Source organism: Medicago sativa, chromosome 5, assembly GCF_051527215.1.
Source record: "Medicago sativa cultivar Bolivia chromosome 5, Bolivia_mono, whole genome shotgun sequence".
Taxonomy (NCBI): domain Eukaryota; kingdom Viridiplantae; phylum Streptophyta; class Magnoliopsida; order Fabales; family Fabaceae; genus Medicago; species Medicago sativa.
In genome coordinates this window covers 32,930,393-33,002,481 of record NC_140753.1, presented here as the reverse complement: position 1 = coordinate 33,002,481, position 72,089 = coordinate 32,930,393, and the positions used below count along the sequence as shown (strand labels likewise).

General features: G+C 31.6%; 6 protein-coding genes, 1 long non-coding RNA gene and 2 pseudogenes across 8 annotated transcripts; 4 read left to right on the top strand and 5 right to left on the bottom strand.

The window, feature by feature from the left end:
- The first annotated feature begins 15,683 nt into the window (after positions 1 to 15,683).
- Positions 15,684 to 19,068, top strand: LOC146921889 (homeobox-leucine zipper protein HDG12-like). Its single transcript, XM_085715132.1, has 5 exons — positions 15,684 to 15,914; positions 16,009 to 16,126; positions 17,195 to 17,383; positions 17,942 to 18,564; positions 18,679 to 19,068. Exons 1-5 carry the CDS (start codon positions 15,763 to 15,765, stop codon positions 18,743 to 18,745), a joined length of 1,149 nt encoding a protein of 382 aa, XP_085571258.1. The 5' UTR covers positions 15,684 to 15,762; the 3' UTR covers positions 18,746 to 19,068.
- A 1,694-nt stretch (positions 19,069 to 20,762) lies between these two features.
- Positions 20,763 to 23,564, bottom strand: LOC146921888 (putative UDP-arabinopyranose mutase 1). The gene is made up of 4 exons (XM_085715131.1): positions 23,184 to 23,564; positions 22,034 to 22,284; positions 21,775 to 21,943; positions 20,763 to 21,293 (listed from the first exon to the last, which is right to left on the bottom strand). The coding sequence occupies exons 1-4, from the start codon at positions 23,502 to 23,504 to the stop codon at positions 20,946 to 20,948; spliced, it is 1,089 nt and encodes a 362-aa protein (XP_085571257.1). The 5' UTR covers positions 23,505 to 23,564; the 3' UTR covers positions 20,763 to 20,945.
- A 13,531-nt stretch (positions 23,565 to 37,095) lies between these two features.
- Positions 37,096 to 38,901, top strand: LOC146921887 (UDP-glycosyltransferase 73C4 pseudogene; annotated as a pseudogene). Its single transcript, XR_015012264.1, has one exon. The product of XR_015012264.1 is annotated as a UDP-glycosyltransferase 73C4 pseudogene (transcript).
- Positions 38,684 to 40,856, bottom strand: LOC146921886 (UDP-glycosyltransferase 73D1-like). Its single transcript, XM_085715124.1, has one exon. It carries the CDS (start codon positions 40,854 to 40,856, stop codon positions 39,375 to 39,377), a length of 1,482 nt encoding a protein of 493 aa, XP_085571250.1. The 3' UTR covers positions 38,684 to 39,374.
- A 1,576-nt stretch (positions 40,857 to 42,432) lies between these two features.
- LOC146921885 (uncharacterized) lies at positions 42,433 to 44,951 on the bottom strand. The gene is made up of 3 exons (XR_015012263.1): positions 44,832 to 44,951; positions 43,999 to 44,293; positions 42,433 to 42,951 (listed from the first exon to the last, which is right to left on the bottom strand). It is a non-coding gene; the product is annotated as an uncharacterized LOC146921885 (long non-coding RNA).
- A 6,629-nt stretch (positions 44,952 to 51,580) lies between these two features.
- On the top strand, positions 51,581 to 52,939 carry LOC146921884 (uncharacterized; annotated as a pseudogene).
- Positions 52,940 to 54,244: 1,305 nt separating this feature from the next.
- LOC146921883 (uncharacterized) lies at positions 54,245 to 58,875 on the bottom strand. The gene is made up of 4 exons (XM_085715123.1): positions 58,750 to 58,875; positions 57,011 to 57,161; positions 55,444 to 55,508; positions 54,245 to 54,459 (listed from the first exon to the last, which is right to left on the bottom strand). Exons 2-4 carry the CDS (start codon positions 57,153 to 57,155, stop codon positions 54,391 to 54,393), a joined length of 279 nt encoding a protein of 92 aa, XP_085571249.1. The 5' UTR covers positions 57,156 to 57,161; positions 58,750 to 58,875; the 3' UTR covers positions 54,245 to 54,390.
- Positions 58,876 to 60,152: 1,277 nt separating this feature from the next.
- LOC146921882 (Leucine-rich repeat receptor-like protein kinase family protein) lies at positions 60,153 to 64,085 on the bottom strand. Its single transcript, XM_085715122.1, has 2 exons — positions 61,105 to 64,085; positions 60,153 to 60,875 (listed from the first exon to the last, which is right to left on the bottom strand). The coding sequence occupies exons 1-2, from the start codon at positions 63,998 to 64,000 to the stop codon at positions 60,388 to 60,390; spliced, it is 3,384 nt and encodes a 1,127-aa protein (XP_085571248.1). The 5' UTR covers positions 64,001 to 64,085; the 3' UTR covers positions 60,153 to 60,387.
- A 5,733-nt stretch (positions 64,086 to 69,818) lies between these two features.
- LOC146921881 (uncharacterized) lies at positions 69,819 to 70,541 on the top strand. The gene has a single exon (XM_085711400.1). It carries the CDS (start codon positions 69,819 to 69,821, stop codon positions 70,539 to 70,541), a length of 723 nt encoding a protein of 240 aa, XP_085567526.1.
- Positions 70,542 to 72,089: the final 1,548 nt, after the last annotated feature.

The following is a 72,089-nucleotide window of genomic DNA, read 5'->3' as shown; positions in this document are numbered from 1 at the left end:
ATAAATCTTTTCACATTATCTACAGCAAAGGCTAGGGATGTCAATGGATACCCATGGGTACGGATAATATGATACCCGTCCCCGCCCCGTTGGATAAGTATGATACCCGTGCCCGCCCCGTATCCTCGTGGGTACTCACTATACCGGTACCCGTGGGTATTGAGGTATCCATGGGTACCCATGGAGTTTTGAATTTATTTATTTTTTGGTACAAATAATAACTTTTTTTAATTACCAAAAAACTTCAACTTTTAAACATCCATACATAATCCACTCAAATTTCATTAATCATACATAATTCATAGAAAATTCATGATTCTTATATAATCTATATGTTTTATGATGTGAATGAAGTAGAAATGGTGAACTTAATAAGATGAATTAAAAAAATTTAAAATAAAAATAGGTTATTATTGAGGATTTTTAGGTGGGGGGTAAAATTTTCTTCAATAAGGTACCAACTTTAAGTAATAAGATATGATATATAAAGATATATTAGTAATTTACTTAATTTATTATCGGGTATGGGTACCCATAGGTATGGATACAATCCAATCCGTGTCTATGTCCATATAATAATGGGTAGTCAAATACCCGTTTATTATACCCGTGGATACCAGTTTAGCTACCCGCCCCATACCCGTGACGGATTTTACCCACGGGTACCCATGGGCATGGGTATTTTTGCCACCCCTAGCAAAGGCAGATATTAACTGCAATTTAGTACCACGTATATAAATCCTTTCACATGATCTACAACAAAGGTAGATAGTAACTGCAATTTAGTATCCATTCCTTTCAGGTGAACAAACTTCTGAATCAGACAGATAGTTGAATGTCTATCTACTTGATTTATATCATTTTGCCTTTCAGTTTCAACGTATATAAATCATTTCACATGATCTACAACAAAGGCAGATATTAACTGCAATTTAGTATCGAGTCCTTTCATATGAATTATACGCACTTTTAAAAACTTGTTTTAAAGGAGAGATGTTCAAATTACGGAATATTACCATTCTTAGTAAATTTGAGAATGAAGTTCGCATAATCCAAATATTTGTGATGCATGGTGTAAGGCATGGGGTTCAGTAACGTATTTTATAAAAAAATTGTTCCGAAGGAAAAATGAACAAATTAATGAATATTGCACAAAAATTAAAAAACTTTATCAAAATATTTATGAAAGCTTTATCAAGAGCAGGAAAACAACATAAATTACATAATAGTTAAAATTATAAAAGTGAGCGCTACTGTCATAGAGTTACCAAAAAGGGATTAACACCAATATTTACATGACACAAAATGAACGAAAGAAACACATTAAACTCTTTAGCGTCTTGTGTAGGAACTTGGTTATTAATATTTTGACCGTTAAAAAATAAAAAATCTCTTTGACATCAAAAAAGTAATATCAACTGAGCAATATTCAGTCTCTTTACATATGCTTAGTAATATTCAGTCTGAAAGATTACATTGAAAGGATAGATGGTAAAATGACGGATAATTGTGAATCATTATAATATGTCAAAATATAAACCTTAAAAACCATGAACCATCAACTTAGTTTTAAATAGTTAAAAATAAAAAATTGTAAAATAGTTAAAAGTTTTTAAAAATATAAAAATTGGAATATAGTTAAAAAAATTGGTGAGGTAGCACTCAACCAAGCAACACTAAAAAAATTACATGCATTAGCGTAACAAAAAAATAGACAGACGGACATAAAATATTACTCTAAACGTTAATGTATGTATATATTCGCGAGGTTGAAGAAAGGAGATAAAAATATTTGGGATCATTAAATGACACCGTGAATAAAAATATTTGTGAGATTGTGATGATTAAACGATATTGAAATTAAATATATAAGTGATAAAAAGATAATAAAATTCCTTTGAAAAAAAGGTAATAAAATTAAATGGAATCTCCTTAAAAAATTAATGGAACGGTTAAAAAAAAGTTAAATGGAAGAAAAAAACATAATGAAATATAATATTAAAAAATAAAGAAAAAGTTCCCGGCGTGAGTTGAAAAGAGGTGCTTGTGAAATAAATTGTCGATAAGTAGTTTTTTAAAGTAACATTCAACAGCTTCTGGTCAAAGCTCATTCCATTCAATTTTATGCGTTCAAAAAAAGTACTTTTTTTAGTAAGTAATTGATTGATATTGTATTCGGCCTAACTTCTCCTTAAAAATGTAGAGAAGTTTGAAAAAAGTCGGGTCAAACGATACCTTAATCTCCCACAAAGGCAATGTAGAAGCAATTGAATTTGGGAGAAAAAATTGAAAAATAGTTAAAAATATAAAAATTGGAAAATAATTAAATGTTATTAAAAATATAAAAATAAGAAAATAATTAAAAAAATTGGTTAGGGGCAAAAATGGAAATTCATAGGCCAAACCTTAAAAAAAAAAAAAAACTTGTCGAGAAGTAGTTTTTTAAAGTAACATTCAACAGCTTCTGGTCAAAGCTCATTCCATTCAATTTTATGCGTTCAAAAAAAGTACTTTTTTTAGTAAGTACTTAATTGATATTGTATTCGGCCTAACTTCTCCTTAAAAATGTAGAGAAGTTTGAAAAAAGTCGGGTCAAACGATACCTTAATCTCCCACAACGGCAATGTAGAAGCAATTGAATTTGGGAGGAAAAATTGAAAAATAGTTAAAAATATAAAAATTGGAAAATAATTAAATGTTATTAAAAATATAAAAATAAGAAAATAATTAAAAAAATTGGTTAGGGGCAAAAATGGAAATTCATAGGCCAAACCTTAAAAAAAAAAAAAAACCACTTCCAATAATTGAATTACCAAAATGCCCCTCATAGGGGCAAATTGGTAATTTCAAGGGGCATTTCCTTTCTTATATATACTAGAGTACCAGAAGCTAAAATAACAATTGTGTAAAAACCTTACCATGAGCTAAAATTCAATCATCATGACCTCTACTATACTCCACATAACAAAGGAAGATTTTTCTACAGCTATGCAACATAACAATTTCTGGTACATAATCCACTAACAATTGAAAAATGAAACAAAAAATAAAACCCTTAAAATGCATAATCATAAAAAAAAAAAAAAGGAAGAAAACCACCTATGATGAAGCAAAAACTAAAATAGTGTCGAAAAATGAACCCCTCAAGCCATAAAAATCAGTCAACTCAAGTCATGCATGGTCTCAAAACCATGAAAAAAGGAAGTAAATGATCTCTTATGAAGAAGAAAGTGAAACAGTGTCCCCACTGAACTTAGATACCGTTTGGCCTAAGTTTTTAACGGTCTAAAAGTTACTTCAAAATAAAGTTAAAATAAAGGCCTTTAAGAAAGAAGTTAAAGTTGTTTGGTTTCTTTGTTTTTTTAGTTTTAAAGCTATTTTTAAGTTAAATGTTGTCTGACAAAATATTATACAAACTTTGATTTTTTTTTTTATGGTGTCTGATGTTCGAGCCCCGGACTTGGCATATATTTATGCATTGTTCCTATCAACTGAGCTAAGCTCACGATGACAAAACTTTGAATTTGTTATGAATTAACATAATAAATAAAAAAATGTTTATAATATTTTCTGAAGGGTAAAAATGTTAAAAAATAAAAGATATTTACTCAATAACGTTTATTTTGTGTAACATGAATACAAATTTGCATCATCATATAGATGACTTGTTAAATATTTGAATAGGAGAAACAATTTAAGGAGCCTGAAATAATAACATAAATAATATCAAAATAGTTGGTTTTTTCTATTTCAATTATGCTCTATAACAAATTTCGTTATAAGAATACCATATTTTTGATGTCTTTCAAAAAGATAAGAATTTATATTATATGATATTATATTTGTTACATTGTTGGTGTCATAGAAATAGATATGTTTAGTTTTTTTGAATAAGAAAAAGATATGCATAGTTTGTTACAATATAAAGGTGCAATATATATATATATATATATATATATATATATATATATATATATATATATAGTATAATTTCTTTACGCATCTATACATTTTTTGAAGAAAAGACATCTACAATTTTACTTTTAATTAAAATAAAAATTTTATAAAAATAATCAAACGCTAACGTGTGTGTGTATATATTTGTGAGGTTGAAGAAAGAAAATAAAAATATTTGGTATCATTAAATGACAGCGTGGATAAAAATATTTTTGAGGTTGTGATGATTAAACGATATTGAAATTAAATATATAAGCGATTAAAAAATAATAAAATTCCTTTGAAAAAAAGGCAGTAATAATAAATGGAACCTCCTTAAAAAAAATTAAATGGAACGGTTTAAAAAAAATTAAATGGAAGAAAAAAACTTACTGAAATATAATATTAAAAAATAAAATAAAAGGTTCCCAACGTGAATTGAAGAGAGATGCTTGTGAAATAAATTGTCAAACGATACATTAATTTCCCACAACGGCAATAATTTGAGAGAAAAAATTGAAAAATAGTTAAAAATATAAAAATTGAAAAATAGTTAAAAGTTATTAAAAAAATAAAAATTAAAAAATAATTTAAAAAAAATTGGTGAGGGGCAAAAATGGAAATTCATAAGGCATTGGTGAGGTGGCACTCAACCAAATCCATGAATTATGAAATTACCAAATTGCCCCTCCTAGGGGCAAAAATGAAAAATCATGTGGCATCAATTTTAATAAATAGTATATAGATAAGTAGATTTAAATTAATATAAGAACCAACCCTGCTAAAATATGAATGACATCTTCTTCTATTTTGTACAATTCAATAGAAAATGAACACCGTAAAAAAAGCTTATTTTAATCTTATTTATATCTATATAGTTAAGCGCGATAGAAAAAGGGATAGACGAATACACGGGTGTCTATCTTTGGATAGTATATATAAAAATAATATATATTCAATAAATAATTGTCTATTTGTCTCATTAAACCAATTGTTAAGCTCTTAAAGCTACATATCTACAACAATATAAAATAATTCAATGTTGTAATGATTTCCTACTGTGTACATTCAACATTACCTGGATGATACCCCTCATATTACCTCCATATTTTGAGAGGATGATACCCCTAATAGAATCTTTTGTCCACTATAATTGATAAATACCATACTAAATATCCTAAAACAATTTAGGGTAATTCATGTAAAAGTAAGTTGAACTATAAATTTGTGTGTGAAAATCAATTATAGAATCAAAAGTTGCAATTCCTAGTTTCAAGTAAAATTAATTATGAAGACAAAATAAATTCTACTCAACAACACCTGAACATCTCATAATCAATTATACACCTTTAGAGGAATCAATTTTGGTCCTATAGAACTGGAACCAAACAAAAACTATATAGTTCTACAATTTATATATTAATTTGCATGACTTTGGCTCAGTGGCCAAGTTTGTGATTTAATGCCTCGACCCAATTGGGTTCCATTTCTTATAAAGTCATTTTATGTAAATCTTTTTACTTTTTTAGTATTGCATGTTGGAATATTTTATTATTTAATAATATTCCAATAATATTATGTGGGCAAATATCGTAACAATAATTATATTAGCTATTTATCATTTGTGGGCCTTAGTTGATTAGTGATCAAATTAAGTAATAAGGCTATTAGATTTCTAATTGGATAATTAAATAAATATTTAATTAGTTGATATGGACTCAATGAGTGGATGTCTGGATGGCTCATTAACGGAATAATGGGAAACCCTAATGACCATCCAATATAAAAGAGGCTATGGTCCCCAATATACCGTACACGGCAAACTCTCTCTTCTCCCCATCTGAAGAGAACTAGAGGCATAAAGGTACCGGTTGAGGAAGAACCAAATCAGCCGCCGCTAACCCTTGCTGTGTGTTTCAGATTATCACCTCCTCTCTCGGTTTACGGTTGATGTTGAAAGAGGGTTGCTATGAAAGCTTTATCCAGGTATTCCTAATACCCTAATTCTTAATATCTTGATAAATCAAACATGTTGTCGATCCGATCATATTCATGTTCAATGATTAATTTGCTTCCGCTATACTTTTACTTTGTATTGAACATGTTTTATGAATTAAGACCTAAATTTCCAACAAGTGGTATCAGAGCGGTCTTCGTGTTTGATTTATTGCGATTATGTTCTAAGTTCAAATTTTGTTGGTTGTGGCTGATATATATTTTCGATGGTTGTTGTTTTGATTATTTATTCATCGATTGACTTATATATATCTGCGATGCCTTTTATCCAACAATATGCCTCTATTTTGTCTAATTGAAATTGCACACTGTTTTGTAAAACGATGCCTTCATGTGAAATTGCTTTCACTGTTTAATTATGAGTGGCCACATATGAATTAAAATCATGTAATTTTATTGGATCCAGTACTTTGGTTCTTTTCAACTTGGTATAATCCTCAAAACCTAATTTGGACTGGATGTTTCGGTTGCTTTGTAAATTTTTCTTGAACCAAATTTTTTTTTAAATTAAAATTGGTTTATTTTTTTGAGAGCAATTAAAATTGGTTTATGATCGACCGAATTTTAAAATTCATCATGAATTTACTTTTGGCTGTATGACACAATCGTGATATTTGGCACATCGTTTTTGCATCACTTATTGTATCCATATGTATCAGTGAGGGTTCTTTCTAAATCACTGGAGTTGTTGACCCTTTTGTACTATTTCAAAATTAATTATTTAAAGAATAGAATACTAGTATGATGATGTGTGAGACACTAGTTTTAGACATTTGCAGTCAAAGTTTTTTTTTTTTCTTTGGCTTTCGGGATCATAAGGTGTCGATCTTTTAAGTCTTGTGAAACAATTTTTTTTTTATTTGGATTTGGGAAGAAATATTCTTTCAGCATGAATATTTCAATTCAAATGCATGTAATTTTGTGAGCTATATTTTTTTTTTGGATGTGAATTTGGTTTGCTGCAGCTTTCGAAAGCAGGATACATTGATGAAATTGAATTCACATACTTGAAGTTTTAGAAGTAAGCATTTTGCATATTTCGAATTTGTGAAATAAATTGTGCTGCGATATACATATTGTCAGTAAATGTCAAATACAAAATTCAGTTTTGGTTGTTTTCTCAATTTTCATGGATCGCGGTGTATTTTGACCTTCACGTTCATTGATCCCATGTAAAAGATTTGTGCTATCTTGTACAGATTTGTGATATTATGACCTTTTAGCCATATTGTATATACGGTTTGTTGCTTCCAAATATTTGGTAAATGATTAATTAAGGATTTTGATATGAATCTAATTTGGTTGAAAATAATTATTTTTTTAATCTTTTTCAAATCAAATATTTAGTTTTGACTTATTTATAGTTTTATTTTTGTATTGTTATATCTCTTCGGTAGCGGGTATAACAAATATAAACGTGTTGTTAACAAATAAGTATTTGGATTTGATTTGACATGATTTTAAAATATAATTATCATATTTTGGAGTTTAATTTCTATGTGAAATTTGTTTTGATTCACAAAGATTTTGTACATAGAGTTCATTTTGAGAAGTAGGCAAATAGAGTTAAAATATATTTGTGATATATTTGTTGCCTTTTAATAATGAATCTCAAAATATTATGAACATTTTTTTTTTTTTTGTACATAAGGTAAGAATTTGGTTCTTTAAAGTTTGAGAAATAATAATTCTAGTTTTGTTTGTTTATTTATAAACATAAAGTATATTTCCTTATTTAGGAAATAACTGAGTCTAGAGTTATTCATTATTTTATTTAAAGAATCATTTGGTATATGTGAATCAATTGTGGCATGAATATTTATGTATATATAAGATTCATTTTTCTTTTGATTTGAAATTGAATATTTTGTTTATAACATGATTATGATGTTATAGTTTATTGTTATTGAGTTTCTACAATAATATATTTGTTAATCATGCAATTTGAATAATTTTCATGCTATGTTTGTTGTCGCTTTTATGTGATAATTGTAAATGCATTGTCATACACACGTTGGTGTTGTGATTTGTGGCTTGCATCTTCTTTCAAATTCTTGTAAATTTTTCTTCACACTTAAGGGTTGTTGAGTGGCCTTGTGGTTACTTAGCAACATGATGGACTAATTCAGCCTACATTATGTCAGTAGTGCTTTGTAAATTTAAGACCATTCCCATTTAATTTACTATGAAATGTCTAGTAATTGCGGTTGTTTTGGTTGAAACAACATGTTGCCAAAGTAACCTCTGTTGTGTAGATTTGATTCAACTGAACTTACAAAAGACGTAGTATGGAATTATTCATGCGAGTTGTCGTCGGCCCTAAGGAAGGCACAACTTGGCCGGATAGTTCCGTGCATATGATAATAAATGTGTGGTGATTATAAAGTAATTTTCCATGTGAATAATAGGATACCCTAAGGTGACTATTATTTGACAGGACTTATCACCTCATTTAATATATATTATCTAGTAATTGCGGTTGAGACGGTTGAAACAATAATGTTGCCCAAGTAACCTCTGTTGCGTAGATTCGACTCAACTGAAGTTACAAAAGATGTAGTGTGTAATTATTTATGTGAGTTGTCGTCGGCCCCAAGGAAGACACAACTTGGCCGAATACTTACATACCTGTGATGGTAAATATGTGGTGATTATAACGTAATTATCCATGTGGATAATAGGATGCCCAAAGGTGACTATTATTTGACAGGACTTATCACCAATGTTTGATCATTACATTGAGAGTACCGCTTGCAGTTAATTCTTAGCAATCCAAAGATTGTGTTTTAATGGTGCGCTTGGTATCTTGTTAAGGTCTTTTATTTACAAATAAAGAAGCACAATTCTATAATATTTTACTGACATGTGTGATAATGTTGTTTGAGTGTAAACTTATTTATATATTTAAGAATTTACATTCACACAAATATAATGGTAAACATATGACAATTATAAGAATTTATTCTTTGTCAAAGTAAATTGTCATTGTTTGATCATTGTTGTAAAATACCGCTAGCAATTGATATTATTGTTTAAAGACTTGATATTGATGGTGCACTAGGTATTTTGGTGAGTGTTTTACTACTCTTGTCCTCTTTAAACTAATATAGTTTATGTATCTGTTAATTTGAGTTAAATTTTAACTCTTAAAAGTTCTTTTAGGAATTAAAGAATAATATTAATATTGTTCTTGGATCTAGACCTTAGATAAGGATGGTGAAACTCAAATTCTCTCACAAATTCAGCACCTAATGTGAGAATCAAGTTTGACAAGTGAGTATACACCAAATCTCATAGGTCATATGTGATCATAAAGCTAAAATATCATATGTATTTGAGGTGTTATTTAAGAAGACATATTTTTGTCATATTTTCTTTGCTTAAACTAAAGTGCTTTCAAAGCAATATAGAGAAAGACAAATTCTCATTGGAGAGTGAGTATTTAATTAAGATTATTAGGCAAAGAAAATATTAGGAGCACATTATGTAAATATTTAATCTTGCTGAGACACTATAATTTCGACTATCACATGACTTGTTCGAAAATTCAGTAATTTCGACTATCATATGACTTGTTCGAGAATTCAGTATATAGCATTCTCTTTGCACAATTAAGTTTATAATTGTTACAGTTAGAAATGATCAATTCATAAAGTGTGCAAATAAGGAAAAGGTTGAAGCAAGAGAAAATAAAATGGTGCTCATTCAGAAAAATACCTCAAAAGATAAGGGCAAATAAAGAAAGGTAGTCTTGACTGATTTATGTCCAATGATGTTGAAAGATATATCAATTTAGAATGGACATAGTCGATAAAGATTATTTTATTCATCTTTGAACTATTTTTAGATTGTCGTTACTAGCTTATTTTTGTATTTAAAAGACAATTTGGTGAATCATTATTTGAATTAAATTTTGTTTTAATTTCTCTTTGAATAAATCAAGATATTTTGAGTTTTATTTTCAAATGATGATTCGATGTGTCTTTTAAGTTCAATTATTAGAGTCGATTCAGTTATGATTGTGACATTCTATATTGTTTAAGGTTTTGAATACTATAAATTTTTCGTCCCACAAATTAAGGAAATTTTGAGACATAAATTGTTAAGTTTTCTTGAGGATATTGAGTTTGGGGGAGAGATATGGTAATAGAACAAAATTAAACGAGGAAGAATTAGTTCTAAACTAATTCATATAGTTACTATTATTATAGTATATTTGGATCCTCATGAAGACATTATTGTGCTTCCTCTCAATCAAGTTAAGAAATTATTTCATATAGATCAAACTCAACACCCTCAAGAACTAGGGATTCTAGTGTTATTAAGAATTGACTGAAAAGAGAAATTCAATTTAGTTTAATTGAATGACTCTATTAGGACAGTCATGATACTAGTTTGCTTACTATAATTTTGGAGCTGCACAAGATGGATTTCAATATAGTGTTTCTTAATGGTGACATTAATGATACAATATGGTGCAACTGAATCAAACTTTTGTGTCAATTGATACAAAATAGATGGTTTGCAAAGTCATGAAATCCACTTATAAGTTAAGAAATTTGTCTCTTTAGTGTTACCACAAATTATCATAAAGTAATTGTCTCATTTGGTTTTGAGATAACATTATGGAGAATTGTGGTTTTATTAAGCTCAGTGGGAGTAAATTTATAGTTCAAGTTTAATGTGTCAATTATATTTTGTTTAGTCAACATTGATATATTAGTTATGTGAAACTAAGAATATCCCTAATGAAAGCTTAGCGATGAAAGATCTTGGGGACACTTCTTTTGTATTATGTTTTAGATACTTATAGATTATTCTCAAAGTATCCTTCAGATGTCACAAAAGGTTTATATCAATAAAGTTGAAAATAAATTGACATAATAAATTATAGGTGACAATCACTGAGAGAGACTTTCAGTCTCAAATATTGCCCATTAGAAAATTTATAAATTCTGAAAATTAAGTATTTTCCTACGCTTTGTCTATAAGATTTTTATGTATGATCTTATTTATATGCATTTGGAAATAGCATATATAATCAAATTGTTTGGCAGATACTTGAGCAATTCAAAGTTTGAATTGTTGAAAAGCAACCTTAAGGATTATTAAAGAGAACAAGAGAGCTTATGCTCACATCAGAGATCTGACAATTTAGAGATCATTTTTGTGTCAGACTCTGACTTTTGGATGTCAGTATATGACATACATCCTAACTCAGGAAATGACTGTAAGTATTTATGTCACTTGGTTGCATATCGTTAAAGGCATTGAAAGACCACTCAAGTTATATAGTGACATAATTCAGTCGTATAGTTATTTGATAACAAAGTTTATAAGGTTCATTACCTTATAGATTATTGTTGTTGAATGATAGAACAAGTAGAGACAAACTTTATGCTAGCTGATCCGCTATTCAAAGACATGACACACAAGGTCTTTCATATGGTTGTTGTTATTAAGGATGTCTTGGATTAGTGGGAGTCTCTTTTACTTTATGTTCTATACTTTTGTTTTGGTATTGATACAGACTTTATGTTATGATTTTCTGCAGATATAAAGTTCATGAGGTTATATTTATTATAACCATTTCTGTATCATTTTGTGCAAATATTGAATTTGCAAACTTCAGTTTTGATCTCACTAAAGTTTTCAGTTGGATCAGTTGGAAATAGACATGATTTAGAGATCACATTACATGAAATTTCCATGCCACTCATCCATATCGATCTATGTCATCAAGTGCATTGGTATGGTGGTCGTTGGGGTTCCGTCACGTTATACGTCAGTGACGACAGCCGCGGTGGTCCCATTATTAATGTATGAGGTGGACCAGATTGTAAGGTTGAAATCTAAAGATAAATAGCATTCAGTTGCGCGCTTAAAGAATTCTGATATAATTATTAAGATATGTAGCCCAAGTGGGAGATTGTTGGAATATTTTATTATTTAATAATATTCCAATAATATTATGTGGGCAAATATCGTAACAATAATTATATTAGCTATTTATCATTTGTGGGCCTTAGTTGATTAGTGATCAAATTAAGTAATAAGGCTATTAGATTTCTAATTGGATAATTAAATAAATATTTAATTAGTTGATATGGACTCAATGAGTGGATGTCTGGATGGCTCATTAACGGAATAATGGGAAACCCTAATGACCATCCAATATAAAAGAGGCTATGGTCCCCAATATACCGTACACGGCAAACTCTCTCTTCTCCCCATCTGAAGAGAACCAGAGGCATAAAGGTACCGGTTGAGGAAGAACCAAATCAGCCGCCGCTAACCCTTGCTGTGTGTTTCAGATTATCACCTCCTCTCTCGGTTTACGGTTGATGTTGAAAGAGGGTTGCTATGAAAGCTTTATCCAGGTATTCCTAATACCCTAATTCTTAATATCTTGATAAATCAAACATGTTGTCGATCCGATCATATTCATGTTCAATGATTAATTTGCTTCCGCTATACTTTTACTTTGTATTGAACATGTTTTATGAATTAAGACCTAAATTTCCAACATTGCATCCTTGAAATATGCTACAATAATATAAAATCTATGTTGAGTCAGACTTTACAGTTTTTATGCAGCTTTAATTTGAGAGAAGAAACAGAGTTGGTGCAATAGTTAATAATAAGGTGCTTAATTTTGAGGAGGTTCAAAATAACAAAATATAAAAAAATTGGTATAGATTTTAAGAGGTGAGGGATGCAGTTGCTTCCCCTAGATACAATGTGGCTCCGCCACACTGGTTGTGAGTCTGTTCGTAAATTTATCCTTTTTATTTTTAAGACATTGTTAATTTGTAGTATATCGATGTACTTTATCAATTTAAATAAATAAATATCGTTTATTTTTATCAAGAAAACACCTTGGTTGATACCATGGTTTTGGATGTGGTGATGAGTAGCATTACTTTTTTAGTTTTTGGAACATCGACCTTCTATTTTTTCAATAAAAAATGAAAAAATAATTATTATTCTACCTATGTTGTTTTCAAATTAGAATGTTCATTTATTGCAATTATATGACAAATGAATGCAAACCTAAATACTCCACGTATATTTCTTCATGACTCATGCATGACTCTTTCTCTCTCTTTCTCTTTGTGATATTAGTTGTACTAATTTATTTTGAAGAAATAGTTTGGTTTTCCCTATGTGTTAATAAATGTCAAATTATTTTTAAATTTTTTATCAGATTAATTCAATTGACACGTGTACTATAAATAATACTGAATAAACATTGGAGACACACATGTGTAATGAGATTCTTTCAAGGAAATTCGTCGTTATAATATACATATATATATATATATATATATATATATATATATATATATATATATATATATATAATATTATTTTTAGAGATAAAAACGATGTCAATTTTTTGTTTCACACTAAATCTTATCCATTTATTTTTATCGAGCCAATGAAATCGTTTAATTACTTCACAATCTTTGCTTACCCTCGTACTGGCATCACCCATTTCAAGTGTTAGTATTTTCTTATTCTAGAGGACAATTAACAAGAGTTTAATGGTAGTGGGTCGACGGTTCAATACAATTTTACACATGCAACCAATTAAAATATTTAAAATTGTTACATCAATTAATATTATTAATTTATGTAGCAATTCGGAATTGAGATCTATTCAAACCCACTTTCTTTTTATTCAAAGTGTCAAAAACAAACCCACCATGTATACGATAATTAATCTGAAATAGAATTTAGTGAAATAAATGAGCGTGTTGGGTGTGACATGTATTGTAAGAGAGTTGCTCTCTCAAAACCCTTAGCATTTTAATTTCGAAATCTGAAGTAGTAATTTTGAAATGGAGATCCCTTGAAAAACAAACATTGCTGTTAAAAAAAGCGTCATGTTAATCGATGCCCGGACACTGTTTAAAGATAACAAAAAAAAATGATGTTATTATTATAAAAAGAACTTTTTATGACTTTTTATTGTTTAATTACAAAATTTTCGATACAATAATTACTATATAATTTTGTTAGTATCCTTAACCAATGCTTCGGGCACCGGTTAAGTTAATATTTCCCTTAAAAAAATGAAAAACAAACATTAAAATGTTAATTAATATTTGGATTGATAATTTAATATGACAATTAGAATTGTTAATTGAGATTAATGGTGGTGGATTGACAGTCTAAATTAATGTTTTTTTGCAAAATTATTTTGGACCGTTAACCCACGCACTTTTAAACTCTTTTAATATTTACAAGGGATAGGAGAGTAATCAAAGTGAGACAAAATTGCAAAGAAGAACTCCCACAACAAACAAAAAATTGCAAAGAAGAACTAAAGCACATCTCGCCGGTTAAAAAAAAGAGCAATGCTATATCTCTAGAAAAATAACATCAAGAATTCTTCAAGAATAAAGAGCAGTCAATCACAATGCACTATTTGTCACCATTCAAGGAGGTGTGGCTGAAAAATAGGAAGTAAACAAATAAATCATCACTACTAAGAAAAGCAAAATTAGGGAGGGAAATTAGGGACGGAAAAAATAAAATTCCTCACAAATTCTTTGGTCGCAAAATTTTGTGATGGAATTAGAGAGGATTTCATGTTTTCCCTCACTAAATTTCCCTCAATAATTTTTGTTTTTTTAGTAGTGGATCATGCAATGAACACTTGCCAACTGTGTCTTGAAAAATTCTTGATGCTATTTTTCTAGAGAAATATCATTTTCCAAAAATAAAAGAATTAATGCTCGAGGAATAATAGAGAAGAGAGCCAATAAAAATGCATGAGATTTTAACTAAATTATGAGCCATTGAATCAATAAAAATATGACAAATTTGATTATATGATCATTTTTTTAAGTAATTAAAAGAAATGCTTATATATATATATATATATATATATATATATATATATATATATATATGATTATATGATCATATTTTTTCACCACCAAAAAAACTATTTTTATCACCACCAAAAAAAAATATGATCATATTTTTTATATCATTTGACACATCCTTTCTTAACAGCAAGTTTCATCCACTAATTTAAAATAATCACTCAAATAATTAAAATGATAAAATATTTCTTTATTTCATGGCAACTCCCCATAATCTAGTATATCTTTACTTTCTTTTTTTATTCAATACTCATTGATGCAGATTTATTGTTTTTCTGTTTGCCATGCCTGATTTACGGTTCTTGAAAGAATTGCAAGGAAAGTAATGATCACATGAGATTTTAAGTAATTAAATATGAATCAATGGTTCGGTAAAAATGAATAGACAATCCTAAAAAGAAACCCTCTCTATAGCATTAGCCACAATGAAGGTTGAAAAATAGCATGACAATCTTGAATAATCGTAAAACCTTAACCCATACATCCAATTTAGCTAACTAATCTGCACTAAAAATTGTCATCATGCAAGGTATAAGAAAAAGACAACTTCCCAAAAAAAAGGTTTGAACTCCACAATATACTTATATTTATTCTTTCAAAAATGAGTATATTATATATTATACTCCCTCTCCCTCCTACACAAAAATGTAAGCAAAAATTTGGTTAACAAAATTAATGTATTTGGTTCAAAATTTGTACAAAATACATTAACTTATATTAACTCATTTTTGTTTACATTTTGGGAGTATATATTTATTTTTATTGATCTAATGACTCATTTAATTAATTACTTCACATGATCGTTAGTTTCCTGAATCGAAAGAGACCCTTATTGTTACATAGCAATATAGCTATATATAGTAACCCTTAGAGAACTTGTTGAAGGTGAAAAACTTTTGATCAAAAGAGACTAATGGAGTATCAGAGTGGAGGAAGTGGTTCTTTTGATTCTCAAAGTACGAAAAAACGTTATCGTCGTCCTCGCACTCCTAACGAGATTCAGAGAAGTAAGAAGAAACGGTATCGCCGTCCTCACACTCCAAATCAGCTTGAAAAGCTTGAAGAGTAAGAATTATAATTTTCTTGTTGATTGTTTCTCTATATATATTTCAAATCTTTTTTTTTTTTTAATGGCCTTTTATTTTATTTTATTTTTTAGGGTGTTTAAGGAGTGTCCAAAACCTGATGAAAAACAAAAGTTGCAATTAAGCAAAGAATTAGCTTTGAGTTATGGTCAGATCAGATTTTGGTTTCAGAACAAAAGGGTTCAGACCAAGGTATTGTTAATTTTTCTCTTTGTTTTTGTTTATGTTTAATAAGTGTAGTGTGTAACTGTGTATTTTTATTTTATGTTGTTCTTGTGTTTTATTGGAATTATAAAGTTTAACTGTCGGATCTCAGAAGCTCACTCATCCTTTATGTGTGTATGTTTTTGCCTAATTGTGTTTTTAATTTTTATTTTTTTTTATATACATGATATTGTTATTAGGGTTACGATAAATGCCTTAATGATATTTATTAAGGAAATCAAAAGTAATAGGATTGCATTGGATTCAACAATGTTTTACTCCCTCCGTTTCATAATACTTGTCGTTTTTGAGGAAATTACACATATCAAGAAATCAAATAAATTTTGTTATTTTTGATGAAATTCTTTTTTTTTTTTTTCTATAATACCCTTACCCATTTATTATTTCAAGAAATCAAATAAATTTTGTTATTTTTGATGAAATTCTTTGTGTGTTTTTTCTATAATACCCTTACCCATTTATTATTTCAAGAAATCAAATAAATTTTGTTATTTTTGATGAAATTCTTTGTGTTTTTTTTCTATAATACCCTTACCCATTTATTATTTCAAGAAATCAAATAAATTTTGTTATTTTTGATGAAATTCTTTGTGTTTTTTCTATAATACACTCATTTATTATTTCATTATATTATTTCTCTCTCTCTACAATAAATAGGTAAGTTTATCCTTTAAAAAAAATAGGTAAGTTTATTATTGATAAACCAATAATTAATGTTGCATTGAAACTGACAAGTAAAATGAAACAAAATTATTCTCCAAAAGGGACATGTATTGTGAAACGGAGGAAGTAACTTTAAAAAAAATGAAATTCATCATTTTTCACCATTTTTCAATACAATATTTCTATTTCTATCCTTTTAATCAATGTCATAAAGACACTCTTTAACATTTCTCCTATTATTATTATTATTATTATTATTATTATTATTATTATTATTATTATTATCATCATCATCATCATCATCATCATTATCATATTTGTGCATGTGTTATTTTTAAATGATTCTTTATGGTTTTGATTTGAACAAAACAGGCAAAACTTGAAAGAAATGATAACCGTTCACTAAGGGCCGAGAATGATAAGATAAGATGTGAGAACATATCTATGAAGGAAGCCCTAGAAAATTCAATCTGCCCCTCTGGTGGTTGTCCTCCAATCAATGGTGATTGTTATTTTGATAGAAAAAGGTTGAGACTTGAAAATGCTCTGCTCAAAGAAGAGGTATGTAAATCATTATCTAAATATCCGCTAATGCAAAATTTTTGTGTTTATTCATTCTAATTTATATGCAAAATTTAAAAGGTTAAATATGCTTTCAACATGCGTATTCATTCACATTTACACGCACAATTTCAAGGGTTAAAAATGTTTGTAAATCTTGTAGTATTACCAATTTTTAAGTATATTAAAAAATTTGTTCACTTTAGTCCCTCTTTAGTCTCTGTAAAAGAAAAATAAGGACCAAAATTCATCAAAATATTTGTAAGGGCTAAACTTAAAAATCGTGAATTTTACAAGACTATAATCATATTTATTCATAATTTAAAATTGTGGCTGCATGGGGGTGTGAACATTTATATTGTGGTAAAACGTAGAAAAAGCACTCGAAATTGATGTTGAGTGTCGTTGCGAAAACCTCGGGTCAAAATCTTTATATTGCGACCACAACTGCAATGGGCGACCGCAATTTAAAAACATATTTACTTGTTTTATATTTTTTATTTGGATTTATGAGAATTTTTTTATTCAATTGAAATTGTGATTTTTGAACTTTTGTAGCTTTATAAAGAATCTAGCATTATATCTGAATACACTGGAAGATCAGTTTTAGGGTTTCCACCAGTTCCACCAATTCAAATATCATCTTTGGATTCAACAATGGGGAGTATTGGACAAGGATTGGTTGGAAACTCATTTGATATTGGTGAAATTCATAACAACCATTCATCGTTGCATTGCCCTACAGGAAAAGGAAAACTCTTCAATCTATCAAGTTTACCAAGTAGTGGTCTGTTGTTGATGAATGAACAATTACCTCAACAATCATGGACTCCGAGGTATCAAAGTATGCAGGTCGATACCTTTGGCAACGCAATGTCGCATGCGCAATATTCTGGACAAGATTCGGCAATTGTGCCCCCACATTTTGATTTAGATGTCCAAAATCATATTTTCTCAGGCGTCAATATCGATTCATCTGATCTTCTACCCCCCACCATCGATTCATCTGATCTTCGACTCCCCATCATCGATTCATCTGATCTTCTACTCCCCACCATCGATTCATCTGATCTTCTACTCCCCACCACTATCCCGGGTTACACCACTTCATTAGGTGAGACCGGTGCTTCGACAATGCAATTAGGGGAATTTGGGTTCGAGGGTTTTGATGATCCGTGGGAGTAAGTACCAGTTTCAATTACATCATCAAGATTTTTGCTGAATTTGCAATTAAGAATTGTTTATCCTTTTATTTTTAAATTATATGACATGCTATCGTTTTTCATTCTTTGTAGATCATTCTTGAATAGCATTTGGCATAATGAAATACTTTCACCTGAAGATATTCAAAAGATGGGATAACAAGCGGGAGAAATACATTAAGGGCATTGGTCAATCTTACCACATTGTTTCTGGACAACCAAAATGTAATACTCCTTCCAATCCTATTTATGAGAGAAAGTTGGGTCAACAAAAGTTGATGTATCTGGACTGAATTTTTAACCAGATTCATCAACTTTCGTTAACTCCAATTTTTGTCATCTTTATTATTTATGTCAGGATTTGAGAAGAAAATCTGTACATTTATAATAAGAGACAAGCTTTTGTGTCAATCTAAACTTAAGCTCTTTATGTTCTTTTGAAATCACTAATATACATACCATTCATAGATATCTCGTAAACAATGACATCTCCATCCCCAAATATTTACTCTATATGAGATAACTCTTTCCTAATTATTAGATTTTATTATTATTTTTAATAAAAAAATGTCTAATTTACTGCTTTTCATGTTATTGTTTCAACTAAAACATTAATTGAAAGATAATTTTGAAACATACATGCATAAAATTGCCAAATTTAATATACATTTCTTAATTGTGTCAAATTATCAAATGATACTTGTAATAAAGAATGGAATTCTTTACAAATCCAATTCAAAAGAAAAAGTAGTACTCGTTTGTTTGTAAAATGTGCATGCATGTTTGAGTATTATTATGCTTGCAGTTAGTGTTGTGAATTCGAACAAATAATCACACCAATAAAACTATGATGTGTGGAGCAAAGGAAATTAGTAACTAATATCAAAGTAACCTCAAGTCACAACAACAATAGCATACCTAGATCTAATCTAGGAATCAAGTGAAAAACACAAAACCACAAATAAAAGATAAAGAGAGAAGAGAAACAAACACACCAAAAAATGTTTACCCAGTTCGGTCCAAATTGACCTACTCTGGAGGAGAGATTGATCTCTCTAGTCCACTATCAATGAGTTCTTTACAAAAAGATATAAAATGGTTTCAAAAAATTAGCGCAACAAACTGACAAAGAACAAACCCTTATTTCTACCATTTTCCCAATCTCTCTGATTAACAAACCACTCAATGATTTTCACTTACCCAAGGTGTTTTACAAATGTTTCCCAACCCAAGAGAACCTCTCAAGAGAACCCTTTCCAAAAGAGAAATGATATTTGTACAACCATTTTTTGACAACTTTTAGACAACTTTCTCTCTCATACTCACATTATATTCATAATCTCTCTCTTCCTTTTTCTCTCTCCATTGTTTTTAACCAATAAAAGGAGAGGAAAAAGGGGTTGTCATGAAAGTTGTTAGCAAATGGTTGTTCAAATATCATTGCTCTTCCAAAAAGGTTATGTATTTATCTATTTTCTAGTATCGGTAAAATTTAAAGAGCATACGTATTTTTTTGTGTTAATCCTGCAGATCTCAGGGAAAGAGATTTTGATAATTTAAAATTCCGTCGTAAGTATGTTTAAAAGATACATGAGAACGGAGGAGCAACAAACGTAATATACTAGTTTTAATTAAAAAGACTACATACCAATGAACAACAACGTGCAAAATGGAAGAAATATTTAAAAAGACTACATACCAATGAACAACAACGTGCAAAATGAAAGAAAGGGTGAGCACGAAAGTTATAAGGATATCTTGTACTGCTAGCCAAGTACCGAACAAATTAGAGGTAAATAGATTTTAGAAATTTGTAAGGAATGAAACTTTTGTGACGAGTGAGTACAAAAGTTAGAAGGAAATTTCAAAATTTATTATGAAGTATGTTGTAATGCAATTGCTAGCTAATTGACTTACTGGTGTTACTGTCGTAGGACAATTGCTCGTTAGACACCTCAAAATTGCTCATGTTGCTAAAATTAGTCGGTCAGGATTTACAATCCGATCAGATTTTACATACAACAATAGTTGATCGGAAGTTACCCAATTGAGAGCGAATTTGATGTGCCTAAAGAGCAATTGTCCTGTCGTAGAAGCTACTTTTCAGTTTGGCCGGCTTGACTAGTCTGCCCAGACCGGACAAGCCCGCAATACAATAAGGATCATATTTATAATAAGAGTAATAAGAATAAGAATAATATATAAATATTAATGACGACATCAATATCAATAATTGTTCTGGAATCTAGCAAAATCAACAAGAATCATAATATAATAATAATGCTAACAAATATGATGACAATGATAAATTAAAACTGATAGAAAACTACTCTCCTTCTCATCAACTATAACAAGTTGTTTCACTTGGGACCAGCCTCAGAAGCTTTGTCTGAAGTTTTCACTTCAGCTGAGTTGTTAATCTCATCCCAAGCTTCAATCCATGTGACCATGGCATCAGCTAATTTGACGAAATAGGGATCAATAGTTCCAAGTTTCTCCTTGACTTGCTTGGAGAGTTCAATGTAGCATTTCTGAACAGAGGTGCAATCTTTTGAAAGGGTTGCAGCTTGGAAAAATGGAATGATCTCTTCTTGCCAGAAGATACCTTTGTACTCCTTTTTCAGATTCACAAATGGGTTACTTGCTTTGCTGTGCCAAATGTATGGAAGTCCAGTCTTCACTCCAAGTCCCAAATGGTCACAGATAACCTGTCAATTCATTAATGAGTTGTGGATCGTGTTAGGTTCGGGGAAGTAGCGATTAAAAAATGCAACTAGATACTAGTTAGGTGGATAATGCATTAATCTATTGAATTTTATAATCATTCAATAACAGAAAAAAAATGCATTATTCTAGGTGGAAGATGTTTGGAAGCAGTAAAGAAGGGTCATTTTTTATTTCACAGAAAAATAATCCCAAGGAATTTGAAATTAAAGAATGAAGAATAATGCATAAGAGTAAAGTAAAAAACCCAATGCGGTAAAACACGTTATTTTTTTGAATAAACAAAACAGATAAACAAAAAGACAGTAGTATAATCATTAGTTAAGAATATAAAACTAAAACTGAATACAAAAGATAACGCAAAAGCCAACTAAGTAATCACGTGAGTAATTGTAATAGAAACAGCAATTTGGTAGACTATATATTTAAGGGTTGTTAACAGGAAAAGAGACATGATTTATATACCTTTATGCACCAGCCAGCCCACATATCATCGTAACGTCCAATAGGCTGACCATCACCCATGAGTCCGAAGTACATTGCAGGTCCGATCAGCTCACGGTCAAAGGCCAGATTCATACCGCACATAGGGAACAGTGTTCCCTTAGGAATGGTCATAACAGCATCAACAAACCTGAAAAATACACTCAATGACTAAGCAAATGTCCGTAAACAAAAGCATATGTATATCGAATTAACCACAATGATGAAGCTAATTACACACCTAGTGTTCCTCTCATGGGGCTTGACAAGCTGTGTTGGAGCATCATAATCAGGTATGTTGAGCCAAAGACCGTGAGAAACAGCAGTGGGGACACCTTCACGAAGACTGAAAGGGTATCCACGGACGAAATCGGCACCGTCTCTATATGGATCGTAAAGGGTGTTGAAGAAAAATGGAGTGGATGGACTGAGGAGATTCTTAATGTGCTGCTCAAGTGCATTGATCTCATGGCCAGTTGGGTCTTTAGCAACCTGCACATTGAAATATAAAACATTGAGAAAATCATAGATATATATATATATACCTTTTCATATGAAACACAGTACATTCCATGAAATTAAGAATAAACATGCTGTTATTACCGTCACAGATATATCGAAGAACCAACTTACACAAATAACAAATCAGATTCAACAATTCAATGTTAGTTGAAAATGGGAAATTCAAACAATAAGACAAGAAATTTCACTTTCGATTTGATTCGAAATCATTCTGTCCGCAAAAAGCCTCCAAAAGCAAAAGGTATAGTTTTAAATGAAATCATTCTGTCTACAATATATGTTCACATTATTTGCCTCAATCATTCCAGAAAGATAATGAAAAACAAGATCCATATAAATGTTAACAATTTGAACAGATCCAGCTAAGTTTGAAATCATTAGAATGTATCAAATCTGAATCAATTCTCATGTTTGAAAACTAGGTGTAAAATCCTATTCTCCATCTTGAACTGGAATCAAGGCATTTGATTCGAACAATCAAAACTAAAATCGAATCAAATCCAACAAAACTATAATGTATTTCAAAATGCTCAACAATTTCCAAAGTCAAAACTCATTCTCCAATTTTAAAAAAATTCAAGCAAAAAATAAAACCTAGCCATGAAGTTCCAAACAAACTAACTAAATTCAAAAACCAAATCAAGCTATTAAAACTAGCTCAAATTCAACGATCTTCTTAACAAAAACCCAGATCTAGCTCAAATTCAAAAAAAACCCTAAAACCCTTCAAAAAAAGCAAATCACTCAAATCAAGTCAATTCAATTTCAAATCACAACAACCCACAAAACAAATCAATGAAATGAAAGTCAAAGCTAAAAACTTTCCGATCCAAAAACAAAAATGAACAAAAGGGTATTCAAAAACTTACAAAGCAATCATCATCAATGGTATAAATATACTTCTTCTTAGAAACCATATAACCAAAGCAACGACAAGCAGAATCTTTAAAGGAGATACAAGAAGCTTTAGGACCCAAGATCCTATTGATATCATTACGATTGTAAAGCTCGTAATCGAAGCCTTCAGGAACTTTGATGACTTTTGAAGGGTCACCATCTTGAACAATGATGAGATGATATTGTTCGAAAAAGGGTCTCCACATCTCGAGGAAATCGAGGTTGCGGATGGTTGGGATCACGATGTCGAGTTCATCTTTGAGAAGTGGAGTTGGTTTGGATGAAGAAGCCATTGTTGAATGGTGAGAGGAAGGAAAAAAGTGTGAGTGTTTTGATTTTGTGTTTGGGTTTGTGAAGGTTTAACGTTTGTTGGTATATATATGGAAAGATTAGGGTACTTGTGATTTGAGAATGAGAAAAGAAACAAAAGGAAAGTAACAAATGAGTGTTGGACTTTGCGTGCTTTCCCGTTTCAAATGGGTTGAGTTGAGTAAACACGCATATCAAATAGGTCGGTCGATTTATTTAGATTTTTATTTACTCAATTAATTCCCATTGTGTTGCTGATGGTGTGCATAATGTGGGACACAACTAAGAATGTCCTCGTGAGCTTAGCTCAGTTGGTAGGGACAATACATAAAATATGCAAGGTTCGGGGTTCGAATTCCGACCACCACAAAAAAAAACACAACTACGAATCCTTTCAATTTAAGGTTTGTATCGAGTTAGTCTTTTTAATGTGTTGAGGGTAGAGAAGTAAGCAAATTTGATTAAGAATTGTTTCTGTCAGTTTTAGGTAGTGTTTGTCATTTTATTTATGTATCATAGGGTCTTTTAGATTTAACGTTTGTCCTGGATTAGTCATTTTAATTTTTTAGTTTTAAATTGGTTTTTAATTTATTTTTAAAGAAGTTAAATTAACTCACTCAAATATGAGGAGAATCGAACCTGTAACATTGAGGAGAAACACATTTCAATATCCCAAGTCCAACACCAACAAAAATGGTAAAAATTTATATATTAAAAGTACTTAATATTTTAATGATTATTTTTTAATGTATATAGTATAGAATATTTAACTATAGAAAATATTCATTCACATGCACTAAAAAGAAGAAGAAAATATTCATTCGTTTTTTCCATATAACAAGTGAGTTTAGTGAGCTAAGTTCACAAGGATTTATTGTTATGTTTTGTAACTTTAGCTTACATACATACATATATATATATATATATATATATATATATATATATATATATATATATATATATATATCAAATGAGTTAGCTCATAAGAACCGGTTGCCTTTTTTTTTAAGTAAAATTCGAAAGTGAAAATTTGTTTTTTAACCGGAAAGGAAAGCCATATCGTTGTCAAAGGCAATTTTTGACTGGGATGTGGTTGTCAAAGATAGAAATTTTATTTGAAAATCATTTTGCTATCCGTCAAATAAAGAAAATATTTATTCTATGACCACTTTCTACGAAAAGGGAAAATATTATTGTCTCGTACGATTCTCCAATTAATTACCCACATATATTATGTTTTTATTTTGTTCAAGAAATGATAACGTCAATTCAAAAAAAGATATCAACACACTATATTAAATGCTTTTTTAAAGAAACTAGTAACGTTTTAGTCTTTTTTTTTTAGAATAAATCAAATTTAGTCCTTATACAACATATGTTAGATGAATTTGACTTTTCATATATTTTGGTGGTTGATTATAGTAGTAGAAGAAAAATAATAAAATAAATTTGGAAAGCACAATATCTACGTAAAATTGAAATTAATTAAGGGGAAATAGTCACTTTAGTCCCTGAATAGGAAAGAAGTGGTCAATTTAATCCTTGAATGCAGAGAAATTGCAAAATAGTCCCTGAATGTAGACTTTTTTAGTCAATTTCAGGGACTAAAGTGACTAACAGAGTCTACATTCAGTGACTAAATTGACTAACAGAGTCTTCATTCAGGGACCATTTTACAGTTTATCTCCATTCAGAGACTAAAGTGACGACTCCTTTCCTATTTAAGGACTAAATGACTAATCTCCCATTAATTAATAAACTCAATGAAGGAGAACACATGAAGAAAGTGACTGATATTAAGTATAAGTAACGTGAAGAGAATATAAGATATTAATTGGTATTCATGATTGAATTGGGAAATGGCCCACATGAGTAACGACCGTCTACTCACGATTAATTGATAGCGGAAAAGCAGGCAAAGTTAAAATATTGCAATGCATGTGTTTGTTCATGTTTGTGAGTGGTGGTGAAATGCTGTATATCCTGTAAAGTCTTGCCAGGTAATGCCAGGGTAGATTACGGAATAAACAAACAAAGTTTTTTCAAATTTTTCCGTTTTTGTGTTTTGGATCATAGAATAATAACCATCATCACTCAAGAATATGCTTTTAAAGTAGTGTTGATGTGTGAATATCTTACATTGGCATGACATATGGTTTTTGTGTTCACAAGCACATCCCTTGTGATATGTGTAAATGCTTGAGGTGTGTAACATACTCATTTAAATGATAAGTTTGCCTTATTTTTCAAATTTAAAGTTATAGTTTTACTTAAAAAAGTTTTTTTTTTAAGATAAAATTAAAAGTGTTGTTTGATCGTTACGCTTCAACGACATTTCAACTATGTTGACACCCTATTGAACCATGAATCTTTTTTCCTAAGGAAAGAAACATATAGCATTTCATTACTTAAAATGTGTTCAATACGATCGGATATTTCTATCAAAATCTAGAAACTAGCTGAGAATTTAGCCGCCTTAGCTAATATATGGGCTGCTCATTTGTCCGTCTTCTCACAAACTCAACATTAGAGTTGACATAATATTATTCAAAGATAGTTTTGCAATTATGAAAAATCATCCCAAACTCTATACCATCCTGATGTGTAGATAAAAAAACTATCCACTATTTTGGCATCAAGCTAAAAATTGATAAGTCCAAAGTGTAATTAATGAACTCATTTTAAAGCTGATAACAATCCAAGAGCTTCGCCAACATGTATCTCGCAGACTGGAGTAGATCATTTAGTTATTGCCAAAACAAAAGTGTATGTATCATCCCTTATACAAACTCGTATTCCCGCTTTATTAGAAATCTACTGGGAGAAAGAAACATTAATATTGCACTTAAATCTTCCTTCAGTTGATTTGAACCACGAATCTTTTGATACACTTCTAACAACAACAATAATAATGATGATGATAATTAGCTTGATCAAAAAATAAGAAGAAGTGGAGGGGGACATAAACCGAACCCACAAAACAAAGTTAACAAAAAACAATAATTAGTCAAAGCAAATATATCCCTAAAAAGGGTTTCTCTAAAACGGTTTGACAAATGATCCCACTAGACTAACTCATTAACAAAGAAACTTGAATTAGCTAATCTATTTGCATAACATCATTTTCTCTATAAATATGAGAAATCTTAATTCAAAAATATCTAATAAGAGCTAAATAATTATTCCGTTTAATATGCTCCCTCCATAGGACCAAGTTGATTTTGGTAAAAGCTTGAATAGTTGAAAGTGAGTCACATTTAAACCACAAATTTGTCTAACCTCTGGCTTGAGAAAATTCAACAACAAAAATTACAATATATAAATATTGAGGAAAATGTCAATTCTATTAACCAATTGAGCGAGACATTGAAGGTTAGAGAATATGTTGGTCCAGAGGAAAATTACAACTCTTCCATACCACGGTTCTAAGAATTTGAGAGAGAAAGAGTGGTCGAGAGGGAGAGATTTAAAGGTAGAGACGACGGAGGCATCAATTTCAATGTCAACTCTCTTTTCTTCTTATGATGTATTGTAATGTTATGTACAACTAATTATGTCTATTGTTGGGATTAGGTGTAGTTTCTTTGATTATAATGTAGTTACTTGGCCTAACTGATTATATATAAATCTTATTTCATTATATCAATGTTTTTGTTTCTACTTCTTTTTTTCTTCCACAAAAACGATATCTAGCAAAGTGCTAGATAACCAAAATATATTAATAAAAAGATGAGATAAGAGCTACAAGAAATGAGGGGGACTTGAGAGCCAAAACCTCCCTAAAAGTAAAGAAAACGAAATTCAGGCATCCCTAACTTGTTTCTAGCTAGAGAAGTCCTAATACAATATGAAATTGATCTTTTGATTTAGAGAATGCTAGACATAGACTTTCTTTGTAAGAGATATGAATAGAGACATTTGTAAATGCTAGTTGCGAGACATCATATTAAGTTTACAATCACACACACACGGTCGAAACGTAATATCATTCTATTATCCAACTAAACGAGACATCAGAGGTTAGAGAGTATAATGGACCTTCCACTATCTACGAGACATCGAGATATCCGGAGTGCAATAGGTGAAGGTATAAATGATTGGTTAGCGAAACTCTATCCAAACAATATTGTCTCTATGTTCTTTGCTTTCCTTTTTAAGGGTTAAATATGTCTTTGGTCCCTATAAATATACAAACTTTTCGTTTTAGTCCCTCTAAAATTTTCCTTCAACTTTTAGTCCCTATAAAATTTTCAATCACTACTTTTGGTCCCCATTTTTAAGTTAATTTTAGTATTTTTTAAATAAAGTTTTGCAGAAATGTGTAGAATATTGTAAAAATATTTGCCAAAAAAAATTAGAATTTTTTAACATAACATAAATTTAATATGAATTTTTAACCATAAAAAATATAAAAATTCATATTAAATTCATGTTTTGTTAAAAAATTCTAAATTTTTTTGGGAGAGATTCTTATAATATTATGAATTTTTCTGCAAAATTTTATTAAAAAATATGAATTCTACATATGAGTTTACTTTAAAATAGGGACCAAAAGTGAAGATGGAAAATTTTTGAGGGACTAAAAGTTGAAGGAAAATTTTAGAGGGACTAAAATGAAAATTTGGTATATTTATAGGGACCAAAAACATATTTAACCCCCTTTTTTTAAATACATACATCATTTCATAAACATACAACCATTTAGCTATACACTTAAAACTATAGTAGTAATTATTTAAAGGCAGTAGTATTGCACAAGTCCTTGTACATGACAAAACCTGAATACTTAACTTTGATGTTAAAGCACCTATCGGATGGCATCGTTACGAGGGACTTAGATATTGAAGCATTTCATTAATTTTTATTGTTTAAATTATTTGTTCATTTATGTTTATAATTGTTAAAATTAAATATATTTTTTTGACAAGTGTTAAAATTAAATATTAAAATGCACAATATATAAACATGAATAATTGATAATAAATAAAATGTCCTCGTGAGCTTAGCTTAGTTGGTAGGAATGATGCATTATATATGCAAGGTTCAAGGTTTAAATCCCGACCACCACAAAAAAAAATTGATAATAAAGAAAATAACAATTAATCAATTACTTATATCCAAAAGGAGAACATAATTACTTAGTCAAATATATACTCCCTCCGAATGAAATATAAGCAAAAAAAGACAGATGAAAATTTGATGTACATGGACTAATTTTTTAACGACATATAATGACTTTTCAACTACCACTTTTGCTTATATTTCATTTCGAGAGGAATATATCACAAAAAGATAACATCATTTTTGTTAAACTATATCCCAAAAAGAACATCATTACATGATATATTGTAATGTTTTTTTTTTCATTTTTCTTATTTTTTAAAGAAAAAAGAAAGAAATTAGAAAAATCATGTTTCCTCTTTTATCTAAAGAAAAAAAATTAAAAAAGAAAAAGAAAAATCATGTATCATGCATGTATTGGTTTCCATCTTTGTATCCCTCACATATCGAGGAAGTATTTGAAATGTATCGGTCAATTGTTTTTGAAAAGGATACTCTCCCAATACCCATCTGAGCATATCAGACATGTATTGATCGGTGCATGATATGTATTGAATACCGATACTTCATGAATTTTAATGTATCGAGGCTTCATAGGGTCCAAGTTGAAAATTTTACCGATTAAAGGACAATTTCGATAGATGAAAAGCAAGGTTGTTAAGGGATGACTGGTTTATATTTTAGATTTTAATGGCTATTTTCTAGTGTTTGAGAGATTTTGGGTTTAAACACAATTTTCGGTAAGAGTTCAAATGAATGAATACTCAGACGAGGATCCTTTATATATCTGCTTCTATTTCTCATAACAAGGATTTTCTAATTTGAATTAAGATTGAGATTGCACAAAAAGTGGAACTATTTTGAAACTAACTACACAAAAATAAATATCTCGTACATTCTGATAAAAATCAATTTTTACTAACAGAAAAAAAAATATTAGAGTAAACTAATTTTTTTTACCTCAAAAATCGATGTGTTTGTAAAAATATAATCTTACCCATTCTAACTATCATATATTGATGTCTAAACATTCAAACATCAATCAATTAGTATATCTCACTTGGGGTTTTAAAAATTGAAAATACTAAAAACTTGGGGTTTTACACTCTACCCCTTAAATAAATTTCATCCTAATAATTTCACTAACATGAAGTAAACAAAAAAGGGTTTTGTTAATCAGGGTCCTAAGGACATTGGTTAATAAACTCATTAATAAAAACTTTGTCTTGAAAATACAAGTTTTTACTTTTGTTTTAGTAATAATTACACCATTTTGTTATGCAAACTTACTTAATTTAATACTTTAATCAATACTTCAAAGACACTCATTAACTCCTATGAACAAATAAAGATATGAAATATTTACCTTTCTCATCGACCAAAAATACTTGATTGGGCACAACCCCAAATCAAAAGTATTTGAGCATAGTCATAAATGATAAAATTTAAAAGAGAAATAATTAAGTCATATCACTTAACATCATTTCACTTTTACATTTTATCATCTATGTATGTGACCAAATAACTTTTAGAGTTAATTAAGTTTTTAGTCCCTATAAATATTCAGAATTTTGTTTTTAGTCCCTACAAAATAAAATCACATTTTTTAATCCCTATAAAATATTTCATCATCATTTTTAGTCCCTATAAAATTTTTCCATCAGCATTTTAGTCCCTGTAAATAATTTCCATCAACATTTTTGGTCCCTAAAATGCTTAAGGAAAATGTCACAGGGACTAAAAAGTGTGATTTTATTTTGTAGGGACTAAAAACAAAACTGTGAATATTTATAGGGACTAAAAACTTAATTAACCCTAACTTTTATTTAAAATTGTGTCTATAAAAGAGTTGATCATCATTGGCAGTGGCATCCCCAAATCACTTTTCCAAAAGGTTTCACTTTCCTCTTTTACTCATTATTCTTTTGATTGGCCATCCTCTTAGAAAAAACTTCAAAAGTCAAGTTGTCATTCAATTATAGGCTCAATCTAGTATCGGTGATAGGTAATAAATCTACGATGATAATTTTGAACCTATAAGTCAAGCGAGTCTGAATATTTTTTTCAACCGTTGGATGCTGAAGTTTTATAGTTATTATCATACGCCAACAACACCGAATACTTTTTATTTATTTGTCATCTTCTCTCTCCTCTCATTCACATTTGCAGCAATGTTGAATTTTTTTGGAAAATAAATCAACGATGATAATTTTGAACCTATCCTTTTCTTTGTCCTTTCCCAAGATCAAAATTAATATGTGACCTCTCCTTCTAAGAGCTACCACCTTGCACCCAAACACCATATTCCCTCTCTATCTCACTAATTACGGTTCTCATTCATTTCTACTCCAAACACAACAACAACAACATAGCGCCATCTCACCCTCTCTTTTTAATTGTAAATTCTAATCATAAACATTGTGAATTAATAAGATTACAATTGTCCATAAATATTGTAAAACTGATTCTTTTCACCCCCCAACATTTCATTAATCAAAACGTAAAACTTAGAAGTAAAACATAAATCGCAGAAGCAACACGTAAAACACAAACTATATACTCCTTCTTAGAGACCAAATTTGTTTTTTATTTTGAGGATGTTTTTTGGTGTTTCAGATTGAAGTTAACCTGGATTTGTATTTAGATTTCATAATATATATGACTTTCATCAAGAAAGTTTCATGTTTGAGACGTCAAATTTGGTCTTGTTGTGATTTATGATAAGTAACATATCATATTCTATTGACAAATGATAAAAGGTTTTAATGTTCTAGGTATGAGGGAAGTGTATTTTATACTATTATGGATTTATGGTGAGGAATGATAATGAAGCTCTTTGAGATATTTTAGAGGTAGTAAATCAATTGAATTATCAAATCAGATAATAAAACTTTTATAAAGTTTGGTATGTCTACTATCGTATTGTTCAGCTTTGTTCGGTTTCGTTCGGTCCGCCTAATTATTATTTTTAGTTTTGTTATTCTTTTTTATTAATAATATATAAGACGAGTTGCATTTGACACACGATGTTTTGGAGTATCAGCATAGTTCGTACTATGGTGACTACTATGAGTATGATTAATGCATATCTCATCCATCATTTATAAAATAAAATTAAGATCTTTTATATAAGCGGGTTCTTTTCTCAACCGAAAATTTCTCTTGTCGCTTTGGGTTTCGCTCATTCCCACATCAAAATTCCTAAAATAACCCCAGCATGAGTTAACTTACGCTCGGTACCCAGCGTGAGTTAACTCCTTTACAGTTTGCTAGTTTTGTTGTGTGGTTCATCTGCTTGGAGCCCTATATGTAGCGTGAGTTAACTCTCGTTCAGGTGCCAGCGTGAGTTTACTCACGTTGAGGGTCGAGGATGACTTAACTTGCGTGGAGCTTCATGTTTGAATTTTGCTGCCCTTCTTTTTTTTTTCTTTCCCCTTAGACGCCCTCTTATAGTATTTTTCTTTGTCATTTTTTATCTGTTCTTCATAGTGATGGTTGAAAATCCGGTGGATGATGATGTTGAGGAAAAATCATCCATCATTGAAGCATCTGTTGATGTCAAACCTTCCATTGAAGCTTCTTTTGAAGCAAAACCTACCGGTGTTTCCAATCTTTGTGATAATGAAGTAAACACCGCATCATTTTTTTCACTAAGGATAGATGGCGAGTGCGAGATGATTTGCTTGATTGGGTTCGTTGACAAGCGGTAAAGGCAAAATTTATTATATCTATAGATAAATCCAATATAAAAAATCCAATGTTGACGCTGCGATGTGAAATGAGTGGTGTATACAAACCACCAACGACGGAGAAGAAATTGAAGCTTGAAGGCACGGGCTCAAGGAAATTTGATTGTCCATTTAGGATGTGTGGTTATTTTGAGAAGAAGACAAATTAATGGTGGTTGCCCATTCTTAATGGAGTTCCCAACCATGAGTTAGAGTTAAAGTCAGGCGGTCCTTGTGTGTAGACTAAGAGAGGAAGAGAAGAAAAATTTGTTGACATGACAAAGAGGTTGATGTTTCCTAGGAATATTCTCATGGATTTGAAGGAAAAAATCAAGAAAGTTTGACGAATATGAACAATTGTACTATGCACGTGCTAGATTGTGAAAGTCTATAAGATGTGACAAGATGGAGATGCAATACTTGGTTGCGGAGTTAAAGAATCATAAATATGTCTATTTCACAAGAACAAAATGTGAGGAAAACCACTCTTGAAGACATATTTTTTGCTCATCTGGAGTCTATTAATTTTCTTAACATTTCTTCGACCGTTTTGGTCATGGACTCCACTTATAAAACCAATATGTAGAGAATGCCATTATTTGAGATAGTTGGTGTTACCTCTACCAACATGGCATATTCTGTTGATTTTGCTTTTCTTTCCTTTTAAAAAAGAGTGTAACTTTACTTGAGTTCTAGAGATGTTGGTTGGTCTTTTGTCCACAAAACTCAATATGTCTAAGGTGATTATCACTGACAGGGACATTGCTATGATGTATGTTGTTGCCAAAGTTCCCTTTGAAACTGTCGTTTTACCTTGTCATTTTCATATTGGGAAGAATGTAAGAGGTAAACGCATTACGAACTGCAAAGTCAAACCGAACTCAAATGATGTAAAAGTTAATAGGAAAGAAGTGAAGGAAGAAAAGGATGTGAGGCAAGTGACATAGTTAACAACATCATGAGAGTTTGGGATGATGTGGTTGAATCTCCTACAAAGGATTCACATGCAAGTGCGGTAATTCGATTTCGAGATGTATGAAAAAAATTCCCAAAGTTCCTTGACTATGTTGAAACTACAATATTGAACACCGTTTAGGAAAAATTTATGAAGGCATGGACAAACGGTGTCATGTATCTAAGTTGCAGAACCACCAACAGGGTTGACTTGGCTCATAGACAATTGAAAAGCTATTTGAGTAATATTGTGGGAGATTTGGCAACATGTTGGGGTGTAGTAGACAAGATGTTGACTATCCAGCTGTCTGAGATACAAGCATGTTTTAGGGAGGAGCCGTACCGTCTTGGAACACAGATACAAAGGCAAATTTTTGCACTCTGAGTTGGAGTATTGTGTTTCTAGAGCTACATTGAGTTTTATCTTGATGAATAAAAATGCTCCAAGACAACCGAAATTGTTAAGAAAAATTACAGTTGTATGATTAAGACATCGTATGGGTTGCCTTGTTCAAGTATTCTTGCAATGAAGATAAAAAAATTGCCTATTTGATTGGATGACATAGATCTGCATTGCTAAAGGTTATGTGTATGTGAAGAAGAAGTTGAAGGTGATTTTTCTGTGATGGAGGAGATAGTGGGTATTCAGGAACGTCTAAAATAAGTCCCTTACAAAATGAAACCTTATATCAAAGAGTTGATGTGTCAACTAGCATTTACAGAAGACACAATGTTGTCTGCACCTCCAAGAAAGGTGGTAGCCAAGGGAACAAAGAAAATAATAAGGTATACACCAAAAGAGTCATCTACGGGCAAATCCTGAGTGTGTTGATTATAAATTTTCCGATAACCAATCGTCACAAACTAAGTCATCATTTTTCAAATAGGAAAAGTGCATGTATTGACAATTCATTGCGCCATCCGGTTTCAACGCCTACTATACATCCGGATTTACCATACATTACACATATGTCAAAGATCACGAGATCTTACATTGAAAATATTGTGATTGTTAAAGAGGATTGTAATTTTGTATATCATGTTATAGCTAGACACATGGGTATGGATGAGGAAAATCACGTATTGGTTCGTAGTGCACTTATTCATGAGTTGAAGACTAATATGTGTAACTATTTTCCGATATTTGGTTTGGAGGAGTGTTTTGAATATATCATGAATGATTTACACGCTCAAACAATTAGTGGTGTAATTCCATACATAGATAAGTGGATGACATTAGCGGACATGGGTCGCATTATTGCAACTTGTTTTAATAGAGTTGGTGTTCAATTCATATGTCCCGAAAGAGGTATATGTGAGACTTTTTTCCCGATCTGAGGTGCTCCACCACTTAACCTACATGCCCATGTAATGTGGCTTGGCTTAATTTCAAACCACTTTATTCATGTTTAGATGAAAGAAGGTTCTCCAATACCACCATCTTGTACAGAGTGGAAGAATCAGAAGATTGGTGAGGATGAGAAATGGGAATTCTCATTTATGGTTAGACAAGCTTTGTTCGAAGACGTCATGTTTAAAATTGAGAAATCGCTGAAAAAATCAACAAATCATCTCAATCCAATTTATTGTGACACTCACACTCCTGAAAAATAAAAAGGAGATTTTGAAGTAATTGAAGAAGATGAAGATGATTCTCTATCACTAACTAGTTAGATAAGCTATGATATTTTTTGTTGGTGTTCATTTTTTTTTTGTCGATATTACATAACATATTTTTTTGTGGTGGATTATGTAACGCCAATTTTGGTGGCCAATATGTAACTAACATTATATAAATTATATAAATATGTGACTTTTTTGTGATGGACAAAGCATTGACAATTTTGTTCCTTATTATTATTGCTCGCATTTTATAAAAACATATGTTTCCAATTATTCAACTATTTATTTTATCTTTCATTTGGTTTTATTATTATACTTGTTATTCCTTAAACTTTTGTGTAGCTAAACATGTCTGAAGATGCACAAGTTGAAGTTGAAGCTCATGTCCAATACTTTGCCTTCATGAAGACGAATAAGGTTTTTTTAACCCCCACTAACAAGTTGGATGAGTTGAAGACACAACTTGACAGATACTTTGTCCATCTTGGTTAAAATCAAAGAACATCTCATGTGTTTGTACAGGTGTCATACGTAAGTCTGGGGCGGATAAAGATGAAGACAGTTGGAAGACCATTTATTTTCCAAAAGTTATTCATGATGATTTAATATAGACTACATGTTTAGGTTGATGGTTGAAAATAGTATGTTACATCTTTGTGTGCGCTCCATTGAAGTGTAATATGTATTGACATGTAATATTGTAATATGTTCGAACAAATCCGTAATGGTGCACTTTTAATTGAATTCAATCTTTTGTGGATTGTGTATGTAATGAAGAATTGGTGTAATTTGGATCAATTATGAGTGATTATGTTATGATGAGTATTATGAGTGAGTTATGTTGTTGAATTGGTGTAATTTGGATCAAGAGTAGTGCTAGCAACACTATCTTTTCAACACTCTCTCAAATACTCACTTTTTTATTTTTATTTGGCTTGGTTTGTGGCATTTAATGTTGTTCTGTTAGCATACCAGAACTCAACGTGAGTTAACTCACGTTGGGGGTTAATTCTAAAAATCTGGGGCGGGAATGAGCAATTTTATAAGGGAGAAAAGCAGTCTTCTTCACAAACTTTGCTTTAAGGAATTGTTTTGAAGTTTTGAAGTTTTTAAAAGAGGGATGAATTTAATTATGAATTGTTTAAGCAATTAATAATTATATGGAATAAAAATTTATAACTAATTCTTCCCAAATCCGTAAAATCTTTTTTTTTTTTTTGTGTACAACCATATTTTAACATCCTAAATACGCTTGGAAAAATCATGAAAAATTTAACCTCTAGGTCACTTTTTTAGACTACGCATATATTACAGTGACAAAAATAAAAAGAATCTCAAATTTTAGGATTAAAATATGTTTTTCCTATTTTACATGATCATTTTTCAAACATCACTTATATTATTACATAGTCAATTTGAACAATTATCCGGAAAAAAAAATGTTCGAGGTCATAATAATAATGATAACATTGCTCGGAAGAAATGCTAAGATTTGATGAGGGTCAAAGATCCTATGGCAAGTCAAAAAGAAAATAATAATTAAATTTTGGTCATAGTCATAAATGCATAATTAAGGAATAAAATGAAAAATAAATTTATTTTATTTAAAAAAAAATGTCAATTAATTTAATATTTTTCTAAAATGTCATTATCTATGATAGAGAGAATATTCATAAAACAATCGATTGAGATCAAGTAGTTAAAGAGTTCTACCTATGTGGAACAATACTTGGCCATACTTTATAACTTATCTCCCGACCAAACTTCTGATTATCATGTCTCTTTTCCTGTGAACCAGATTGCTAACACACACAAAAAAAAAAAAAAGAGGATATTTATTTTAGTATATAAAAAGATAATGTTGTAACAAATACTTTTATTAAAAATATAATTATTTTTATATACTTAATAGTTAAGACTTGAGTCAAGAAATTCAAATTTATTATTTTGTAGAAAATATAGAAGATACCAAATACCACCATAAATATAGATTGACTGAACAATCATAAAAAACAAATTATTGACCAAAAAAACAACTATAACATTCTAGCATTTTGTACAAGCTCGTACCTCATCAATTTGAGAGTTGTTCAAAGCCAGGAATTTGATGGTACGTATTCTAGTTTTAAAGTTCATGTATGATATCAATTTTTTATATTGAGTCAATGTATATGATATCATGTTAGTAACAAAATATTTCATTCTCTAATATTTGAACTTTGAATATATACAAAAAACAAAGTACTAACGATTCAAATCACAAATTGAAATTTGCAGCCTAAAATAACACAAGAACTAGCAATGGATTCAACATCACTAAGCAACCTCCACATTCTATGCATTCCTTTCATGGCACCAGGTCACATTCTTCCTATGGTTGACATGGCAAAGTTATTGGCTAGACATAATGTGAAGGTGACCATAATCACTACACCTCTTAATGCAATCCAATTCAAAACAAGCATCAATAAAGAGATTGAATCAGGTTCACCAATCCAACTTGTAGAAGTAAATTTTCCGAATGCCGAGGCAGGAATTCCAAAGGGATGTGAAAGCCTAGAAACACTTCCTTCAATGGATCTCAAAGGAAATTTCTTAATAGCTGTTAACCTTTTGCAGAAGCCAATAGAAGAGCTTATTCAAAAGCTAGAACCATTTCCAAGTTGCATTATATCTGATAAGCACATTCCATCTCTAGCTGATACAGCTATCAAGTTCAAAATCCCAAGAATAATATTTGATGGTACTAATTGCTTAAACCTCTTATGCAACCATAATATTCATGCTTCTAAGGTTTATGAAACTCTATATGATTCAGATCAATTTGTTATCCCTGGATTGCCACATAGAATTGCCATGAAAAAATCTCAGCTTCCTGTGATATTCAAGCCTGGTCCGAATCAACTGTTGAATCTTTTACGTCAACGAATAAGGGATTCGGAAGTTGAAGCGTATGGGATAGTGGTGAATAGTTTTGAAGAGTTGGAAGATGGTTATGTTGAAGAGTATCAAAATGTTACAGGACATAAGGTATGGTGTGTTGGTCCAGTTTCATTATCAAATAAAGATGATGTAGAAAAAGCTCAAAGAGGTAGTAAAAATTTTATTGATTCAAATGAGTATGTGAATTGGCTTGATTCATGGCCTCAAAACTCAGTAATTTATGTTTGTCTTGGTAGTCTTAATCGTGTAACACCTAAACAATTGATGGAAATTGGTTTGGGATTGGAAGCTACTAATAGACCATTCATTTGGGTGGTGAGAAAAGCATATAAGTGGGGTGAAATGGAAAAATGGCTATTAGAAGATGGATTTGAAGAGAGGGTTAAAGGGAGAGGAATTTTGGTTAGAGGTTGGGCTCCACAAGTTTTGATATTGTCACATAGAGCAATAGGTGCATTTTTGACACATTGTGGATGGAATTCAACATTAGAAGCTATATGTGCTGGTGTACCATTGATAACATTTCCTATGTTTTCTGATCAGTTTTATAATGAGAAGTTGGTTGTGCAAGTGATTGAGACTGGTGTGAGAGTGGGAGTTGAAAATGCTGTGCACTTTGGAGATGAAGATGAGTTTGGTGATGGTTTTCAAGTGAGTAGGGAAAATGTTAAAGAGGCTATAGAGAAGGTGATGGGTGAAGGTGAAGGGAAAAATGAGAGGAGGGAAAGAGCTAGGAAGTATGCTGATATGGGAAAGAAGGCAATTGAAGAAGGTGGATCTTCTTACCTCAACATGTTGAAGCTAATTGAAGATATCATGCATGTTAAACCATTTGATTTTTGAAGTATTGCTTCTTTGTTTTATTTTTTTTTTCTTCTAAAAATTGTTATGCTTTATTGCTTGCTTGTTTATTTATTATAATAAATGGTGAATGATTCATGAGATTCTATGTGTTCTTTGTTCCTTTTGATGTTTGATGTTTGAGTGTGGAGTCTTGTATGTACTTTGAAGTTTGAAAGTATGTAAGAACTCTTTGTTCCTTTGTTCATCAATGATAGTTAGAGTCATTAAATTTAACGTTTACATACACATACTATCAATAACATAATTGTAACAAAGGGATATAGAATAATGTTAGCACACATTTTTTTGTCATTTATGTAAAAAAAAAAAAAAACACACTCTTTAACATGCATTTTGCAATACATTTTTTTTATTGATTAAAATTGAAATGAGTTTAACCAAATTTATATAGGATGCACATAATTTTGTGGGATCCATGCGAATTTTAACTATTAATAAGATTGTGTTGAAAAGTGTTTTATTAACACTCTTGGAAGAAATATGTTACAGAAAAAGAGAATCATCACCTATAGTAAAATCTATTTTCTTCATCAATAAAGGGGAATGGATCATATCTTGTGATCGGCTCCATTAAAATCTCCACCATTCATTCAAAATAAGAAGAAAAAAAGAAGTCAATTGGCTATATAAAAAAATAGGAAAAAAATGGAGAGATCCTTTTTTTCCAACAAAAAGACACTACTAGTTATTAGTAGATTGATGCTCTATAATATCCTGAATTAAGCATGAAATATTGAAGTAAGAAGAGCCTTCATCCACCTCTAAAGTCTTTGTAGCCATGTTTCCAAGTTCTTTTGCTCTACACCTCCTCTTTTCTCCCTCTACACCTCCTTCCATACACATCTCTATAACTTCAACAATTCTACTTTTCTTCACCAACACCCCAGCTTTCTTTTCATCACCAAATCTTACTGGAACCTCAACACCAATTCTAACTCCAATCTTCAAAACTTGCACAATATATTTTTCATTTAAAAATTGTTCAGCAAATAAAGGCCATGTAATCATTGGCACCCCAAAGCATACACCTTCAATTGTTGAATTCCATCCACAATGTGTCAAGAATCCTCCAATTGAAGGGTGAGAAAGTATTAAAATTTGTGGTGCCCATCCTTTAATCAAAAGTCCTCTCCCTTTAACCCTTTCCTCAAAATTTTCCTTTACTAACCATTTTTCTAGCTCAAAATAATTGTCACCATTATTTTTAACCACCCAAATAAATGGTCTATTTGATGATTCTAAGCCTAATCCAATTTCTATTAATTGTGATGAAACAAGCCTACATAAGCTACCAAGACAAACATAAATAACTGACCTTGTTTCCATTAAGTTAAGCCATTCCAAGCATTGTTTCTCTTCAATAGAAGATTTGTTTCCTCTCTCAAATTTATCCAAATTCTTTTTATTGCATAAAGAAACTGGGCCTATGCAATAAACTCTCTTGTTCATGACTTTCTCATACTCTTGAGCACACCCTTGTTCTAATTCCTCAAAGCTATTTACAACAATTCCATAAGAAGACATTTCAGCTTCATGCATTTTTTTTCTATAGTCATCAAGATCAGGAAGAGCAACAAATGTTCCTGGAAGTTGTGCTCTTGTTATCTCAATCCTTTGAGGCATAACTCCAGGAATCACAAAAGGATCGGAGTCGGAGTCAACAGAACAATGAGCATTGTGAAGTTTGATGTTATAGGAGCTGAGTAATGAGAAACAAGACATGCCATGGAAAACAAGTCTTGGAATATTGAACTTTTGTGCTGTTAAGATTGTCCAAGAGATGCATTTATCTGATATAATGCAACTTGGTGGAAAACTATGGTTTTTGAGGTAATTCTCTAAAGGCTCTTGAAGCATGTGAAGTGCATTGTAGAAGTTTCTGAGTAGGTTTCTTGATGGTAAAGTGTCGAGATTTTCGCAGTCTAATGGAAGTTGAACTTGTTGAGATGGAAATGGGATTTCAAGGAGGTAAATTGGAAGGCCTGATTTTGTTGCTCTTTGAATTGTGTTGTGAAATCTTGAAGTGTTTTGAGGTGTTGTGACTAAAGTCACCATCACACTTTTCTCTGCTAAGATTCTTGCCATGTCTATCATTGGGATCATGTGGCCTTGAGCAAATAGTGGAACCAAGACAAAGTGAAGGTTCTTGGATTCAAAAGCCATTGCAAAGTGTTGATTTGGTAGTAGTCAAGCCTATATATTTATGGTAACTAAATCATATTCTATATAACACTTATTGCATAGTAGGAAACTACAACATGCACTTTGTTATTAAAGGGTAGGCAGAATTGGTCAAACTATCATATCAATTGTTATTCTGTGTATTTAGTTATATGTGTGTATTTTAGTGTCAGATTTGCCAACACTTATATTTTGACCAAATGCTAAAATTATTTATAATTGAGTCTAAACCTAATACATATTTTATATATTTGAGTCTGAAATCTGAATGGGAATATCATAATGTAAATAAAGGTATTAAAATCACATGGCTTATGAGATTAGTACTGAGTTTGGTTTGGTATAGTGTCATGTATACACAACAACGATGACCTTGACTTTGAAGAATTCAAATGTGGGCATATATTGTACGTAACCTTAGCATGAAATTCCACTTGTGACATTTTTGTTTACTTGGTATTCCTTTTCACATTCCAAGAACATTTATATATATTGTTTGACTTACAGTAAATTACGCGTTCACTGGGTCAACTGTTGCCTTGAGTGACAATCCAGCAAAACTAATACTCTATTGTAATTGGTATTCCTACTACTGTATGCATTGTAATTTGCCATGTAGCAATAGTGGACTCACCCATAGTATGGGTACAATTAAAACCACACCATCTTAAAGAAGCTCATTTATTTTTTACACCAAAACTTTAAAAACTCATGTTGAATTCCACAATTTTACCTAACATACTAATATTTTTTATTTATATTTTGCGGACCACAATGAAAGGACCAACAAAAATACCATGCTTTGGACTCTCAATGTTGGCAGACGAAACAAAATTCCAGCCATTAGAGTTGCTCTAAGTTGTCGAGCTTGGTAACGTAAACTTATGACCTAAGTAAGAGTATTAAGATGTTGGAAGGTTTTTGACGTATGCTAAAAAAAATTAGAGTTGCTCTAAGTTGATTATTATGTTGGTATTTTTCCTTCATCCGGCATTGATCTCGGATCTAATAACTCATCCAACTCTTCCAACTTCTAACTTCAAACAAGTTGAATACCTAAACGCCCCAATTAGTAAATTGATTGATATAACATCCATGCTATTTCAATCTAATTATATGATCTCTTTGTAGGAACATTTTTGCTAATCATTACTTTAAAAAGTTAGAATTTTTTTTTCCTTTTCATATAGGTTATCCCCATGTATATTCAAGACATTGTCGGATGTTAGATGTAAACAGATTTTTCTAATGGAATTTGAATCAGTACATTAATATTAATATTGAGCCTTTTTTTCAATTTTATAGTGTTCGTTTTCTGTATAAAAATTTTCATATTTTAATTTCAATTTCAACATGACGTCTCTCTCAAGTTACCTAACCATTTAAAAAACCGTGACTTTATGTTTTTTTTTTTATCGTCACAATCTCACATTAAAAAACAAGTAAAAATAGTTGTTTTAGTTTTTAAAGTTGTAAAAGTCAATCAATTTATTTCTTCAACTCTACGAAATATAAAATTAGTCTTTTGAAATTATCAAACAATACGAATAGCAATCAATTTGGTCCTTGCATCAAAACATTTCTTTAAAAAGAAAGTCAATCAAAATCAGCAAAAGACAAACATTGACTTCAATGGTCTTTTGATGAATCCAAACAAACATACATATATATTTCAATTTATGGGATTGTTATTTCTCAAACTTAAAACACTAAATTGACAACACTTACATATACAATCTCATAAAAAACTCCTCTTCACTCGTAAAAAAACAATAAAATTTAACGCATATCCAACAAATATATTTACATCAAGAGATTAAAATTCATCTAAACATCTGGATGATGTACTGCAAGAGCGCTAATAGACACAACTGCTCTCAAGAAATTACAACAAAGGACTGAAACAATGTTCCTACCGACAGCAATGGTATTTCAAGGTCTAGTTCGTCGTAATAATCTTTAGTCACTTTCCATAAATAAAATTGCCAGCAAATATGAATCTGATTATCTGTCCCCCAATGCCACAGATCATGCTCGTCATGGCACATTCTTTGCAATTTAATCAACGTGCGATCATCTACAAATTTTAAATATGCAAAAATATATATATATATATATATATATATGAGTGATGAACTTCAACTTATGTTAAACACAGACAATATTGAATGAGAGATATAAAATAGACAAGTATCCAACCAAAAGGAATGCTATAACACTTTAGTTAGTATTGTAATTGTAATAATCAATATAATGTGATTTCTTAACCACATAAGATTTAGTTAATTGAAAGTAGAAATAGCATCCTAGATCCCATTCTACCACAGGGGACATTCGATGCACCTAAGGCTCTAGATGCACCAAGTTTCTACTCATAGAAACAACAAGTCAGTAACCAGGTTTCAAAAGAGCCATGGAGATGTTACACGACACTTCATGCAAATTGGCTCACTTGTCTTTCCGCACAATGGCTCAATTTTAGACTTCTTTTTTCAAACTAGCTCTGTTTCATGATGACCCCCGACTTAGCAAAATCAACTTGGTTAAACAATTGCATAATCAATGTTATTATATGTAGTTGATTATCTTTACTTATTTATTTTCTTTTCATATTTCTTACATTTTCTTCTATACAATTCTTAGGACAATAAGCAAGGATAGGTTCTCATAATTTATACACAGAACAAGTGATATCCATATACTAATCTAGCGCGCTGGCGCATGAGGCTCCCACAAGAGGCAAAAAAATCCAAATCAAAATATTATCAATTGTGGAGACAAATATCATATGGTTTAAAATTCAGTTTTACCTATTTATTTATTCATCTTTTAAAACTCAGGATCCGAATAATCTAAGGGGTTCAATTCCACCGTCCACTTACGGGGTCATTCAAAGCGAGAGCAAAGCTCTGTATAGACAAGGGGGAGATCGAACCAGAGACCTTAAGTGGAGCATGCTTCAAACCAAGCCAAGTTGGTTTAACAAACAAAAATGGAAGCACACACTATGATTGTAGCAAAGATTAGTTTCTATTACACAATTCCTAAGAGGCCTATGTTTAAATTTAGATAAAAAAATTATGTAATGAAGTGTGTGCAATAGCGATGTATTCCCTTCATTTACCTCACTCACCAACTCGCACTTATCGTTAACAAACTGTGTTTTCATTTCAGCTTCTACAAAAGCGGCCACAACATCTGCATCCGCTTCTCCAGCCTCTTCCTCCTTGTTTGCCTCTTCAGCTTTCGCTTGGACGCTTTGCTAATTCTAATCCATCCCATGGAACTTAGCTTTTCCAATTCTAAATCTATCTCAGAATTCATAGGGATAGTCAGATAGACTTAGAATTGGAAAAGATGAGGTCATGGATGGGTGTCTTCCTCTGTCTGAATATGCCACAGCAGGTGCAATCCTATACCTGCGATTCACGTGAAATATAGACTCAACCCATGAGTAAGATCTCTAAATGCACAAGATTAAATCAAGCAACTGTTTTCAATTCACAAAAAAATCTAATAATTTAAAAAAAAAATGTAAAGTTGTATAGAAACATCAAATTCAACATAATCTCAGCCCAAACCCACAACCAGCGTCATAAACAAATTATATAAAGTAATCATAAGTTTTGCACAGTGACAACACATTCGAAACTACTAGGACTTGTACCAGCAAAATGAAAGCCGAAGCCTATAATCACAAGTTCAAGTTCTACACAGACGCAACACATTCACAAGTTTTACACCGTCACAACTCAAAACATATAATCACAAATCTGTGGTCTAAGGTGTCAATTGTGCCGCTTAACGAAGCTCCATTGCAACGCAATTATTTGATGCGATGCCTTTTGCAGGAAGGCTATCGTGGCAGAATCGCTTCTGGAACGCAGGGCGACTACAGCGGCCGAAAATAACTAGAAGGCAGGTCGGAAAATGAAAAGGGAAAAGAAAATCGCTTACTTGCTGAATTGCTTCTTCGCGGCTCCGTTTGGATCAGTGCTTCCTTGCGGCTGGCTGCGCAGTTTCTTTGTTTTTGTAGGGTTATGAGTTTCTCATGTCAAGAATTCCACGGAAAGTAAATATATATTTACTAAAAACAAGGCTTAATTGCAATTTGGCTTAATTACACCATAGGTCCTTTAAGTTTGACGTTTGTAACAGATAGGTCCTTTAAGTTTGCTTTGTAACAGATAGGTCCTTTATCTTTGTAAGAGTGTGCAACTAGGTACCTCTGTTAACTCACCGTCAAAAAAAGACGTTTTGTAAAACAGAAGCTGAAACAAGGTTTGAAGAGACAGAGAGAGAAAACAAATCAAAGAAACGTGAACCCATTTTTTTCCTTCAATTTTCCCCATTAAAGCTCAATTGCTCTAATTGAAACTTGGATTAGGTTCTGAAATTTTTTACCAGTAATCAAAACTAGCTCTAATTGCTCTAAACTTATTTTCCCCATTTTAAAATTGAAAAAAAAAAAAAAAAATAACACAAATGAAACGAATGACACACATGGTTCTGTTCTGTTTTGCATGTTGTTGGCTTTAACTTGTGTTATTGCAACAATAAGCTTGATATTTAATAAGTAAAGTGAACAATCCTTGTAACAATCCTTTAACATTGTTTGACTGAGATGCAGGTTTTATTTTTTTTTTCTTTTCTGAAATAGCAATATATTGATAAAACCCCCTGCACCAGAAGTGCATAAAAAAGGCAACGAAACAGCACAGAAGGCCAACCACCAAAACACCAAGCTAGCACTAAGAAGGCAAGCACAAACCGCTAAAGTTAAGAACCAGGAATAGGTACAAAGCAAAAAACCAGCAACACAGGCCACCAGAGCTAAACACTACCGAAACTACCCTCTCCTAATACATTCCAAGAAGTAACAGCTTGAGTAGCAACTTGAGTAGCAGTTTGAGTAGCATTTTGAGAAGTAGCAGCTTGAGTAGCATTCTGAGAAGTAGCATTGAAGGAAAAAAATGGGTTCACGTTTCTTTGATTTGTTTTCTCTCTCTCTTCAAACCTTGTTTCAGCTTCTGTTTTACAAAACGTCTTTTTTTGACGGTGAATTAACAGAAGTACCTAGTTGCACACTCTTACAAAGATAAAGGACCTATCTGTTACAAACCAAACTTAAAGGACCTATCTGTTACAAACGTCAAACTTAAAGGACCTATGGTGTAATTAAGCCTTGCAATTTTGATCCCTTATTTTCACTACTATGCAGAATTGGTCCTCCTATTCTATAATTCGACAGTTTTGACACCATCATATTTTTGAATTATAAAAATGTGATGTGATAAATTTAAATGTGGTGGAATATGATTTGAAGATGAAAAAAGATCAACATCGATGAAATTGTAACAAAATTCTCTTGAAAACTTCATTAAAACAAATCATATCACAATATTTTAGACAAAATAAGAAGGACCAAAATTGTCGAATTTTAAAATAGAGGGATCAATTTCATAAAATGATGAAAATAAGTGGACCAAAGCTGCAATTAAGTCTAAAAACAATTAATTATTAACCTTTCAAAAAATAATAAAGGGTAATTGCCATTTTGGTCTCTCAAAGTGTAAGAAGTCACAATATAAAAATCAAAATAGTCTATTAATCAAAATAGTCTTTGACGCTAAAATGATCCTTCAATAGTCACCGTAACTTTTTTAATATAAAACAATAAATAAATACTTATAAAGATTGATGTTGATATGACAATACATAAATATATTGAAAGATTAATATGATAATATTAACAAAGTATTTTAATGTCAATGACTACTTTGATTAACGAAGTGCACAATCAGAATCTATTTTAAAATTTCGATACAATAAAAGACTATTATAACTACTCATTACACATTCAAAGATCAAAATGATTATTACTACAAGTAATAATTTGGAAGAGATTTGTGCTAAGCATGTGACCCGTGCTTGAACGTTGAAGGAGGACCTTTGCAAGACCTCAATGAGTAACTCAAATAATAACAAGTTTTTTGTTTATATTAAATTGTAATCACTATACTTTAATCTCTCTTATTATTATTTAGAAGATACATAAAAAAACTCAATTTAACTAATTAAGTAGCATTCTTAGAAGAAAAAAAACTAATTAAATAGCGACGAACTTTTTTGTGTTTTAGAACCAAAAGGTTGACTTCAAAGTCAGAATTTAATCATAGGATTTTATACACTTTAATACACATTAGAATATCCAACTGTTTTTTACATTGTTATCATCAAAACGTTATAGACATTGTTCTAAATCCACTTTGGTTCAACGGTTAAAACTTGTTAGAGGCCTAACATATTTGAATTATATTCAAATGCTTTCTGCGGAGCCTATAAAAACGAAAGATTGTTAAAACTTCTTTTAAACCTAAAGAGCTTGTTACATCAGAGTTTCTCTTATGCGTTTACAGCGTGTTCCATCAGAGCTAGAATGATTGCCTTAAGAGTTAGCATTTTTATTCTATGGTCATGCACACTTTAACAAACATTATAGTACTCAATTGTTTATCTATACATCATTATCATCAAAACCTTAGAAACATTGTTCTAAAACTCACTTTGTTCAACAAAATATAAGGTTCATTTTTTTTTTTTTGAAGTCAAAAGAGCCTATAAATAAATATTAAAAGGAAGAAAGATTCATCCAAGTTAAGCACAAGGTGTGCTAACCAAGAAATCATAACAAAATCTTAAAATACATCACAGAAAGATAAAGAGAATAAAAAAACTATAATCCAATGAGCGACATTAGATGGTGAAATAACCTAAACAAACAAGCGGGTTGGTCCATCATGCATGAAATTCAAATAGAGATGAGACATATGCGCCTTAAGCCACTACCACGAATGAAGCTTCACCCTCTCAACCATTTGAGGGATATAAGACTGTTTGTTTTGAAAAATCTGAAGGTTACACTTCTTCCAAATGATCCCAATAATAGCTAGCCAAGTCATTTGAAAACATGTACGAGTATCCTTCCTCGAAGGGTGAACTCCAACAAATTGGGAAACATGCATACTAATTCTCGATGACCCTTGCATATCAATGTCCCTGCAGCTACCAACTAGTACAAGACAATTAAAGTTGAGTTTTTTTTTTCTTCATCAAGTTACATGTTGGTTGAGGCTCATACATTTTAAATATGGAGAAGTAGACAATCCGAGGTTCAAACACTAGGCACTAATATTGTCCTTACAAAGCTAACAATTGAGTTGTGCTTACGTGGACAATTGAAGTTGAATTTTTTTTATTTTTTTTGGTCAGATAGTCTAGCGGCTAGAGAAATTCACCTTAAAGGTGAATAAGTGCGGTGTCTGGGGTTCGAACCCCGACCCCTGCATATAATATGCATTATCCCTTATCAAGTGAGCTAAGCTCATGGGACTAAAGTTGAATTCTATTACCATTGTGTTATTTATTTTTCACAGGTTTATAAAATTAATAAATGTGCATCTTTTTTTTTTGTCAGGTAGCCTAGTGGCTAGAATTCACTTTATAAGGTGAATAAGTGGGGTGTCCGGGGTTCGAACCCCGACCCCTGCATATAATAATGCATTGTCCTACCAACTGAGCTATGCTCACGAGACAATAAATGTGCATCTTATTTGAACAAAAAATGAAACAATCTCAATATTTATATAAAAAAAAAACAAAAAATGAAACAATCTCAATATTTATATAAAAAAAAAAGTTGTAAATGTATTGAATATTTTTGAAAAGATCACGCGAACAAAAAAGGAAACAAGGGTCTAATTGATCATGAATGATCAAGATATTTTTGTACGGAAGTAGGAAAAAGATTGACTTCAAAATTAAAAAGAAAGAATATTAAAGATAATGAAATTTGGACAAATTAAGCTATAGAAATTTCAGCACTCATTAATTTTATTACAACAGAAATACACGTAAAAGTTTGATTCGTATAAAAATATAGTCAAGTTTTTTTTTATTAAGACCTCTGAAATTTTTTATTTATTTATTTGATAAAAATCTAATAAAGATCTTTTAAAGGGTGCAACAAAATCAACGTGATATTCAAATGAGATTTTTTACCCTTTATAAAAAGTATCATAAATAAAAATAAATTTTGATAGAGTATCTGTATGGATTTAAGTGGTTTTTAGTAAAATATGTTATATAAATACCACTCTCGAACCCCTTGGTCTTTTGTTTTCTTCCACAATACATAATTCCTTCTCTCTTCCTTTTCTTCTAAAGGTAACGTTCTTATTCTTCTTCATGTTTTTTTTTTTTTTTTTACTATGTTTTAATGTTTTTTTTAGATGTTTTTCCTCCCTTTTATTTTAAGTAGTGTTGATAGCAAAATCATGTAGGAACAGTTTAATGAAATAGTTGTTGCTCAATATTTTTCCATGGCTTCGTGTACGTTCTTATTCTTGTTAATCTTTTTGCACAAGGTTTTAATGTTTTTTTCCTTTTAAGTAGTGTTTTTTATTTTTTTGAAAGAAAAAAAAAACACACTGCTTAAAAGAAAAGAAAAAACATTAAAACCTTCTTTAAGTTTTAAGTAGTGTTTTTTATTTTTTTTGAAAGAAAAAAAAAACACACTGCTTAAAAGAAAAGAAAAAACATTAAAACCTTCTTTAAGTTGTGTTGATAGCAAAATCGTGTAGGAACAGTTTAAACCTTAGGCCAACACTTGATAGAAAGATGAGTTTTTGTTGAATAAACAATCTAGTCGATAAACAACTTTGCTTCATAAATTATTAAAATCGACTAAAAGTTCCTAAATTGTGATTTCATCCATCAATTTTGTCCTTTAGTCAACTAGTTTAGAGACTAAATTGATGAACGAGAGTATAGTTTAGAGACCTTTTAATTGCTTTAGTGACCGAACAAATTGGAGATGGAGTAATAGTTTAGTGACTAAATTGATTGTTTATTTTTTTTCTTATTTTTTGCGCAAGGTAGTGTTTTTTTAAGGGGGAAAAAGCACCACTCAGAAAGAAAAAAAAAAATCAAAACCTTCTCCAAGTAGTGTTGATAGCAAAATCATGTAGGAACGGTTTTATGAAATAGTTGTCCCTCAATATTTTTACATAGCTTCGTAACAAATAAGAAAATTGTTCTTCTCCCTTTTAAAATTGTCCATTCCCTTAACCTTACGGGAGTTAACTCACGCTCGACATTGATAAATGAGTTAACTCCCGTTGACACTTTTAAGATCGGTTGACCCGACTTAAAAAGTGATTGAACCGATATAAAATATGTCAGCGTGAGTTAACTACCCTTGAAAAATGCTAAGCGTGAGTTAACTCCCTCTGGATCAAGGGAATGAGTAATTTTGAAAAGGAGAAGAGCGATTTTCAACAAATAGATATAGATGTCATGTCTTACAATCATTGAATCGAAATCGGACGGTGCATCAAACAATCAAATTTTGATCTTTTTCTTTATTCCAAAATTTAAAATACCAAGCTTGAATTCTAAACTCTTCAATTTTAGTTCGAGAACTACCGATGTAATAACCACTTGGATTATTAAGATGTGTACCCAACCCAAATATGTAACAAACATATCAAACCTTTAGACCAAAGCTTGATTGAAAGATGAGTTTTTGTTGAATAAACAATATATTTAGTCAGTAAACAATCGATATACTCACTAAACTATTAAAATCGACCAAAAGTTTCTAAACAATAATTTCATCCATCCATTTTGTCTCTTAGTCAACTAGTTTAGGGACTAAATTGATGAACGAGAGTATAGTTTAGAGACACTTTTTAGTTGATTTAGTGACTGACCAAATTGAAGATGGAGTAACAGTTTAGTGACTAAATTCACAGTTTATCCAATGTGATCAACAACTCATGCTTAAAGGCAGTTTTTTCCAACGCTGTATGATTTTAAAATATAGTAGTTTATTGCTCTCACCTTTCTCACTGGAGGGAAAACATCCAAATTTTGTAGTATAGGAAAAACATCTAGGATTCTATTCCGTTCTTTAAGCTTATTTTTTCCGAGGTAATTAGGTATAATTTTGCTTGTGTTATTAGATACTTAGTTATAGTTATTTCCTATTAAACTAGATTACCTGTTTAACAAGTTACCATAGTTAGTGTCTTAACCATAGTTCTAGCCAATGTTTTAAAAAACAGTCCGTTAAAGAGAAAATGGCCGCGACAAAAAGGTATATACCGTTTTCCCAGTTTTTACATAGTGACAAAAAAAATCACCACGAAACACTGTTACAGCCGCGACGAAACACCGCTATGTCTGCAACATAATGTCGTTCATGACAATATACAAAGATTCCTTTTATTTTTCAATTTAGTTGGATGAAAATCATATTTTTATTACAGATTTGAACATAAACTACATAATATTGTCTCCTTTAGGCTCTTTCTCTAATTCAAAATTTAAAATCTATCTCTAATTTAAGTTATTATACATTATTTAAGAGTAGTGCGATGTTGTGATTAATTCACACCATCACAATCGCAATCCATAACACAACTTTCGCAACAGCCGAAATCGCAGAATCCTATACGAGACCGCGACCGTTATTCTAACTAATAACTAACTTTTGGTTATAGTTAGTTATGATTGGTTAAGGGTAGTTATAGATCATTTAGTTGCTTAGATGAATTTTCCCTTCAATTATTTGGTTTTCACATTGTATATATACATGTACTCATATCCTTTGTAATCAATGAATTCAATAATATTTTCTCAATTCTATCAATCTTGTTAAACTTTCCATATGTGCTGGTCTGAATGTGATTGCTGCAGCAAGAGCTTACTGATTTTGATTTCCACATCAGGATAATTATTTGCTGCTTTATTAGGCCCACAAAAGTTAAGCAAGTCTGTGGAGCATAACTCAAAGTGAAGATGCAAACTAGGAGAAACCGTAGTCGAGAATGCAGTTCTTCGAACATTTCAAGAGCACAGACGAAGGCCTCTGAAAATGGCTTCGTAGCTGATTTAATTACATCTTCTGGAAGAAAAACTAATGAATCTTCTAGCACTTTTGAGCATAAAGATGCTGAGCAAAGGCCTCTAAATCTGGGAACTGAATCAGTTGATGGTGCTTCAATAGATATCGAGGATAAAAAGCAGGATGTTACTCCGGCGACTATGTTCTCTCCTTGTTTAGAGGATTATTTTGACCCTTACTTCTTCATAAAGACCTTACCACAGTTATCAGAGGTTGTTCCCACTTTTAGGCAGATGTTGCTACCTAGGCAGACTCGACACTGCCCTCCTACAACTCTTGTTCTGGGCTTGGATGGAACTTTGGTGCATTCTACCCTAGTAGAACCTAAGGAACGCCAAGACTTCACTTTTACTGTGAATTTTGATTCTGTAAAGGAGGATGTTTATGTACGCTGTCGTCCTCACCTAAAAGAATTCCTTGACGAAGTTTCTGGTCTTTTTGAGATTATTATATTTACTGCTGGTCAAAGGATTTATGCCGACAAACTCCTAAATATGCTTGACCCAAGCCGGAAGATATTTCGTCATCGTCTATTCCGTGAATCCTGTGTTTATGTGGATGGGAAATACGTTAAAGATTTAACAATACTCGGTCGTGATTTAGCACGTGTTATAATGATTGACAGCTCCCCGCATTTATTTGGGTTCCAAGTGGAGAATGGAATACCAATTGAGACTTGGTTTGCTGATCCTTCAGATAATAAATTGCTTTCATTGATTCCTTTCTTGAAGAGTTTGGCAGGAGTTGATGATGTCCGAACCGATATTAAAAATAGGTTCGAGCTCCACAAAAAAATTGAAGATGCTTATTAGGTGCAATCGATTTCTTGTCTTAAGAATAAATTGTGCGCGCGTCAAACATTATTTTGTTCTATTATTCCTGTTCTGCTTATATTATGATATTAACAGCAGCATTTTCTTTTTTGTTGAAGTTGTAATGACAGCATTATTGAACTAGAAAAGAGGCTCATGAGAGTGTTAGCATGTCACTAATACATTTAGACCTTTTGGTAAAATTTGATGGCAACATATTTTTATATGTTGCTAACATAAGTTTAAGGTAACGTTCCTTTGTTATAAATTGTTGCATGAATATTAGTTTTTAAGTTGCACTCATTGAATACACCTTGTTCTAAATTTCTATCTCGCTCTCTCATTTTTTCGCAGACCGTCTCTGGATGAAATTGCATTTCGCATCTTGTTCACATCTTCTGTTCAGTTTTGCTCTTGTTTTTGTATCTCATCTCGTTCGAAATGATTCTTAATCTTTTTCTTGTGATGTTTTTTCTGATCTTGCTCTTACATCTTGTACACCTCTTCTTTTTCGCATCTCAAATGCCGTTAAAATTTCATAAGAACCAAATCAAATTTGTAGATTTTTGCTTTAAATAATTTCAGATTTGTTCTCAGATTCAAATCCCATTCAGTTTTAACAATAATTTTCTGTTGATATAATCTATTGTGTGATGGAAAGCATAACTATGATAAATTTTCATTGTACTGCAAAACAATTCTACCATGTATTAAAATATTTATCTATTCTTTTACGAAGTGTTAAAAGTAATATTTATCTTTGGTTTATATGGAGTGACTAATACTTTCAGCTGTGATTGAAATCAATGAAATACAGAAACGAAAATTGGATACAACACACGCAGGCACCCGTAATAATATAAGAAAATGAAATATTTGAATGTATTGATGTTGAACTTCGACATATGTCGGACAACATGTAGTTGCTTAACACTCTCTCTCAACAGTGGAGAACTAGAGAACAGAAATAGCTTAATAACTCCCTTTTTAACATGTCAAAAGAATTAGAATACACCTGATCATGCTGCAATATCTCCTCTTCTTCACTTCTATTCTAGATAGTAACTAAATCAATCAAATTTTCCGTCAAGCCAAATGCTCAATCAATTTTTGCACAAATCGATCGTAGGTAAAGGAAAAAAGTAAGCAACATCCCCAAATTGATCGCAGGTAAAGGAAAGAAAGTAAATAAACGGTATCAATCTTCACACAGTCAACAAATTTGTAAGTTCAGTCACCCAAAATACCATTCATCTTGCTTGAACCAAATGAAATTCAGGTTTCCATCAAACGCATCAAATTTGTAACTCTGCTTATCTCACGATAAACATTTAATCTCTAAAAGTCAAATGTCCAATCAAAAAGTTTCGAAATCATTTTCATTTGAGAGCTTCAATTGAACTTTTTAAGCAAAATTTATTTGCAGATGCATAATTATAAGCGCTTCAACTGAATGCTTAAACTATAAATAAATTGTCAATTATACGATTATATAGCTAAAAAATTGGAATTTATGTGAATTGTGTTTTTTCTTTTTGAAAAAGATTGTTATCAACCAAAAACAACACACAGTTCATATATGAGTCGAGTTTGATCACAAATAAATATGCAATTCATTCATCATGTTACAGATACGGAATTGATAAGTTTATATCCATAGTATCAGATGTATGTGACAGTCATATTATTCATGGAGAAAAGATTTGCAGCTAATGTACTAAACTACTGAATTTGGTTATTTAGCCGTTTGAGAAGCCTCGGAGGTCTTTGCTTCTATGGGACATTGGGATACGTATGGTTTGAGCTGCATAAAAGACAAATAGCATGAATCAGTAGTAATAGTGAACGATATAAACTATAATCATTACAGTTTTAATCTTATTGTTTGAGTTAGGATGTAAAGGGAAGGACTTGGGAGAAAATGAAGAGTAAAAAGGAAATAAAAACGAGCGATAATTCTCCACCTTGTGTGCGAGAGTTTATTTTTCACCATAAAACTAAAACTGTCCTATATGGAAGAACTAAAAAAAATGTACTGAAGAGTTTTGGAAGACTTGGCCAAATACACCAAATCATTTTTATCTTTTTATAATAATTCTCTCAACAAAAAAATATCAATTATAAGCAACCCCATCCCCTCCTTTAAAAATTTTCTCCCAAACAAGATGACTCCCCTCCCTTTCACTTTTCCTCCTCTCCTCGGAACCTTCCCCTCCAAACTCCCAAAGGCTTTCTTTTCTAAACTCCCAAAACCCTTTCCTCCCCACCCCTCCAAACTCACAGAATTTCTCAACCCCGAATCATTCCTAAAAGAAATTATATTGTTCAAAGCTCGTAGTAATTTTCATTGAGATGAACCCTTTCTTTTCCTCATAAACAATAGGATACTGCGGCTAAGGACAATGACTCAATTTTTATATCACTATAGCATACATTTTAAGGTAGACTATGCCTACAGAAGCAAATACAAGCACATTATAAGAGAGAAAGAAAAAAAGAAGATAATACAGTGCAATGAAACAAATAACATGATGAGAATCGAACATCTAGGTTCCTGCTATTTCCACTGTCAAAATAAGGAAGCTAAAGATAAATATAGAAACCATAAATGAGCTAAAACAAAGTTGAGTTCACAGAAGAGGGAGAGAAATTAAAGGAACAAGGTCAAACTATACTATCAAGAGCAGAAGAACTGAATACCAATGGTTATCCATGTAAATTTCGACACCATAAACAAGTAGAAAGAAGACAAGGCAACATAACAATTAGATGAGTCGAAGATAAAAACCTTAAAACCAGTCAAATCAGGAACTACATAGTTTGGTAACTTTTCCTTCACCACCACATACCCACCTGAAACAATATGCAGGATTACATCCCAATTAATATTACAAAATAGATGAACACAATTAGCATATAGCTTAGCAAACTATTTTATTACAATACCTAAAATGTGCTTCATGGTTAAACAAACAGTATAGGAAAGCAATACTGCTGAGTTTTCTAAATAAGTCTAAATAATGATTCTAGTGTTTTACAAAGTCACATTTACTAACTATGGACAGCCAGAACATGAGAAGCAGCATAAATTATTACAAGGTCAGCCACTTTCTAAAGTTCAACATAGAAATGCAAGTATTTCTTTCGTCAAAACCCATAATAGAAAGGACTACCAGCCCTCATAAAGATAAAGTGAAACACAAGTAGGCATCTTTAGCCCTCATAAGCCAAAATCAACTAGTTACAGAAAATTAAATTAGCCCTCATAAGTAAAAATCAACTAGTAACAGAAAATTAAAAACAGCCAAATTTACAAATCATTGAAAAGGGGTTTAAAAGCATTTTAGCTCTGTCCGGTGCTTTCCACTCTAATTTGTTGAACTAGCATATTACTCCCTAATTTAGTGCTACTTAATGTATCTTAACACCTTTATTTAAATCAACAGTCTAAAATAACAAAATAAAACAAAAAATTGATGTAATATATAACTATATAGACAATTATCCAAATCTTAAATTTAAAAAAAAAAGGACTAATAATAATCAAATTCCAAAGTGTTAACATTTCATGTTTTAGTTTCACGGTATTAAAATATTATTACACCTTTCACGTGATATGTAATGCAAAAAGTGATAATACTCCATCGTATATGTAAGAATTGTTCTTCAATAGAAACCTTATACAAGAATTGGATTATGCTTCTATTACTCACCCAATGAAAATTATAGCCAAATCAGCTTAATGACCAAAAAGGAAAATCACTTCTTGTAAAGGAAACTAAAACGTGCAAGTGTTATGATTATAAGTGCAAGTGCAATCACTTGTGCATTTCAAACTGAATTAAAATGTAGAAAAAAATAATATTTGAAATAATCTATACTCAAATGTGACTATACAACCTAGAATGATTTATCTAATTACATTACATTACATATACCTAAACATTGTAAGTTATGCTTTTCAGTGTATGAATTGCTTTTCAGTGTATGAAATATCTATAGCTCATGCTATATTGAATGTATCTATTCAAAGTAAGATCAAAATGTCTGCAAATAGCCAAGTCATTAAGATTATATTTCTTTCTTTAGATTAAAATAACTAACTAAAGTTTTGGACGATTTTGGAGATAACGTTACGCAATATTAGCCACTAACCAGTATGCATAATCAAACAAATCTGCCCCATTTGTTCCAAAATAAAATATGTAATGGGATCAAGTAATCCATGGAGTTCAGTCCAGAGATAGTGATAAAATGCTGGACTAGTACAGAAGTGCATTCTATATGTCAATTTTAAATGCTCCTCAAACAACTACAAAAAGATAAAACCACGACTTCCATTAAAGAAAACAAACCTTTGCGAGTGAAGAAACCAGTGGGCTTGCAGTTCTTTCCCTTGTAAAAACCTCGAGGAGCACGTTTTGGTGATAGAATATCAAGTGTTGATGCTCGCTTCAATCGATACGCCCTCCCAATTCCTAAAATTAGCCCCAGAGGCATCTTCTTCTATGAGACACAGAAAAAAACAATAACCACCATCAGCGATGCCAGTCAAATAACATAATCTGCACAAATGATGCCAGTAATAATGCATAATAAAAAAAATCATAGAACTATTTTCTCAGAAAATGATGATATCCAAGAAAGTCCACCCATAGAAAAGCTCATAGTCCAAAAACAATGTGGACAAGGGCTGGCTTATAGACACAACTTTTTAAAAAAAAAAACATATTTACTATGAAATAAATCGGCCAGCCTATAGACCAATTCAACGGGCTACTCACACCCTGGGCTGGTTGGCCGTTTACACTTATTTCCTTCAAATTTATTTTAAAAATAAAACAAGAGAATACAATCAAAACTCACACTCAAAAGTCAGCCAAACTAAACTTACCTATAAAACATTGAAACAATACATGATATTGAAAAAAAAGCAGACATGATGCAAATTGGAATAGAAGTTCCTAACAATTCAAAAAGTCTCACATTTACCATGATAGTCTGAAATATTGTCAATTTGACAAATATTTGAGGGCTATTAGCTATTACAATATCTTCGGAAAAAAATAGGCTGATAAAATTGCATTGAGTACAATAGGAGCACTATATTCCTAATATTGATTTGTCATTTATAATTCTGAAAATACAACGGTCAACTATATGAACTCATATAAGTGCAAGCATATGTAATAGTATTTAACATGAGATGATAAAATCGATAGACAGGGTACAGATCAAACATAACAATGGAGGACAATTTCAAAAAATGATTCCAATTAAAAGTACAATTCTTAAGATAACGCTCCTGTACTAAATCTCTATAAGCCCTGCCCTCATATTCTCCGTTACCACTTCATTAATATTGATATACTGATGAAAATGAAGATCATTTTCAATTTTCGATAAAAATTGCAATCCTTCAAAGAAAGTTCAAGTATAAAATGTAATTGAGTTATACCCTCATGCAGGGGGATCTAGACATTTGATATTGGTGTGGCTAAAATTTAATGTTTATAAGAATGAGGGGTGGGAAGAACTTTTTTTTTTTTAACTACAAATATTATTAAGCAACACCAAACACAAGCCGTGAATGGAGGGCAAGAAAAAACAGAGTTGTATACATGACGAGCCAGTAGCGCTCAAACAAAGATACGCCCATAAAAAATACAAGGATTGACATCTCCACCTCGCCAACACACCACACACAATCAACAGAATTATTTGGCCGTATATGGCAAAAACATGGGAATATAACAAACAGACTATATCGAAAAGAAAAATATGAGTGAGATTCATTCAGACATTTGAACAAACACTTGATATACATCAAAATATATAACAAAAAACAATGCTTAATTTCATTGTTTCATCAATATATCCCTATTTTCCCTCTTATAGGTTTGAGATTCATTCAGACATTTGAACAAACAGCAGATATACATCAAAATAAATAACAAAAAATATCGCTTAAATACATTATTTCACCGATAACAATAAATGTGCATGTATTCCTTCAATCTCAAAGAATTGAACTTAGAAGCTAGCTGGAAAATGCAGGAAATGGAAGCAAAGAATGAAACGTGGAGTTTCTTACAATGTTTATCGGCGCTTCCTTCTTGCTACGACGACCACCGCGTGTTCCGGCGACTTGAGTTCGCGATTTGGTGATTCTGATACACAATGGCAGTGCTTTGATGGACCTGCAGAGATGATGGGCTGGCTTTTCGAATAAAACAGAATTGGGCTTGGCATTACAATACCATCTGTTTTAGAAAATTTCTTTTCCCGACCCCCCCAATGTCTTTTAGACCCCTAAAATATTCAGGACATACTCTTCGAAGACATTTTTATTTTATTTTTCATTTTAACATATTCGAGAGATAAGTCTTGGAGGATATTTTTTAGCACAAAGAGATATTGATTGGTGAAAATATTGTCTCAACCGGATTTTGATCCGAAATGATATTACATTTGTTTGGATTTTATTTTATGAATCCTATCGAGACAATATTTGGATGAACCAAGACAATATTTTATGATCCGAATTCTTAAAAATGGTTCAGATTTTAAAATTCGAACGAAAAATTCGAGGGTGTGCGAGAAGTGTGAGGGCGGAAAAATAAATTCTTCCGAGTACTTTTCAGTTTTCACTCATGAACCTTACCAAATACTCTTGCAAAATGCTCATATACCAAAATGCTAACAGCACAATAGAAAGGTTCATAAATCAAAGTCCAATTAATGGGAAAATGGGACAATGCGGTGAGTTGTTGAGTTGATGAATAACAACATTGCTATAGAAGCATTGAATCTTTAGGAATTAAATCTTTACCGAAAGCAAAGGAAGAGAGTTGGAATGGATATTGTCTTATTCATAGAGACAATATGGAGTAAATTATAGTTCTTCACTTCTTCTACAATTTTTTTTTGAATCAATGGTACGTCTTAAAATTTCAATAAGTTCCGGTAAAAAAACTCTTCAGCTTTAGTTTAAGCATTGAACTATGCCCTTTTTGTATAAAATCGATTGTATTTAAAAATACACAACTCCTTTATATATACAATTAAGTATTATCCAATGGGTTAATAGGTCATTACCCTCTGTAATATAGGTCATTTCCGGTTTTCCTCTGTAATTTTTTTTTTTTTTTTGATTTACCCCTATAAAAAAAATTTGTTTTGATTTACCCCCCTTAATAGGCCAAACAAAAACCAATTTTATTTTTTTTTCAAGAAATTTTTGTTTTTGTATGGCTTATTAGGGGGTAAACCAAAACAAATTTTTTTTACAGGGGGTAAATCAAAAAAAAAAATTTACAGGGGGTAACCGGAAATGACCTATATTACAGGGGTAAAGACCTATTAACCCTTATCCAATTTAAGAAAATACCACATTAAAAACTTACACGGAAATGTTATGACTTATGGTGACTACTGTCAAGTCAATAACAACAATCCATTTAAAAGATACTGGATATGCATCTATAACACTCATTATTTAAAATCAATAATAGTAACACCAACATTGGCTACATTTCATTGCTATGCTGACATGATCTTAATTTGAACTTAAACATTGGTCAGTTCAAACTATTTAGATTTGATTACACATCAATGACACTCCAAAAACGCCACACTTGTAGTTTCTGGATCTATATGTTGAATTCAATCCAACTATAACAAAATTTACATACATATAATTTATAAAATACAATAACACAAAGCTGATTAATCATTTGAAGCTCATCTTTGAACTTGAAGATGAATGAAGCAGTGAAGACACAGAAAAACTTGTATTATTGCTTTTATTAAAACTTTGCATTGCTGATGCTGACGAAGACGTTGCAAGAACTTTTGCTTCATTTGCATGAGACCCTTTTAAAAGCACATCAAATTTTGCATATTCTTCTCTTTCATTCTTTATTTCTTTCAGCATTGCTGCTATATCTCTCATTGTTGGTCTTTCATCAGGAGATGAATTTACACACAATAAGGCTATTCCCAATGCCTGAATCATTTCTTCTATTTCTGATTCTGGTCTTGAAAGTAAGGTGGGATCAAGTACTTCAAGACCTCTTTTCTGTCTCACCCAATCAACAACGTGTAAGCCGTCTGGTATGGTTGGATCAATTGGTTGCTTACCCGTCAAGACTTCTAACAAAACTACACCGTAGCTATAAACGTCGCTCTTCTCTGTGATCTTCATCATATAGCCATATTCTGAGACAAATTTATAGTCGAATTTAACTTGTTAAAACAAAATAGAGTTTACTTTTTATACAATGTCGAAGTAATAAGTTTTATACTGTCAAAAAATCGCAACCAATCATACGTAGGACTTAAGAAGTAATTATGATTAAAGTCAAACATTTTAAGCATATGAAATAAATCCAATAAAATGTGTTGAAAGATGTAAAGTGTGATTTTAATCATGTGCAGGCACACTAACCTGGAGCGATATAACCATAGGAACCGGCAACTGTATTGGAAGAACGACCGACATCACCATCATCAACAAGCTTAGCCAAGCCAAAATCAGCAATATAAGGTTCAAATTCAAGTCCAATCAAGATGTTATTGGCTTTAATATCTCTGTGGACTATAGGAGGAACACAATCATGATGTAGATATGCAAGTCCTTCTGCAGAACCTAACAGAATTCGGAACCTAAGTTCCCAATCAAGAGAGCTTCCAGTCCTCTCATGAAGTACACTGCTTAAACTTCCATTTGGCATATAATCAAAAATAAGCAATCTTGTTTTCTTGTTCCAACAACACCCTAAGAACCTGACAATGTTCTTATGCCGGATCGATCCAAGTGCTTTGACCTCAGCTGAGAACGAGTCTCGAACTCCACTTTTATAATCCTTCAATGCCTCTCCTTCATCAGTTGTTATAGGCCACAGTTTCTTCACTGCAATGACTTCTCCATTATCCATTTCACCTCGATAAACAACACCAGAGCATCCCTTACCAATTATATTCCTATCAATCAAACATCTCAGTATTTGTTCCACTGAAAAGTTTAGCTTCTGGAATGGTATGAATTGCCATGGCCACGAGTCTCCTAATTCTGAATCATCGTCTCGAATGGTTCTTCTTGCTTTGATCACAGCAGTTATCCCCATAAGTAACATCACAACTGTTAAGGCAATCAGCAACCCAACAGCTAGCCTAATCCTTCGCGACTTCCTTATCTCATTCTTATTCAACGCCATATCGGTTTTGCTTGAGTCCAATACAAAGCATGAATCCTGACCTGAAGTGCAAAGTCCTTGATTTCCGGTGAGGTCTTTTGATGTTAACTGCCTGAAAAGCTTGTTATCTGGAAGATAGCCGGTAAATTTGTTGTAAGAAACATTGAGTGAGACAAGGTTATCTAGCTCTGAAAGAGTTTGCAAATCTCCTTCTAACTGGTTATGTGAAAGGTCTAGTATGGAAAGCTTGTTAAGAGAGGATATCTGAATAGGTATTGTTCCACTTAGTAAATTGCAACTAAGATTGAGAGCGATTTCTAGAGCTTCAATTTGGCCTAATTCGGCCGGTATGCTTCCAGTGAGCTGATTGCTACTAAGATCAATAAGTTGGAGACTTGAACATAGGCTTAGTGATGCAGGAATTGGTCCAGAAAACAAGTTATTTCCAAAGATTAACTTACTTAATGAAACAAGACGACCTAAACTTGCCGGCAACGGACCTGAAAACTTGTTAAAAGATGCATCCAATACCTGAAGTGAAGATAATGATGACAAGGAATTAGGAAGTGAGCCTTCTAAGTTGTTAGAGCTGAAGTCTATCATTTGAAGTTGTATGCAGCTTCTTATTTCATCGGGAACCGGCCCTGAAAGGCGGTTCCCAGAGAGATCTAAAAAGTTCAAATTCCTGAGATTTCCTATTGTCTTAGGAATGCTTCCAGTAATCCTATTGTTTCCAAGCCTCAACCTTATAAGAGATTTGCAGCTACCTATTTCTGATGGTATAGAACCTGATATATCATTTGAAATCAAAAGCAGTTTTGTGAGGTTTTGAAGCTGAAATAGTCCTGAAGGAATGCTACCAGTGAGTGAATTTCTAGACAAATCAAGTGCTTGAAGTTTACTACAGTTTCCTAAACTTGAAGGAATGCTTCCTTCAAGCTGATTCTGCCAAGCGAAAAACACCAAAAGATTTGACAACTTTCCAATCTCTTGTGGAATCAAACCTGAGAGTTGATTTGTATCAACTTGCAACTGTTGAAGATTTTCAGCATTTGAAAGAGTTGCAGGAATGGAACCAGATACATTATTATCACTAATCATAAACTCTTCAAGCTCTAATAGAGTTCCTAAAGACAAAGGTATAGTTCCAGATAATGAATTCAAAGAGAGATCAATGTTTCTTAAACTTGAACAATTACCAATCTCATTTGGAATAGCACCAACAAGACCATTCTGCCACAAAAACAACTGTTCAAGCTTCTTCAACTTACCAATCTCTGAAGGAATAGAGCCTGATAAGCTATTTTCATACAGAAACAAATCAACAAGTTCAGAACAGTTACCTAACTCTTTCGGAATTTCACCAGATAGCATAGTTGTATAAATTGACAATGTTTGAAGCTTTTTAAGTTTACCAAAAGAAACAGGCAAAGAGCCTGAAATTCTTGTATCAGCAAGCCCTAAAACAGTCAAATTACTACATTCACCAATCTCTTCTGGAATCTTCCCAACTATATCCTTGTTCCCACCTGCTCTAAGAACTTCAAGTTTCGACAATTTTCCAAGGGAATTCGGAATACTTCCACCTAACTGATTATCAAAAAGGTGAAGATTTTTGAGACTAATGCAATCACTTATCTCAAATGGAATTTTTCCAGTAAGCTGATTTGAATTCAAAGACAAGTTTACAAGATTCTCTAACTTTCCAATACTTGAAGGAATAGAACCAACAAGATTGTTAAAGCTAAGATCAATAACAGTGAGTGAAGAACAATCACCAATGTCAGAAGGAATGGTTCCAGTAAGGTTGGAATCAGAAATAACAAGCTTGTTAAGAAATGGAAATGAAGAGAGGTTTGATGGTATAGGAAGTTGAAGAGTTATGGATTGTATATTGATTTCAGTTACAAAGGAGAGTGATGAGCATGTTATGGAGGTCCAGTTGCATGGATTAGGATCATTGATGTTCCAGTTAGAGAAAGATGAAGGTGGCTGTGATGATGAAGTATGAAGCCATGTGAAGAGAGTTGAGGCTTCATGGTTAGAAGAAGAGAAAGAGAAACCAAAAAGAAGGAGAATAATGATAGAAAAGAATGAAGAAGAAGGAGAAGAAGAGAAAGAGTTAAGCATTGAAAACAATGAAAACATTTGCCTCAAATTCCAAACTTTTCTTCTTGGGTTTGAGTCATTGGGTTTTGGTGCATTCTTTCATTTCTTCTCAATAGTAGTGAATGTGTATGTTTATGAGTGCTTTCTTTGTTTGAACTCAAACTCAGAGTAACAATTAGTTTAATCACTTTTTTCTAAAACAAAGATAAAAAAAAGACCACAGTAACTTGGCTGAGAGTTAACTAAAATAAAATTTATTGCCTTGAGATTTGAAAAACCTGCACCACACCACCACACCTAAAGATGCTTCTTTGTGTCTAAGCAAATACATTAGTTTAATCAAACTTTGCCAGGTGCTGTTTCTTGCACTTAAGAGAGGTATCTTATTAATTTCTATATATAGCTTTTTGCTTTATAAATAAAAATTAGATTAGGGAAAGCACACTCGATGCAATGCCGGTGAAAACCATTCTGACATCATTGAAGATTTACAATAAAATTTACGTATTGTCTACGAATTGCGGAATTTCGAACTAGAACCAAAACTACAAAACTAATGTGAGGGGAAGGTTTAACCTTTTGTGCTGACAATAATTTTTATGGAGCTTTGTTGCATTGTGCGCTCGTGTGTGTAAGGGTTTTTCTATCACGTATAAATTTGCACATGTTAAGAAATTTAAAATAGTAACTTTGCATGGACACTTGTACATTTTGCATCGGAGCTTTGCTGCATTGCGCGCACATTTGTGTGTGTCTATATATATAATTTTTGGGGTTTGTTTATTGGTGTGTTTAGTACTTTCCTTGGCCCCCCTATCAAATTTAATGTTTTAAGAAAATTTTGTAGAGGAAAATATTTTCTATTGCTATGTCATAAGATTTCGAGATACTTTTTTCATAAAAGATTTAAAGGTACTTGCAAATGGCATATATCACAAGTTTGATATTATTATCTATATGGATTGAATCTGCTACTAGATGAGCATGCTTGGGAAAATAAGGTTACAAGTTTGCAAGTGATGCTTCAAATGTATGTGAAATAAATTTATGATCAGCAAAACTTCTATTTTGGTGTTTGTCATTTATTGTCACAGGAATTCAACTGTTGAGTATAGACTTTATAAATGCTAGTTTCTATATTTTATAAATCCTTTCATGTAACAATTGTTTATCCTTAAAGGTTATAGCCCCTCACTGAACTATACATAACCTCATCTATCCAATTATTTTGTAAGTCTTAGTTTATTACGTGAAAATTCATAAATAGCTATATTTAAAAAAAAAACAGTATAATATGAGGAAAAAAAAATCTATTTGTACACATTGAGTAAGACTAATTACATACTATGCTGATATTTTTTAAAACGTAGTTATTCATGAATTTTCACTTAATAAACTACATTGAGTAAGAATTAAAAATAAAATTACGAATAACTATATCACTATTATTCATTAATATTGTTTTTACATACTATTTTTTTGGGTGTAAACCGGGTATCCTCCGCGCGCAACTGCGGAGACTATGCTGATATTTTTTAAAACGTAGTTATTCATGAATTTTCACTTAATAAACTACATTGAGTAAGAATTTAAAATAAAATTACGAATAACTATATCACTATTATTCATTAATATTGTTTTACATACTATTTTTTTTGGGTGTAAATCGGGTATCCTCCGCGCGCAACTGCGGAGACTAATCCCTCGAGCATTGTGGGACCCAAATGGGCGGCAGGCTCTCCCTAAGAGTTTTAACGCTGCTGCATGCCCAAGGCTTGATTCGAACCCAGGACCTTGGTTAAGCTATAAGAGACCCGTTCCATCTCTTCTAAGCGCTCTTGGGTATTGTTTTACATACTATATGTCAATGATTATGCATCGAAAAATATTGTTTATAAAAAAATCCTTGAAGTTGAATTCACTTACAAAATATACATACTAGCATTTATGAAGTCTTACTCAATCAAGTCTATTTTACGTACTCACAATCAAGTCTATTTTAATAAAAAAAAATGGTTGGTTTAAGTTGATGTTGGTTTAAATGGAAGTTTACGGTGTTGCGTAGACATAATTTAGTTGTCAGAGACAATGCATTATTATATGCAGGGGTTGAGGTTCGAATTCGAACTAGCCATTAAACTACTTGACAAAAGAAAAACGGTCCTATGTATAATAGCTTATATGTCTTTAATTCTATGGATCGATGATTTGTGGCTCTGCCTAGGATGATTGAAGTTCAGTAACTTTACTTTCCACATAAATCCTTTTTTTTTTTAGTCTATATTGTGTCTGAGATTTTTTTTGCTTGGAATAATCGAGTGAAATCGTTGCTTTTTATGCTAGAGCAAGGACTTCATGATTAGTAGTTTAGTTTACATGAAGATCATAACATGAAGATGAGAAAACTTTGTAGACTTAAAGGGGTGTGTTGGATTAGGATTTTAAAAGACTTTTTAATTATGAAAAAGTTTTGTGATATTCAATCAAGACTCTTTGCAACTTAAAAAAAGTCTTGTGATATTCAATCAAGACTTTTTTTCATTTTAAAAAAGTCTTAGGTATTCAATCAAGACTTTTCATCACTTTAAAAAAGTCTCGTGGTATTCAAAATCATTCAAATTTCAAAGGATTGTTTAAAAAATTGAATTTTGATGGATTTTGTGGAATTTTCTAGTGAAATTTTAGCATTGAAAAGTCTTTCATGAAAACATGAGATTTCTTAGAATTGTTTTTCTTTTAAAATTTTACTCCCCCCCCCCCCCCCCCCCCCCCCCCCGCTCTATATCTGTCATAAAAAAAAAATTTGTATTCAGAATATTATGATAGAGAGTGTATTGTAATAATTTCTTTCCAATGAGTCATTAAAATTCATAATTTTTTTAAAAATCTTATATATCCATAAAATCATTTCAGATCCTTTAAAATCTTATGATGTAAATCTATTGAAATCCAAATTGTAAATCCTGATTGTCATTAAAATTCTACAAAATCTTTTAAAATCCTCAAGACTTTTTTAAACAAAAATTGTCTTTTAAAATCCTAATCCAATACACTTGCTCTTATCAAAACAAGAATCTTCCTAGGGGTGGCAAAACGGGGCTGACTCGCCGGGCCGGCCCGTTTGACCCGCTATTTTTGGCGGGCTGAGTCAAAGTTTTGAACTCGCTTTCTATAGTTGGCTCGTCTCGTCTCGTTAAAATACGGGGCGGGCACGGGGTGGGGCGGGCCGGCCTGCTTAACTCGTTGGAAATGGGACGGGCACGGGGCGTGGCTGGGCGGCCCGCTTAACTCGTGTTTCAATTTGTTATTTTGAGTCTTATTTTATGTTTTTTGATTTATTTTGGTTGTTAGATATATTTTGAGACTTATTTTATGCTTTTGATATATCTTGGTTGTTGAGTTTATTTATTTTGAGACTTATTTTATAATTTGGTTGTTGGATTTATTTTATGATTTGTTTTATGTTGCGCATTTGCCTTATTTTGCTATTAGTTATGATGTTGAATTCGACAATTTGATAATTATTTTGTTTTTCACAAATTTACTTGTTACCTATTCTTTTATATTTTTTTACGATAAAAGCAACATAGTTTTTTTTTGTAACAATTAAGTTGTAAAAAAAAATTAAAAAAAAAGTTTTTGTTTGGCGGACCGGCCCGCCAACTCGCAAGCCCGCCATTAAACGGGGCGGGGTGAGATTTTGGACTCGGTCACAAAATTTGACTCGTCTCGTCTCGTTTTTAGCAGGCTTAGACGGGGCGGGCCTAAGTGGGGCGGGCCGGCCCGCTTTGCCATCCCTAAATCTTCCTCTAGTATTTTATAGGGATGAAGATAAGCCTGATTTTATTTAATTTTTCATTCTAAAAAATGTTAATTTTTATGTTGGCGAAAACATGGAGATGTCATATCATTAAAGTTAGTCACGTCAATATTTTTTTTTTCAGAATTTGTTAAAATGTGAATGATGAACTAGTAAGCATAAAAAAGGTTAAAATTGAGGGACTAAAATGACTCATTTTAAACTTGTTGGAGACAAAAACCGCACAATTATAAAACTTGAGAGCAAAATGCGCAATTAAGCCTATTATTTTTTGTTAGTGTTTGACTTCTATTTTATGATGAAACTCCTTTTGACTTGCATTCCCATGATAAAATTCTTTTTTATGAATTTCTTAAACAATGCAAAAAAAAAATTTGTTGGTGGTGACGGGGATTCGAGGATTCGAACCCCAGACCTTGCATATATTATGCATTGATTATGCATTGTCCATACCAACTGAGCTAAGCTCACGCAGACCTTAAACAATGCACTTAAAACACTAGTTAACATCACCGTTATTTTATTTCTAATTATTTATTATTAGGGAAATGCTAACCGGTGCCCCCGGAGCACTGGTTAAGGATACTAAAAAGGGAAATAATATAGTAATTATTACATTGAAAAATGTGTAATTAATCCATAAATAAGTCAACAAAGTTTCCTTTTATGGTAAGAATTTCCTTTTTTGTATGTTTAACCAGTGCCCCGGGGCACCGGTTAGCATGACCCTTATTATTACCTATCACACTTGTTAGTATGAGGTTTCCAATTTATTCAGATTGTTTTAGTTTGAAAGAGTTAAAAATGGTGTGGAATCTTTCATTAAATACTCCAATAAGGCAGCACCGTAAGTGGGTCAAACAACCTGAATCAACTCAATTATTGAAACCTTGAAATGGGAGAAACACTTGTGTGGACCATGACCAAGAATTTTGGTTTGGTCACACATACAAGTTTTTCTCCTTCTCTCTCTTCTCTTCTCTCTTCTACATGTTCTCTCTCTTCTCTCTTTGTGTGTGACCAAACCAAAATTCCTGGTCTTGGTCCACACAAGATTTTCTCATGAAATGGATGAACGAAATAAAAGTCAGCAAATCTTCTGTCAAACGGATGCGACTCTAATTTCCACAACCTCTATTTTAAAAAATAAAATAATAGTTTTCATTTAGTGATTTTTTTTATAATGAAAATAGCATATTTATTTATAAGTTGTAAAAACATGTTTTTAATGATAAAAAAAAATTATGTTTTAAGGACTTGAAACATGTAAATTAAATTTGTATCGCTTATGTGAACTTATGAAGTTGATCACCTGGCGGCGACGAATCAATTGCGAGTTCAACTTTGTAGTAATTTAACTCAAAATTACTATAAAGTTGATACAATTATATATTGTTCTATGTGTGTTGCCGTGGGCTTTAGTTTTTTTTGGAGAAATCAAACTAACCCACTAAAATTGACAATGAGGATAATCAAATATGAAAACTTGAGATGAGCATGCTTCAAAATCTCAAGTCAACACCACCAAATATATCAATTATTCAATAAATTTTTAAAAAAATTTGTTTATAACAATGATGGAAGGAAGTAACATTGTAGAAAATAAATCCTACCGCCTTCTTATTTTAACACAGTACAGCGTGAATCCGTTATAGACCGATAGTATGAAGCCCCCGCCGGTGTAACATCATTTCTTTCTTGCATTTTTATTTGCCTTTTTCTGCGGTATAGATACATTAAAATATAAATATGCATCGAAAAGATTTATTGGGTGCAGATTATTTATGGATCCAATGGAATTATGCATTTCTTATGTATAAATGAGTTCTATATAAGCATAAAATTCACCATATTGAATACTCCTTTGTAACTAGTTTTTAAGTGACGTTATGGATGGATGTTAATGTTAGGAGGGTGGTAGGAAATGGTAGTAGCACTTTCTTTTGGACCGATAGTTGGCTGGGCGGAGTTCCATTAAAAATTCAATTCAGTTGTCTCTATGATTTATCGGTGCATAAGGAGTGCTCGGTGGCAGACATGGAGCGTTGGGGGTGGGAAGAAGGCGGAAATGGGTGGGTTTGGAGACGGTGGTTGTTAGCTTGGGAGGAGGAGAGTATGAGGGACTGTATCACTTTGCTGGATAACGTTGTTTTGCAGGTTAATATTCAGGACCATTGGCGGTGGTTACTAGATCTTGTTCATGGATATAATGTTTGTGGGACTTATCGTTTTCTCACAACTATTGAAGAACAGGTGGCCGATGGTGCTTTTATTGATGTGTGGCACAAATTGGTTCCGACAAAAGTTTCACTTTTTGCTTGGCGCCTCCTTCAAGACAGAATTCCTACGAGAGCCAACCTGGTGCGTCGTCAGGTTCTTCAACCAAACGACAATTTATGTGTTGGAGGATGTGGTCTTATAGAAACGACGGATCATCTCTTCATAGGATGCGAATCTTTTGGAGGTGTCTGGATTTTACTTTGTCATTGGCTTGGGTTTTCTTTTGTTCCTCCAGGTTCCGTTATGGATCATTACTCTCAGTTTATTCATTTGGCTACACACTTGTATCTTAAGGTTATTTGGCTTGCTTGTGTTTGGGCAATAAGGAAGGAGAGAAACAACCGTGTTTTCACTGAAACGGTTACTGATCCTCTCCATATTGTTGAAAAAGTAAAGTTAAATTCTTTCCTATGGCTATCTTCGAGCTTTGAGCCTATTGCTTTTGGTTTCACGATTGGTGGAGACATCCACTTCTTTTAATGGGTGTCATGTAATTTGTTTGGTGCTTTATTTTTAGTTGGTGGCATCTTTATTAGGTGATGTGGTGTTGTAACAGATATAAGGTGATTAATCACTTTAGCACACCTTGTGCGGGGTGAATCACTTTGCTTTTGAGCAATATATTTCATTTTGATTTGTTCAAAAAAATAAATAACTTTTTTGGTTGTAAAGTTCTGTAATATAATTCTTTACAATTCATTTTTCCCATAGGCCCTTATGTTTTCTGAATATATATATATATATACACACACACACACACACACACACACACACACACACACACACACACACACACACACACACACACACACACATACACACACATATCCGCTAATTTACATTCAACTAAAAACATTAAGGTGTAAATTAGCAATGTACACCCACTTATATTTACTAAAGCACCCTTTTGTTTCTATTCTAATTAAACTTAAATAGAATGACAGTTTTGTAACTATCTTAAGGAAGATCCTTAAAAAAAGAAACAAAAAAGACAATGACATGCTTAAGGTATAAACCATGTAATAGAGACAAACTTTTAAGGAAACAATATTTGGAATGATGAAACTGGGTGTAAATCAGTGAGGTGAGTGTAAACAATTTGATAAAATTTATAAAAATGAGTGTATATAATCAAGTGAGTGTAGGTTGCTAACTTACACCTTTGTGTTTTCAGGTGAGTATAGCTTGCTAATTTACACCTTAGTTTTTTTAGGTGGGTGTAAATTAGCAGCCCTATATATATATGGGATGTATCAAATAAGATGACATTTTATAATGAGAGATGAGAGGGTTAAATAAAGGGAAAATTCTATGGTGAAATCATGAGAATGACTTTTCTGGTGAAGCTAACCATATGACCAATCATTGAGCATTGCGTATTTAATTCATTGAGCATTGCGTATTTAATTCATGCCACGTCAGATTATATTGTATATTGCACATTTGCCCATAAGGTGTGTCATTATATCTTATTGTAATTTAGTCCCAGATTAAATCAAAATTAAACATCTTTATTATTATTATTATTATTATTTTTTTTTTTAAATCATAAAACTTATGCACCTGAACAGAATTTGTTCCTGTTATTAGCAATATATAATGAATTGAAAAAGACATAAGGAGTTTATAATCAGATCATGATTAGCATCTGTTCATTCAATTATACAATAATGATACCTTTTTAATTGATTTTGTATAAATGTTTTTATTATACTCTTTTTAACAATAGTCATATTTTATGAGTTTTATATTGAGGAGATAAACGTGTTCAATATGATATTTAAGTCATGCGGCTCTTCTATCTATTAGACTAGTCTTTTGGATTAGATTCTCTTCACGTGTTTAAGTCCTAATAGTTGGTGTTTTCATTAAGAGTTAAGTTATCGAAAGGGCCATCTATAGTTGCATTAAGATACTCTTTCGAATATTGATAGGTGAGTGAAATCGTTAAAATGGAAAAGGTTATCATCGGATCAATACTATAGATTGCAATTGTCATTGTGGATGTCGGTTCTTAAAGTGTGTGAC

Coding starts and splice junctions, on each gene's coding strand:
- LOC146921881 (XM_085711400.1), top strand. CDS start 69,819: ATGGAGCGTTGGGGGTGGGAAGAAGGCGGAAATGGGTGGGTTTGGAGA.
- LOC146921886 (XM_085715124.1), bottom strand. CDS start 40,856: ATGGCTTTTGAATCCAAGAACCTTCACTTTGTCTTGGTTCCACTATTT.
- LOC146921883 (XM_085715123.1), bottom strand. CDS start 57,155: ATGCCTCTGGGGCTAATTTTAGGAATTGGGAGGGCGTATCGATTGAAG. Junction 55,509..57,010: donor TGGTTTCTTCACTCGCAAAG/GTTTGTTTTCTT, acceptor ATATTGTTTCAG/GTGGGTATGTGGTGGTGAAG. Junction 54,460..55,443: donor CTGATTTGACTGGTTTTAAG/GTTTTTATCTTC, acceptor TCTTTTATGCAG/CTCAAACCATACGTATCCCA.
- LOC146921882 (XM_085715122.1), bottom strand. CDS start 64,000: ATGTTTTCATTGTTTTCAATGCTTAACTCTTTCTCTTCTTCTCCTTCT. Junction 60,876..61,104: donor CTATGGTTATATCGCTCCAG/GTTAGTGTGCCT, acceptor AATTTGTCTCAG/AATATGGCTATATGATGAAG.
- LOC146921889 (XM_085715132.1), top strand. CDS start 15,763: ATGGAGTATCAGAGTGGAGGAAGTGGTTCTTTTGATTCTCAAAGTACG. Junction 16,127..17,194: donor ACAAAAGGGTTCAGACCAAG/GTATTGTTAATT, acceptor TGAACAAAACAG/GCAAAACTTGAAAGAAATGA. Junction 18,565..18,678: donor GGTTTTGATGATCCGTGGGA/GTAAGTACCAGT, acceptor CATTCTTTGTAG/ATCATTCTTGAATAGCATTT.
- LOC146921888 (XM_085715131.1), bottom strand. CDS start 23,504: ATGGCTTCTTCATCCAAACCAACTCCACTTCTCAAAGATGAACTCGAC. Junction 21,944..22,033: donor CCCCATGAGAGGAACACTAG/GTGTGTAATTAG, acceptor TGTATTTTTCAG/GTTTGTTGATGCTGTTATGA. Junction 21,294..21,774: donor GGGCTGGCTGGTGCATAAAG/GTATATAAATCA, acceptor ATGAATTGACAG/GTTATCTGTGACCATTTGGG.